Here is a 72,089-nt window from a genome sequence, read left to right on the forward strand (position 1 = left end):
ACACTGGACTGCTCTGAGTGGCCAGCAGGTGACGTCAGAGACTCCTTCTGATAGGCTCTTACCTGTGTTGCTAGCCTATCCTCCTTCCTAGGTAGCCAAACCTCCTTTTCTGGCTATTTAGGGTCTCTGCTTTGGGGAATTCTTTAGATAACGAATGCAAGAGCTCATCAGAGTTCCTCTGCATCTCTCTCTTCACCTTCTGCCAAGGAATCGACTGCTGACCACACTGGAAGCCTGCAAAACTGCAACAAAGTAGCAAAGATGATTACTGCAACCTTGTATCGCTGATCCTGCCACCTTCTCGACTGTTTTCCTGGTGGTGTATGCTGTGGGGGTAGTCTGCCTCCTCTCTGCACTAGAAGCTCAGAAGAAATCTCCCGTGGGTCGATGGAATCTTCCCCCTGCAACCACAGGCACCAAAGAACTGTATCACCGGTCCTCTGGGTCCCCTCTCAGCACGACGAGCGTGGTCCCTGGAACTCAGCAACTCTGTCCAAGTGACTCCCACAGTCCAGAGACTCTTCAGTCGAAGTTTGGTGGAGGTAAGTCCTTGCCTCCCCACGCTAGACTGCATTGCTGGATACCGCGTGATTTGCAGCTGCTCCGGCTCCTGTGCACTCTTCCAGGATTTCCTTTGTGCACAGCCAAGCCTGGGTCCCCGACACTCTAACCTGCAGTGTACGACCTCCTGAGTTGTCCTCCGGCGTGGTGGGACCTTCTTTTGTGACTTCGGGTGAGCTCCAGTTCACTCCACTTTGTAGTGCCTGTTCCGGCACTTCTGTGGGTGCTGCTTGCTTCTGAGTGGGCTCTTTGTCTTGCTGGACACCCCCTCTGTCTCCTCACACAATTGGCGACATCCTGGTCCCTCCTGGGCCACAGCAGCATCCAAAAACCCTTGCTGCGACCCTTGCAGCTAACAAGGCTTGTTGGCGGTCTTTCTGCACGGAAAGACCTCTGCAAGCTTCTTCACGACGTGGGACATCCATCCTCCAAAGGGGAAGTTCCTAGTCCTCTTCGTTCTTGCAGAATCCACAGCTTCTACCATCCGGTGGCAGCTTCTTTGCACCCTCAGCTGGCCTTTCTTGGGCATCTGCCCACTCACGACTTGAGTGTGACTCTTGGACTTGGTCCCCTTGTTCCACAGGTTCTCTCGTCTGGAAATCCATTGTTGTTGCATTGCTGGTGTTGGTCTTCCTTGCAGAATTCCCCTATCACGACTTCTGTGCTCTCTGGGGAACTTAGGTGCACTTTACACCTACTTTTCAGGGTCTTGGGGTGGGCTATTTTTCTAACCCTCACTGTTTTCTTACAGTCCCAGCGACCCTCTACAAGCTCACATAGGTTTGGGGTCCATACGTTATTCGCATTCCACTTTTGGAGTATATGGTTTGTGTTGCCCCTATACCTATGTGCTCCCATTGCAATCTATTGTGACTATACATTGCTTGCACTGTTTTCTATTGCTATTACTGCATAATTTTGGTATTGTGTACATATATCTTGTGTATATTTGCTATCCTCACACTGAGGGTACTCACTGAGATACTTTTGGCATATTGTCATAAAAATAAAGTACCTTTATTTTTAGTATATCTGTGTATTGTGTTTTCTTATGATATTGTGCATATGACACCAGTGGTATAGTAGGAGCTTCACACGTCTCCTAGTTCAGCCTAAGCTGCTCTGCTAAGCTACCATTTTCTATCAGCCTAAGCTGCTAGACACCTCTTGTACACTAATAAGGGATAACTGGACCTGGTGCAGAGTGTAAGTACCCCTTGGTACCACTACAAACCAGGCCAGCCTCCTACAGAATGCAGTTGTGGTTTCCTGATTTCGCTCATCCTCGCTGAGGCAAGGATTAACCTGCCTGTGTCCTGCAAACTCTTCACAGCTGCAGGATGTTTTGTGCATAAAGGTGTGGGCAAGGATTAAGGAGGTGTGGTGCAGTACAATGCCACTGGAGGATCTGCAGTTATTGTGGGCGATAGGGATTGAGACACAGAGTAAAGTATTTTAATTTGGGGGGCTTAAGGTGTGGGGAGGCGGGGTGAGGTTTAATTTTATGAAACGGGGCAGCTGAGAATTGATAGAATTCTAGGACTGTCCAGATTTATAATTTGGCGTCATTTACTATGCCTACATGGGTGGTGCAAAATGTGGCATGCCAACATCACTGGTGAAGAGTTGCACATACAATTAGAAAACAAAACTCATCATTTCCTTCATGTAACTGTATGTCCTGGAAGTCCATTTGAGGGCTCATTTTAAGTTTCAAGCCCAGTCAGGGCACCTGGAGGCCGGATACATTCTCTCGACTGCATCCCTCTGTCACTTGGTTACAAAATGGGTAGTGCTCTTGCAGGCGAAGGTGAAGATCCCCAGATCTGGGGTCCATGTGCTTGCCTACTCTGTTGTGAAGTGTCAGGGACAGGGTTCAGCAGGCCCAGGGAGAGATCCCCTTCTTGGCCAGATGAAGAAGCTGTGACAAGGCCCCAGTTCAGAGCTCCCGTTGGCTTTGTGGTGAAAGCCCCTGTCATGGCCTCCATAATTCAGGCTGCTATGTTGCAAAATGCCTGAGACAGGGTCCCGTAGGCCCCTGTAGGACTCCTTTGCTTTGCTGGGTGAAGAAGCTCTGACTGGGCCTTGGGTCGGAGCTCCAGCTGGCCTGGGAGTGGTAGCCCCCTGTCCTGAGTTCTATTCTGTAGACTGCAGTGACTGCAGTGTCCTGGAGTACTGAAATAGGACCCTGCAGGCCCGGGAAGGGCTCCTTTGCCTGCTTGGGCTAAGAATCTTTGACTGGGCCCCAGGTCAGAGCTCTGGTAGGCCATGGGGTAGAAGACCCCACCCCCGGCTCCCTTTGGGACGGGGTCCTGCAGGGCTCCCCTGCTTGTCTTGGAGAAATAGCTGTGTCTGGGGCCCAGGTCAGAGCTCCGTGAGGCCTCTTCATAGCCCCAATCCTTATGCCCTGTCCGGCTCTGAGAACCAGTGGAAACTGAGTCATAAGACATGGTGGGACCAGATGGGAATCCTTTAAACCCAGCTATCTTGTTGCTCTTAGCTCGTCTATCTGGTTGTTCATGCCATAGGAACAAATGGTTTGCACAGATGGCCAGGGTGCCCTGGAACTCCCAGTGAGGACTCATTTGACTCTTCAAGCCCAGCCAGGACTCCAGGTGGTCGGTCAAATTTTTTCGAATTTCCCTCTCTGTCACTCGGTGTGTACGGACTACAAGAAAGGCAAATAGTCTTCCTCTGAATGAGTGGGAACAAGGTGCTAGGGACCTTCTTGTCATGTGGTTGTTCTCCCCAAGTACCACAGGAGCCTCGGCTGGGCTGCCCCAGGCCCCTAAGGGCCTCTGGTCGGCAGATGCCTTTCCAGCTCTGTCCAATGGGCCTTTCCTCCAAGCCTGCCTCTCTGAGAGCAGGCAGGGATGGGAAGCTGGCATTCCCATGCACTGTGGCCTGCTTAGAGACATTTTAGCCACCACTGTGCTTGGATCAAATGGGCACACTTAATTTAGGAATGGACTAGTTTGTCAGCCTCAGCTTTTGTTTCAAGCAAGGAACTTCCAACCTGCATGGACTGTCTGACTCAAAGATCTGCTTTTTTTGGAAACCACTGAGCAAAGTAAAACCAAGTAGCCTGGCAGCTTGTCTCCTGCCCCCAGTGGTCTAAGCATAGTGGATGAGATTGGGTGGCACTAGTCCCGAATGCCACCTGCATGCAGGCTTGTCCATTGTCCTTTTCTACATGCCACATTTCCACAGCAGCTTGGACAGACCATTTCTTGGGAGGTCCCTGCTGCCCATGCCTGCACCCGGTGCCTTGCTCAAACTGCCCCTGGGTCCACCTCTCCCTTCTATTCTCACTTACTGTCCTGCCCCAGCCCTCTTCAGATAAGCAGGGGCTCCTGAGGGGGTGGGAAGGTCAGTGGGGAATGGGCACGCAGCTCCACCTTCCATCCAACAGGTGCAGCTATCTGGTTGATCCTGTCAGTAGCACATGCTAGTCTAAAAAATGACAAAAAAATAACAATATAATTTTGAGGCTCTGTAATTGTAATGAGTTTGTTATAAATCATTTAACAAGGATCCTTTGGCACATGGTACCAGCAGTCATGGTAATGGTAGCTCCAATAGCATATCATAAAGTTGCTACAGTTAAAAACTTGCAGTCGGATCTTGGGATCGAGCTGGCGGTCTGCTGTAAAGTGAGCTAACATCTTTCCCAGACCCTGCCTTCTGGCACATCGTTGATGCTCTTGACTGAGTGTCCTGTAGGTCCAAAGCATTTACTTAGAATTAGAGTATTCAAAGCAGTCCTTGTGGTTCTGCACATTGATAATAAGAACAGCAAATAGATTGTAGAGAAAAGGTGGGATATCGAAGAGAAAAGGGAAAAGTGAAAACAATATGCATCATGCATTTGATAACATTGAATGCGACTGTAATGATGAACCAAAAATATTGGAGGAAGCAATAAAAAAAAAGCCATACAGACTTTATAAGCAGAAAAAGGGTGCTGAAAATTGCAAACTTTGAGATTTGAAAGACTGATTATCAGAAGTGCAAAAATATTCCATAATTCCAGAACATCACAAAGATGGTATGGACTTGATGGAAGAAACTGTGATTTATATCACAGAAAATATCAGTGTTAGCCCTCCAAAACCACCTAAAATGAAAGTGGAACACCTACAAAAACGGTGCTGACCCTATAAGCAGTGCTAAAGACAAGAACCAGACTGTTTCAGTCCTAAGTAACATACCCAGGAAAGATACCAAAAATAGAAAGCTCAATAACATAAGAAAAGATATGCAGAATCAAAGGGCAGCTTTAAAGAATGTCAGACAATGTTCAAGAAAGATAAAGACAATTGCCAGAATAATTACTGATGGGGCAGGAGATGCCACTTGCTAGATTGATGCTGGTGATGTTTATCAATGTTACAAAGACATTATTGAAAAATAAACGAAAACCTGAAATTCATCCCAATTGACTGAATCACAGAAGAATGAAACTACAAACAATTGTATAAAGAAATTACAGTTCTTAAAATAACGGATGAATTTGAGGAAGTCCACTTAAATAAAACAGTGGAGCATGACAATGCTGGCTTGAATAATCTGTACAATGTTCACATTAAAGGGCAACATGTTTGCCCAGAATACTATGAAGTTGGTGAAAAATGATAAGAGTGTATCAAAAAGAACTGATCAATATTAATTGCCACAAACATATTTGAAAAGGAGCGGAACGAAATAAGCAACTGGAGACTGATTACAATTAGTACAACATTCATGAAGTTGCGAACAAAAATCCTGACCAAAAGACTCACTAGTTGTGTCAGAATAGACAGAAAGGATTATTGAAAGTGGGATAATGTCTCAAAACCTGACACTCCTGCTGAATATCCTAAAACAAACATGTAAAAATAAAGACTCACTTGCTCTGTATGTCCACAGACTTTTAAAAAACAGTTGACTCTGCCATTCACTAATCACTATTACATCATATGGAGTCTTGAAAAAGAAGAGTTGCATATTATACCTGTTATCTAATAAGAGACGTTTGCACAGATTCAGCTACATATTTCAAGGGAAAACAATGAATCTACACCAGAAAAAAATTCCTGGATCAAACAAGGTGGCTCATTAATCCCACTGCTGCTTAATATCGCAACAGACCCTCTAATATGTGATCTTCAGAAAAACAGCAAGAGCTTTACATTTGGTTCAGATGGCCTTATCGAACAAATCACCACTTTACCCTTTGTAGACAACATAGCAGTACTCAGTAACACATGGGAAGGCATGAGTACTAACTTGAAGATCATTGAAGAATTCAGCAAAGCAACAGGTCTAGAACTAAATGGCAAACGCATGGGGGTTTCATAGGTAATCACAAAGACAAACTTCTGGTGAATAATTGCAAAAACATTGATGTGAAAGGTGAAAGTGAGCAGTACCTCAGATTAAACTTCGATCTTCATACAGGTCACATTAAAACAGCAAAATAAATGAGGTACTAACAGAATGGGCTAAAACAAGTTGAAAGTCTACAGTCTACCACTCAAGCCTACACAAAAGGTTGACATACTGTTCCAATACCTGATTCCTAAATTGAAAATGACAGGAAAGGAATAGAAGCAAAGACTCTCATTAAACTAGACTATACAATAAAGGCATTTGATATGCTCTATCTCCATCTACCTGCTTACACACATTATGGCCTGTTGCACTCTAAGAGATCAAATGTTGGCTTAGGTATAGGACAGCTCTGAACAGCTATAGGGATTACCAAAGTGAACAATCTATTGTTGTAGTGAATCCTAGTTTGTTTTAATGGGATACAGGTGTTAGCTTAGCCTGTGGCTTGCAGGCTCGTGCTCCCATCACCCAGTGACTTTTACCCTACTTAGCTTGCTCTGTTTAAACACATTTATTTAATTAAATCTTTTAAGATGGCTGCCTTGTTTTGAGTTAGGCCCATGTTTTAGTTTGCGTTATCAGTGTCACAGATCAAGTGACAAAGACAAACAAGCTGTAGGTGTTCACTTTAGGTACTTTCCCTCTTCATGCTTTCGGGGAATTGTTTATATTAATTACTGTCCCAAGCACGCCTTGTTATCTATTGTTTGGGAACAAACCTACGTCAGGGGTCCAAGTAGATCTGTATAAATACTCCTCACTTTAACAGATAGAGGGATTCCGACCAGATGCACGTCCCCTTGATGGTGACCCAGTCTTCGTGTTACTACGGAGTTTGAGCTAGAGACCTCATTCTAAGGCAAGGTAACACAGGTTTGGGGGCTCTTCTCATCGACATGGCATTGGCAGATTAGGTTTAACATTCCTAGCTCTCCTTTAGGTTAGAGGTTAGGCCTATCATGCTAGTGTATTAGGACATATTACACACTTCATGCCATTTCATGATATTGCAAGATGGTGGGGGTCTTTATGTTATTGACTCTTGTCTTTACCATTCTATTTCTTGCACTGTTCATCATCCTAATCATTGCAGCCCATGCAACTTATCGCAGATTGCAGTTTTGCTAAAATAAAACCTATTGAAACTCTACTGCATCTTCTCCATTGCCCGTGTTTGATTCAGACATGTTGTTAATGTGAGAAAGGGGTAATCCCTGTTTAACCACAATGCTCCCTGAGATGTCATACACTTGAGTCCATGCGTAAAGGCTGCCACAAATCACCTTTTACTGTTTTGGGTTTTGGTGAGGTACTTCTTGTGAGCCGGAAGGGTTGGGACGACAGTTGCAATTTGTTGTAGGACTGGCATAGTGACCTACAGACATTAGTACTGTCACCCTTAAACCAGCAGTCTTGCCTAGAGCAAGAGTTCAACTACGACATTGCGCCACCAACAAAGGTGTTTAGGCACTAATTTACGGATACCCTGATTATCACTGTCTCACATACTGCAGGTAAACTAAGTACCTTTATACGGAGACGTCCGTGGTCTTGGGGAAAATCCTCAGCTGAACAGGGACCACCTAATTAGGCAGTAGGTTGTTCGAGCTCAAACTCGTAAAATTACTATACTCCCCACTTGGTGTTCCATCTCTTTACTCATTTATACAAAATGGCTAACGCCATAGACATTCCTGAGAATACTAGACAAGCATTAACACTACACCTAGTAGCGCAAGGCTTAGGAGAAGAGGGCGGTGATGTTACATTCATAGTAGAAGCTAGTGAAGCTTACCAAACAGAAATATTTTATTCTTGGGTCACATTTCCTGCGAAGGACCGCAGATCAGTCACATTCCACTCATATACCATTGCAAATGTACCTCAACGGTACCAAGCATACCAGTATCTTGAAATACCGCTCAATTACCAAGAGCATCAGAACTGGTTTGAAGGCGCCGTACCACATGCAATACAATGAGTGAGTTTAGGTCCCTTAAGTAATGATTGACCAACATGGCCTATGTTTGCCATATACACACCTCACCCACGTATACAAAATATGCAGATAGAAGACCTGCGAAACTTATATGTTGAATTAATAACACTTTACATAACGTTCTGAATAGCCCAGAAAACAAATCAGCTGGAAGCTGTTTCCCTATACGGGACCACAGGCGAAACATAGACTTCTCACTATATGCTTGCCCTTCGGGATGGTTCCCTTGGTGGATGACTGCGCCACATGGGGTACAGTCTTCGCTGCAATATATACTACCACAAATGGTACCCTATATTTGCCAATTTACCGGAAGTGTTAAAACAAGTACAGAATGAGCACAGGGCTGCACCAGTCCTAGATTTGGGGATGAAATTAATGCACAACTTTGACGCAGTCTCCTCAATCATACTCAGTAACATTAAAGGGGAAGCGGTAGCACTGGCTATACACCAGTATCTCCGAGAGATTCCACATTTGGACCAGGAAAAATAGCAACCGAAAACTATTTCTGACACCTATACTAGTGTAGGACGGGATAGTTTGGGAGCCAAGCCGATGAAGCTGGAAATACAAAGTACCATCCCTAAGGAAGGTACTAAACAAGCACAGGAGAGTTCTAAGAAGCTCTGGGATAAGCAGGAACAATTTAAAGAAAGACTAAATAAGAGAGCAGATTCTCCACATCAGGAGAACTCCGAAAGGAGATCCAGTCTCAGAAATAGAGAAAGTATAAAAGCTCCCGACATATATACAGATTCACGTCCCTCTCGTTCCTTTCAGGACACACCAGATAGAGGTAGCGAGAGAGGGGGCCGTCCTGATCGACGTCCTGAATACGTGAAAGAGAAGAAAGACTCACCACAGTCTTCTGACAAAAAAGAAGATAAGTCCCCACAACAGAAGCCACAGTTTAAAAAGAAAAAGGTGGCAGCACTGTCAATTAAAAATGCCAGTACACTTGAGAACATTGCTGAAGAACTGTCACGCTTTTCACTGGGCTTACCGTCGAAGTTGATGAGGGTTGGGGAACGACCCCGGTTCCGGCAGGTTCTGCTCTGGCCGAGGTAGGGGCGACCCCTTCCGGTAGTCACGGTGCTGTTTGACAATAGCAAGCCACTACAGTCCGTGCCCTCCCGAAGGAGTCCCAGAGGAAAAACCCCAATAGGGTAAAAACCTCCAACAGGAACTCCCTGAAACAGAAGGAGGACACCAAGGCGTTAGAGCTGAAGATCCGAGGGTACAGGAAGACTGGAGGCGAAGACAGGTCAGGAAATACTGAATCCACTAGAAGAAACGAGCCGGAGCGTGACTACCACCAAAGGAGTGTTGCAACGCAATGAACAAGCAGCTGAATTCCCCTTATATACCCCTAGACAGGAAGTAGGAAACAGGAAGTAGAAACACCACCATCTGCAGGTATTCTGCTTTTGCCTGTAGATACTGGTAAGTGATGAAGCAGAAGTTTATGTAAAATAGCCTGAATGTAAAGCGCACTAAATGCGCTATGCACGGCAGGTCTGAAACCCACTCGGGGTCTCAAGTCCTGCCGCATCTGCCCTTGCGGCAGGAGCGAAAGAAGGGGGCGCAGCGAGTGCCGCGACCCCTGATCAGGCTCGCGGCTTCTCCCGCGGCCTGTCTGCAAGCCGCGGCTTCTCCCGCGGCCCGCACACATGCCGCAGTAGTAAACAAATGCCGCGCTGCGGCGACCTGAGCCTGCGGCCGCGCCCGCCGAGGGAGCTGCGGCGTGACAAGAACATGATGGGGCAGTGACACTGTTAGACAACACAGCAGAGGTCACAATATGTCACCAGAGTCTGAAAGATCATCTGGATGCAACAGCAACTAGCGATTTCATCGCGGTTGAGACTGCGGACGGGCGCGTTCTCCCACCCGATAGGATTTTTGATTTAAATATCCAAATTGAGGGAGACATAGAGTGCACCATTAAAGTGATATTCTGGGATAAACTTAATTGTGATATCATATTGGCCGAAAGGGACTGGCCACCTGAGCACATCCGTAAGCTCCCATATGGCGAAGGTGTCATTTTGCCTTCTTTCTGTGATCTTGTGCCGGAGGCGGTAAAACAAGCCTACGCTGCCGATTGGGCTTTAATGCAGGCACCTGCACTATACTGCAATCATGTAGGTTGGGACAAGGACTCTCCTTCTCATGTAATACCTATTAGGTCTACACCCCAACCTCAGCCACAAAATCCTGTTAAAAACATGAAGCAAAAGCTCAAAAGGGAGAGATCCTCACTCAGCTCGAGTACCAGGGAGTAATTGAGCCCTGTGTGTCTGCAATGAACAATGTATTATTCACAGTTGCAAAGCCAGACCATTCATACAGAATAGCCTTAGATTACAGATACTTAAACAGTCATACACATACATACGCTATACAAAATTCACATAGCACAGCACTGATAAACAATATAGTGCGTAAAAAATACAAAACAACTGTGAATATTTCCAATGGGCTCTCTGCCAAAACTTAGCACACGAAAGTCGGGACCTGAGTGCATTCTCATTTGGCTTACAGAAACGGTTCTGCCATTAGCCCCAAGGCTATAAGAACAGCCCAGGCTAGGGCTGTTCTCAGCCCGTGTAACATCAATATTACATGATATTGATCCAGAGGTGTTATCCTATGCGGATGACATCTATCTCACAGATGATGACCTCAACATTCATCTTGTCAGGGTCGATCGGATCATTTTAGGATTTGCAGACCTCAGTTACAAATTTAACTTTAAGAAAAGTAAGATAGCCTTTCTCAGTGTATTGTTCCTTGGATATGAGCTATCAAACGACAAGAAAAGCCTGGCCCTGCACTTCTTAGAGAACTGTGCACAACTTCACCCACCTCACACTCTCAAGAAGCTACAGTCCTTACTTGGCTTCTTTAATTTTGGCAGAACATATATTCCTGACTATGCACAACAAATCAAGTCACTCTAGGGCTTTATATTCCCAGATTTCTCTAGCAGACACTGGACAGTTGAACACACACGCATCCTTAGGGAATTGCAACAGGACATGCCTGAAGCCAAACACTTGCACACACGTGACAACAAAACAAATTTGGTCATCAGAATAATTGCTGGTGCCATTGGGTTTACTTATGGCACCTTTAACGAGAGGGACACAGTGCCCATAGCATATAAAACACATTTACACTCCAATGCAGAACAACGTTTTGCACCCACAGAAAAAATTCTAACTGCAGTTCAAATGGCAGTCATTAAGGAGAGGCCACTTGCCACGTGTCGTTACCCCGGTGCCAGCCTTCGAGGCCACCACCAAAGCAAGCATTCCTAATGTTAAAGCAATCCATCCACGTTGGATTCAGTGGGCAACCTCCCTGACCACCACTGATGTTGACTACATCTTTAATCCAAAACTTCAGACACAAGAATTTCTCCAATATGAACAGGAGTTCCCCGCTCCTCTAGATATTTTACCACTTGACAGATACCATCCTGTCATTTATACTGATGGTTCAGTACAGCAGCTGTAGGTACAAAACATCAATATTCAGTCGCTTGCGCAGCTGTGAGTGGAGTGATGAAGGATGGAGTTTTCCACCGGTACAATACCTACATGCACACCCTAGGGGACTGCACAATCAATCAATCAATCAATCAATCATTACATTTATAAAGCGCACAATGTACCCGTCAGGGTTTCGAGGCTCTGGGGGGGGAGGGGGGGGGGGAGCTGTTAGCGGTCGAAAAGCCAGGTCTTGAGGAGTCTCCTGAAGGTGAGGAGGTCCTGGGTCTGGCGTAGTGAGGTGGGGAGAGAGTTCCAGGTCTTGGCGGCGAGGAAGGAGAAGGATTTGCCGCCGGAGGTCTTGCGCTGGATCCTGGGGACGATGGCGAGGGCGAGATTGGCAGAGCGGAGTTGACGAGTGGGGGCGTAAAAGTTGAGTCTGGAGTTGAGGTAGGTAGGTCCGGTGTTGTGTAGAGCCTTGTGAGCGTGGGTGAGGAGTTTAAAGGTGATCCTCTTGTCCACGGGGAGCCAGTGGAGGTCTTTCAGGTGAGGGGAGATGTGACATCGGCGGGGTATGTCGAGGATCAGGCGGGCGGATGCATTTTGGATACGCTGGAGTCGTTTGATGTCTTTTGTTGGGATGCCTGTGTAGAGTGCGTTGCCGTAGTCAAGTCTGCTACTGACGAGGGCTTGGGTCACCGTCTTTCTGGTTCCTGTTGGGATCCACTTGAAAATTCTGCGGAGCATTCGAAGGGTGTTGAAGCAGGAAGAGGAGACGGCGCTGACCTGTTTGGACATGGTGAGGGCGGAGTCCAGGATGAAGCCGAGGTTTCTTGCAGGGCTGGCTGGGGTGGGTGGGGGACCGAAGTCGGTGGGCCACCAGGAGTCGTTCCAGGCCGAAGGGGTGCGCCCGAGGATGAGGACTTCCGTCTTGTCGGAGTTGAGCTTCAGGCGGCTGTCGTTCATCCACTCGGCGATGGCTTTTAGTCCCTCGTGGAGGTTGGTTTTGGCGGTGAGTGGGTCTTTGGTCAGGGAGAGGACGAGCTGGGTGTCGTCGGCGTAGGAGATGATGCTGAGGTGATGTTGGCGGGCCAGTTTAGCGAGGGGGGCCATGTAGACGTTGAACAACGTAGGGCTGAGGGAGGAGCCTTGGGGGACGCCGCAGATGAGGTTGGTGGCTTTGGAGCGGAAAGGGGAGAGTCGTACTCTCTGGGTTCTGTCGGAGAGGAAGGATGAGATCCAGTTGAGGGCTTTATCTTGGATGCCGGCTTCATGGAGGCGGGTCAGTAGGGTGCGGTGGCAGACTGTGTCAAAAGCGGCAGATAGGTCGAGGAGGATGAGGGCCGAGGTTTCGCAGTTGTCCATTTGAGTTCTGATGTCATCTGTGGCGGCGAGGAGTGCAGTCTCGGTGCTGTGATTTCGTCTGAAACCGGATTGAGAGGGGTCTAGGATGGAGTTGTCTTCGAGGAAGAGGGCGAGCTGGGTGTTGACGATCTTCTCTATGACTTTTGCTGGAAAAGGGAGGAGAGAGATCGGTCGGAAATTTTTGAGGTCGTTGGGGTCAGCCTTGGGTTTCTTGTGAAGGGGTTGGATTTCTGCGTGTTTCCAGCTGTCTGGGAAGGTGGCGGAGTCGAAGGAGAGGTTGATGATCTTGCGGAGTTTGGGGGCGATGATGGTGTTGGCTTTGTTGAACACGTGATGTGGGCATGGGTCCGTGGGGGAGCCTGAGTGGATGGTGTTCATGGTTGTCATTGTTTCGGTGTCGTCCACGTGGGTCCAGGCGGTGAGGCGGCAGGCGTCTGTAGAGATGTCAGGGGTGGGGTCTGGCGGCGGAGTGGTGTTGAAGCTGTCGTGGATGGTTGTGATTTTCTGGTGGAAGAAGGTGGAGAGGTCGTCGCAGAGATTCTGGGAGGGCGGGATGTCGTTGGAGTTGGCGTTGGGGTTTGAGAGTTCCTTCACGATGCCGAAGAGTTCTTTGCAGTCGTGGGCGTTGTTGTTGATGCGTTCAGTGAAGTGGGCGCGCTTGGTGACTCGGATCCGTTGGTGGTGTTCACGGTTGGCGTCTTTGAGGGAGGCGAGGTTGTCGGGTGTGCGCTCTAAGATCCACTTCTTCTTGAGCTTCTGGCAGCGGCTTTTGGAGGCGGTCAGTTCGTCTGTGAACCAGGCTGGTTTTTTCTTTCCTTGGTTGGCACAGCTCAACTGGCTGAACTTAAAGCCCTTCTTCTAGCGCTAGGACACACAGAGCCAGGATTGCAGACTTTGATTATCTGCGACTCATACTACTGTGTCCAGTCCTACAATGATTACCTCAATTGTTGGAAATTTAACGTATTTAGAGATTCCAAGGGAAACACCATAAAACACCAAACATTGTGGGGGAGGGTGGCTGATCTTAAGGATAGGCTACTGTGTGTCCCTGTAGTACATACATTGGGCCACCAACGTGTAGGAGTACACGTTATCGGCAACACTTTGGCTGCCGAAGCAGCCAAATCCACAGTAGCTGCGGCTTCTGTGGCTGCAGTGACTCGTTCTCAGACGAGATTGGATAATGAAATTCTGACTGCTGTGAAGGCTTCAACTGAAGGCAAGTCTCTTCCCAAAGCATACCCTGCCAAATATTCTTAACACATCAGTGCACAGAGTGTTGCCTACGTGAAAATTCCTGGAGTTGGAGATCGAGCGATGCCCAACGAAGACCAGAGATTAGATCCAATAAAGGCAGCACATGAGGGTGTCGCTTCTGCACATGTTGGTATCTCGGCCACGGTAACACTCTTACAGAAATGCTTCTGGTGGCCAGGTCTATACAAACAGACAAAACAATATGGGGGTCATTCCGACCCTGGCGGTAAATACCGCCAGGGCCGGGGACCGCGGGAGCACCGCCAACAGGCTGGCGGTGCTCCCTTGGGCATTCTGACCGCGGTCAGAAGAGGAAAACCGGCGGTATCCCGCCGGTTTTCCGCTGCCCTGGTATTCCGACCCCCTCACCGCCATCCTGTTCCTGGCGGTTCTGCCCGCCAGGAACAGGATGGCGGTGAGGGGTGTCGTGGGGCCCCTGGGGGCCCCTGCAGTGCCCATGCCAATGGCATGGGCACTGCAGGGGCCCCCGTAAGAGGGCCCCACCTTGTATTTCAGTGTCTGCATTGCAGACACTGAAATACGCGACGGGTGCCACTGCACCCGTCGCACACCCTCCACTCCGCCGGCTCCATTCCGAGCCGGCCTCCTCATGGAGGGCTGTTTCCCACTGGGCTGGCGGGCGGCCTTTTGGCGGTCGCCCGCCAGCCCAGTGGGAAACCCAGAATGACCGCCGCGGTCTTTTGACCGCGGTACGGTCTTCTGGCGGTTCCCTCCAGGCGGGCGGCTCCCGCCGCCCGCCGGGGTCAGAATGACCCCCAATGTCCTTTGTAGTGAGATTTGCCAGCAAAGAATGGGCTCTAATATCAAAGCCCACTGCAGACATCCCTCTTAGTGTCCAGCCGGCCACTACAAGGTGTGTACCTGGACCATTGTGGTCCACTTCAACGTGATTGTGCATACAAATACATCTTAGTCACTGTAGATTCTTGTTCTAGATTCCTGTGGGTATGGCCTCAGCAGTCGGCTGACGCTCGAACTGTTATAAAAGACTTTCTGATCTATAGCAGTACATATGCTGTGCAGCATTCCATTTGGACCAGGGCCCTGCATTTTCCTCCAAGGCATTCAGGGACACCATGGGGACGATGGGTGTTGAACTCCATTACTCCTCACCATACCATCCCGAGGGAAATTTGGTCGTGGAGAGGCGGAACCGTGATCTAAAGCAGTCCTTAACAGCTAGACTATTAGGTTCTGGCCGCATTTGGCTTCATCACCTATATGGGGTCCAGAGAGCACTGAATAATCTGCCAAGATGGTCCTTGGGGGGGACGCACTCCTTATGAGGTTCTCTTTCGGATACCTATGTATGTCCCAGATCTTGATGGCCCTGGTATGGTGGCAGCAGACACACCTTTTGACATAAATGAATGCCGCACTGTCTCACAGGAGCTTCAGCAATTCCATGATGATAAATCATCCGCCAGTGCTGCCACTTTAGGTATAAGGGATTTACCAACAACTTCCACTGGCTGGATTCCCAAAGTTGAGGATCTGGTTCATGAGAAGATCGCTGTGAAGAAGGAATTCAGTCCATCCTACAGAGCACCAGTCCCAGTCCTGGGAGTACAAGGTACCTGAACTGTCATCTTACCACCACTGCCTGGTTCCGGAGCGAACAGATTAATTTCCATTGATGACTTCAAATTTCACTATGTGGCCGAACCTCCGGTCCCTTGGGTAGTTCCTGATCCCCTCTCACTACCCAACAGGACATACCTCTACAAAGTAGAATTAACAACACTCCTTCGGACTACATAACAATGTCCAACGATGTTACAAATACCTCCTCGACCATGGGGAGGGCGGAAAATGAGCTTTTACTTATTCGAGTGACCACTCAAACAACAGTACCTGTCTGAGATTTGGCTGTTTTCTACACCAAACTACACAGACTGATGACACCGTCTACCATGAGTCTCCACGTGAAGTGGATCCATCTACCAGTAATGCACATGCTCCTGTTTGCAGAGATTGCCTCTGGTTATTTCATTGACATTGATGACTTTTCTTCAGACACATCCACTCCAGTGATTGAAAATGTATCAAAGACACGTAAGCTGTACCTACGGCTTAAAAATAACTATTTAATTCACCCATGGAACTAGTTATGGTTCTGTTTGACATTTTTGCATTGTTCTTGTGGATTGGGTTTGTGACTGTTTTCTTTTTGCTTGTAAATGGTCATTACCTTACTTAAAACTCCTCAGTTGAGCTTGTTGATGAAGTCTTAACTCCATATCATTCCTCACATAAGGTCCGAAGAGACTTGTCCCTTGTGAACATTTCAGCTGTGCCAATTCCTGATGGTATTGTGTGGGACAACGTTACATTTGATATATACGGGCCTACTGAGGTCATTCAAATTCCATATGTATTCAAAATTTCTATGACAGATGTCATTAAACCTGGTGTTGTATCTGATGATTGGAATGTCCAGACAGTTCATTCTATGTTAACTAAAATGAAGGACTATTCAGTGTTTGAAAGTGATGATGCATATAGATATACAATGAATTATGGTTAAATGTTCTGTTATAATAACTGGGGACATTACTACCTGCACCGTACCATTAGACACAGACCAGTACTTAACTACACACAGTGGGAACGCTGTTCTACACCACCTGTGAAGAGCCCAAAACGCTATTTAGATAAGTTTATTTATTTTTCTGGGCATGACACAAAAAATCCTGAGTCATATTATTTCAAATTACCTCCTTTAAAAATTAGGAAAATGTTGCTAACTGATACAAAGCTGATTTATTCAGATTCCTTTGTTTCCCGTCTCACAGTTGAAGGTTACGAATACTGGAAGAACACTGTTGATTTAAAAAGTGTATGGGGAACACAAGATTGGCAAAGTACAGGGTAGGGAAGCTTTATTTAGAGCATGCGCGGTTCCTGTGCAAATGATCTTTCTAAATGACACCATTCAACAGACGTCCTGTCTGGGGTCAGCAAAAGAAAAAGAAATGAACACGCCCAGTATCCCCACACCGGCGAAGTTTAAGGATTGGCAATTCTTCCTGAATGTCACTGAGGAAGAGCTAAATGCAAAGGTTCAGGCTGGTACTTATAATTCTTCACTTTCCAGTCCCGGCGGGTGGTTAATTTGGCCAATAGACATCGCTGGATGTCAGGCCCGTTTTTTGAATTCCTCAGGGGGTTTCAAGATCAGCTGGCCAAACCTTCGCTTTATCTCTGGTCAACACACGGGTATAGTTACAACATACAGTGTGGGTAAACTGTGCCAATAATGGGTCCAGTCTAACACATTAGCCACAGTTAAAGAACATCTTAACACTCTTTCTGAAGATGTAGACTTTCAGGACTTTTTGCTAAGTCCTAGAAAGCCGCGCTCTAAAAGGTTAATCTATGCTATACAGTATATAATGAGATCTGGAAGCTTTCTCAAATAGAAGTTGCTGCACGTTTAGGGCAAATAGATAAGGAAAATTTAGAAAAGGCTTTAACTGTTGTCGATAACGACATGAACACTTTGTCCAACAGAATTTATTCACTGACAAATATAGTGTTGTCTGAGACAACGTCCGCTGCGTTCCATCATGCAGTTAGGTTGGAGATTACAGACTTTGAAAAATGGCTGCATTCTGTGGAAGTACAATAACGGTAGTGATTTGTTCACTGCTTTTAATTAATTCTGAGAACGGGAGACAATAACTAAAAGAGAGGCGAGTTTCACCATGCTTCATATAGAGAAGTTATAAAAGTTGCCTTTCACAGTTGCAGAGAGTCCTTCAACAACATGGCATTATTAATCTGCCCATTTCCACTTTTTGTTTTTCGAAATGTCTGAAACATCTTGCCGAGGGCAGGTATGAGCGACTGGGCGATAGCTATATTAAAGAAGAGTGGGAGTTGCCGTTTGATTATAAATGTCTGAATGGCGAAACAGAGGTCTTTCTTAGCGGAAGAAAATGTGAGACTACTGTTAGTCATTCAATGATTTGCAAGCAGGTGTTCCTTCACGGCCTTTGCAATGCGAGGGCCGCGAACTTTGGCCTGTTTTCTGAAAGGTACTCCCGTCCCTTTGATTCGACCAGCATTTCATGTACTTCCAAATGGAAGGTATGTGGTGCTGAGTGACCAAAGCTGTTGCGGTATGAGACCAGGAATTGCCTACTCAATTTCAGTTTCTAAGGTGGTCATGTGTTGTGGGCAAGTTTTATTCCCCCCCACATGAGAGGTAAAAGTATCAGACATGTAGCCCCACATTGATACTATTAATGTAAATTATGACAGGCCGAGCAGACTAAAGGCGCTACTGTTTCAAAAACAGGTCACTTTGACATCAGCTAGAAAGACGAATGCTCTGCAGATAGCGAGATCATCAGCCGAGATATAATCCCTCTTAAATACCAACTTCCCCAAGCACTTTGGAGAATTGGTTTCCAGAATTTTCAATGCCTTGAACACTGCTGGGATTGTCCATTTCTTTAAGGCTGTTGGGTCTGGATTTGTGTCCATCTTCCAGACTGTCTTCGGAGTCATCCCATCAGCCATCCATTCACTCTTTTCAAGTGTGTTTGGCGGCTTTCCTTTATTTTGACATTGATTGGTGGAATACTGCTGCTATTTCTCCTGATTCGCAGTGGTTGTGCCTTTTCAGTTACACAAAGCAATAGAGCCGCTGCCACCAGCTTAACTGTGCCTTTATCACATGGTTCAAATCTTCGATGCTTTCTTGCTGGTGGAATTGGAGCGTGATTGGTCATTGTCATTCCAACCACTCCTATGGTGCGTGCAACCAGTCTTTCGCTGCGTATGGTGCCTCTTCTAACATTTGCCTACCTACAGTGTGTCACGCCAGTGCCTCCTGTGGACCAAGAACGGCTGATGTCCCCGATGAGAGTTCATTCATGATGGTGCCCATTGAGACTAAGGCTGATTCACGAGGCCTCTTATGAGCATTCCTTGCTCACCGAGTTGACTTGTTACTCTATGGAGGATGGCACTACTGCAGGTGGACCTGCACAAGAGACTACTATGCACTACTGCCAACCGCCAAATTATGAGCATGGCGGAAAGAGCTCAGATAGACAGCCATTTTACCTCAATGACCACCAGGGCGGAAACAACAGGCACCTCGGCGGTATCCGCCTATAGCCAGGCGGCAGACAATGTTCCGCCTACCGTATTATGACACCCCAATCCGCCTGGCGGAAACAGACCTCAGAAGGGAAATGAATCACCATTGGAGACGCAGGGAAGAACCATGCCACCATGGAGCCCAAGCTGCAAATATTTCTGATGATATTTTACATCCTGCTCTACCTCAAACACTAACGACGGTAAAGACGACCACGGTGAGTACAGCTGCCTAGCACACAAGGGAGGGGAGGAGGAAAACAAGAGTGACACGCACACACACAACAGACACACCCCCTCCCACACCCCCAACACCATACACACAATCAGATGCAGTAAGAATACATATTTACCCTGTACCCCCCAGGAATAATGCAAGTACAACACGAATAGATGAAAGTGAGTGTTATAATATAAATAAAGTACCAATACGAACATCCAATGTAAAAGTATATGTACAATTCAAGGGACACTGCCCAGTCCTCAATGTGCGTGGGCCACAGGGCCACATGACAAAGTCCAAGGCCCCACTTGTCTCCTGCACCAACACAGAGAGCACACTGCAGGTGCATAATTTGGGAAATAGGTGGGGACCTCAGGGGATGGGGATGGGGGGGCATCTCAGCCGGCAGATGGAACAGCACCACTGGTCCAGGAGGGGGAAACATGTCCATTGCTCTGTCCTGGGGAGTGCAAGGCCACAGTCTCTCAAGTGGGTGATTTGCCCACTGGCTCTGGAGGGGGCAGCATGCCCTGTGCTTGGTCCTGGGGAGTGCAAGGTCACAGTCTCTCAGGTGGGTGTCATACCCAATGGTGCAGGAGTGGACAGGTCAGACAGTGGCCCATGGAGGCAGGATTACATACCGTCCGTGACGGCTGCTCAGTGGTGGTGGTGCTGCTGCTGCTGGTAGTGGTGGGGGGAGGCTCGAGCCCATCCCTTGCAGCCTCGGACGGCTGCCCGAGGCTGGTGCTGCTGCTGCTGGTGGTGGTTGTGGGTGGAAGCTCCAGCCCATCCCCTGCAGCCTCTGACGGCTGCCCACTGCTGGTGCTGCTGCTGGTTGTGGTTGTTGGGGGAAGCTCCAGCCCATCCCCTGCAGCCTCAGACGGTTGCCCACTGCCTGTGGTGGTGGTGGTGCTACTGCTGCTGCTGCTGGTAGTGGTGGGGTGAGGCTCCAGCCCATTCCCTGCAGCCTTGGGCGGCAGCCCACTGGTGGTCGTGGTGGTGCAGCAGCTGCTGCTGGTAGTGGTTGGGGGAGGCCCCAGCCCATCCCCTTCAGCCTCGAACGGCTGCACAGCCATGGTTGGTGGTGGGGGATCCTACTGAGTGCCAGCACCAGGCCCCTTGTCCTTCCTGCCTGCTGGTGCAGGCCCCTTGACCTTCCTGGCAGCAGCTGGGGTTGACTCCTTGCCCTTCCAGGCAGCAGCTGGGGCTGGCTCCTTGCCCTTCCTGGCAGCAGCTGGGGGTGGCACCTTGTCCTTCAGGGCAGCAGCTGGGGAGGGATCCTTGCCGTTCTTGCCAACAATTGGGGCAGGCACCCTTTCTGTGAGGCTGCCTGGTGCCCTGGATCCTTTACCACCACGAGCTGCTGTGGACAATACTGGGCCCGTGGACTGGGTGGCTGAGGTGCTTGCCTTGGTTTTAGCCACCCTGGCCAGATGTGAAGAATTGGGGGAAGGGTAGGAAAGAGGTCAATGATGGAGAGGAAAAGCTTCTTAGGGACATTGGGGCGGGAAGAGGGAGAAGGTTTGGGAGTGGAGGAATAGGGAGTGGTTGTGGGAGGTGTCTGTCTGCTGTGTTTGGGTGCAGGGGCATGGGCTGGATGCTGTTGTGAGGTGGATGGCTGTTAGGTGTCTGAGTGCTTGCGTTTGTGTACCTTTGGGGGGGGACAGACACAGTGGGAGAGGACACCGGGGACGTGTGAATGGCTGTTGGGGTGGTGTCTGCCAGTGAGTGTTCTGATAGGTGTGCAGGTGATGGCGGTAGTGGATGACGATATAGTGCATGCAGGTTTGAGTGTAGACGCAACTGGGAGTGAGGTGGAGGAGGAGGAGGAGGGGGACACAGTGGAGGCAGTGGATGTTTGTATGTCTGCATCTGGATGGAGTTTGTGTGAGTGCCTGTGGGATGAAGTGTGGTGTTTCTGTTTGCCTGTGCCAATCTTGTGTGCTGTCTTGCGTGCATGCTGGTCTGCCTGTGTGCTTGGGCTAGGTTGGGGTTGAGGGGAATGGGACTGGGAAGAGGAAGTTGGAGGGGGGAGGGTGGAACAGGGACAGTGGCTGCCATCAGAGAGGAGGCCAGAGCCTGGATTGATCTCTGTTGGGCCACCAAGGCAGTGTGAATGCCCTCCAGAAATGCATTGGTCTGTTGCATTTGAGCTGCCAGCCCCTGGATGGCATTCACAATGGTTGACTTCCCATTAGAGATGGATCTCAGGAGGTCAATATCCTCCTCACTCAGGGCAGCAGGGCTCACTGGGGTAAGGCCTGAGGTGCCTGGGGCGAAGGAGATGCCCACCCTCCTGGGTGAGCGGGCACGGGCAACCCAATGAGGGGCTGCTGGGAGGGTGGAGCTGGTATGGGGTGGCGGCTGTACCTGTAGCTGGGGTTGTCACAGAGGTGTCCGCCACTACCAGGGAGCTTCCATCGGAGGAGGTATCTGTGTCAGAACTGTCCCCTCCAGTCTCTGCCGTGGTGCTCCCATTGCCCTCCATCCCACTGTTGCCCTCACCGTCAGTGGACTCTGCCTCCTGGGTCCGGTGGGATGCAGCTCCCTCCATCGCCGGTGCCTCTGCTCCTCCGCCAGATGATGCTAATGCACATAAGGACAGGATGTCAAAACAAAAAGGGGGGAGAGACAAAGGATACACTGAGTCAATGGCTGCACCAACACCACTGTTTGCGTACACAGCACCCTCACACACAGGGAACAGGCCTACGCACTATGCAATGCACTACCAGTAACAATGCTAGTCACCAGGGAATGGGGAGGGACACATACCGCCAACTACAGCATACCTGGGACCCACACAGCCCTGCCCAGTAGTGGATGCCTACAAACTAGGTAGGAGGAATGTCACATCAGAACCCTGCCCAACATGGGACCTACTCTGCAATATCGGGCCTAGCCTAGGGGCACCCACAGGCACACATCCCCCACCCGGATACCACTCTACCAGGCATAAATAGTAATGATGGGCACTGTACTCACCCCTTGTGGCTGCTGTGATGCCCTCAAGTGCCCATCCAGCTCCGGATTGGCCACCGCCAGTATGTGGGCCATCAGGGGGGTCAGGGTTCGACGGGCACCCGTTCACTGTTGGGAGGCCATCCCCAGCTGGGCCTCCGCTGTCTTCCGTGCCCAGCGTCACAGGTCCTCGCACCGTTTCCGACAGTGGGTGCTCCGCCTGCCGTAGACCCCCAGGGTTTGCATCTCCTTGGCGATGGCAAGCCATATACCCCTCTTTTGATGGGTGCTGACCTGCAGGGGAAATACACACAGAGAAAGGTATTATTCAGACCGTCCTGCCTGTTACACTCATGGCCCACCATACCCCTTCCCATCCCCATTTGCACAGACATGGCCTGGCACACAAGCTGCATGCCGCCCAGGGACATCCACCAACCCCTCCACACGAGGCCTTCACACACACCACTCCATGCATTCATGCCCCATGCATTGTGCTCACAGTGCACTCACCTGTTGGTCTGGAGGCCCATATAGCAGTCTGTACTGGGGTAGGACCCCATCCACCCATCTCTCCAACTCCGCTGAGGTGAAGGCAGGGGCCCTTTCCCCAGTCAGATGCACCATTGTAGATTCCAGACACAGGTCACAGCAGCACATGCAGTGTAGGTCCTCTCCTCATGAAGGTCAGTTAGCAAGTGAGTGAACAAATAGAAAATAGCAGTGACGTCTGTGGCAGTGCATACTGTCACCTCCGGCGTACATCACCATTGGCCACTGTATCCCATAGGGCCCAATATTATCCAATGAGGTGTTACACAGTGGCTCCCGACCTCCTCCGTCAACGGCGCACAACGTCAGCGGAATTACCTCACTTCCACCTGTCCCTCCACACAGGACAGGCGGATGCCGTTTCAGGGGGGAGGGAAGGCCCTGGATTATAACTGCGCCACATTTCACAATTGGACAAACAGGACAAATGCCACTTATACATTTCAAATTAACATCATGGATTGTACTGTTGTGGCTATAATGTACAGTTTGTGACCGGCTCCTAACTCTTTTGCCCCATAGATTGCTACCGCTGCGTATCAATAGGAGATGGAGACATACCCCCGTGTACAGACCCCTGGTAGACTTGGCAACAATGGATGACAGGCACATTATCCTCACCTACAGACTTGAGAGGGCCACAATCATGGAGCGGTGTGCCCACCTGGAGCCTGACCTGATATCTGCTATCCGTCACCCCACTGGGATCCCCCCTCTTGTGGAAGTCCTATCTGTGCTCCATTTCCTGGCAACTGGTTCTTTCCAAGTGACAGTGGGCTTGGCAGCAGGAATGTCACAGACAATGTTCTCAATAGTGCTGACAAGAGTGTTGTCTGCCCTGATTAAACACATGTGCAGCTACATTGTTTTCCCCCAGGTGGAGGATTTGGCCACAGTGAAGGCTGACTTCTATGCAATGGGACATATTCCCAACATCATTGGGAAAATTGATGGCACACATATTACATTTGCCACCCCCCTTGCAAAATGAACAGTTTTTCAGAAATCAAAAGAGTTTTCACTTCAATGAATGTCCAGATGGTGTGCCTGGCGGACCAGTACATCTCCCACATCAATGCTAAGTATCCAGGGTAGGTGCATGATGCCTTTATCCTGAGGAAAGCAGCATCCCAAATGTGATGGCCCAACTACAGAGGCACATGGTGTGGCTAACAGGTGAGCCCTGGTTTCCACCCAGTGGATGTTGGTGTATGGGTATGGTGTGGGCCATATGGCATAGTGTGTGGCTAAATGTTGTCCCTCAATATTTGCAGGTGACTCAGGTTACCCCAACCTATCATGGCTACCGACCCCTGTCAAGAATCCCAGGACAAGGGCAGAGGAACGTTACAATGAGGCACATGGGCGAACAAGAAGGATAGTTGAGCATACCTTTGGCCTCCTGAAGGCCAGGTTTCTGTGCCTCCATCCAACAGGTGGATCCCTGTGCTACTCACTCAAGAAGGTCTGCCAGATAATCATGGCATGCTGCATGTTGCATAACCTTGCCTTGAGACGCAATGTGCCTTTCTGTAGGAGGAGGAGGCTGGAGATGGCCATGTGGCAGCAGTGGACCCTTGGACAGTGAAGAAGAGGAAGCAGAGGATGAGGATGAGGACAACAGAACTGCAGTGATTTGTCAATACTTCCAATGACACACAGGTAAGACAGTGTAACTTCACATTTCATTGTCATATTTTTGTTTCACATTGTCACTGGCAGGCTGTGATTTCCCACTTCTATGCCCACTCACTGTACCCATTGGCAACTCTTTTTGCTGATGTTGGTGCCCCACTATCCCTCTTGGTGTGTTCACTGCAGCCAACTACAGGTCTATCCTATGTGAACATTACTGTACAGTTGATTTGCCATGTTTGAACCTTGTTAAAAGAATACATACTTAAATCATTTCACACACTCCATACTTGTATTTTTTCAAAGTGTGTTTATTGAACTGCTAAGAAGAAGAGGGGGCAGTGCAATGGGATGGAGTGATGATGGAGGAAAGTCCAGGGTTTAGTTCCAGTCTATTTGTAGCACAGGTGGAAATATCTATTTGTCCAAGGGGACATAGGAAGGGGAGTAATGGCAGTTCAAGGTGGACAGGGTGACAGAGTGGGACACAAGGGTGACAATCTCGAGAATCTCATTTCCTGGCGGGGTCTTGGCAATAGTCTCTGGCTTCTGCCTGGATCGCAGGGAACGTTTGCGGGGTGGTTCTCCTTCTGCAGGGAGAGGGGTGCTGGTGGCCTGTTGGTCCTATGGCAGGGCCTCCTGTCCACTAGCGGCAGCGGAAGTGGAAGGCAGTTCAGATGTCTGGCTGGCGGCAGGGGCCCGCTGTTGTGAGGCTGCCTCCCTCATAATGTTGCCCTTCTCTTCCAGCAACCCTGCAACGGAGACCAGGGTGGTGTTAATGGCCTGCAATTCCTCCCTGATCCCCTGGTACTGTCCCTTCTGCAGCCACCTGTTCTCCTGCACGTTGTACAGGATCTGGCCCAGCGTATCTTGGGAATGTTGGTATGCTCCCAGGATCTCGGTGAGTGCCTCCTAGAGAGTCGGTTCCCTGGGCCTGTCCTCCCCTTGGCACACAGCAGTCCTCCCGGTGTCCCTGTTGTCCTGTGCCCCTGTCCCCTTAATGGTGTGCCCACTGCCACGGACCCCAGGTCCCTGATTTTCTTGGGTGCGAGGTGTGCCCTGGGGTCCCTGTATTGGTGGACACACTGCTGATTGATGTGTCCTGGGTCCATGAGGCATGGGTTTGCTGGGTAGGTGCTGTCATGGTGTTTCCTGAGGGGGGAGGCTCTGTGGTGGTGTGTGACTGTGCCTGGGTAACCGATTGTCCAGAGGTCCCTGATGGGCCAGGTTGGTCATCTAGATCCAGGCGACCAGAGTTGCTGTCATCCCTGTGGGCCTCTTCTGTGGGGGGACTGGAAATTGCAGGCACCTCTTCTCCACTGACATTGGCTGGGATACCTGTGGGGATGTAAATGCAGGGTTATTGTTTCTGTGTGTGACATATTGTGCATGGGTGGGTTACCCTCTTTGGTTGTATTTGCCGTGGCAGCTTTAGCTTGTGTGAGTTGGTATGTGGTGGGCTAGCTGATTCTCTCTAGTGTGCATGCTTTAGTAATAGGTGTCCATGCAGGTCTGTGAGTGGTGTCCATGCATTGGTATGGCATGCAGGGCTTCGCATTGGGATGAGTGAGATGTGATGGTGGTGTGTGTGGGATGTGATGGGAGTGAGGGTAAGGGTGGGGGTATGTGATGGCATGCAGGTAGGGGGTAGTAGTAGTATAGAGTTGACTTACCAGAGTCCAGTACTCCTCCTGTTCCGGCCAGGCCCTCAGGATGCATGATTGCCAAGACTTGCTCAACCCCTGTTATTAGATGTGGGGGAGGGGGTCCACCGCCAGTCCTCTGTACAGCGAGCTGGTGTCTTGCTGCAATGGAACGTACCTTCCCCAGTAGGTCGTTCCACCTCTTCCTGATGTCATCCCTAGTTCTGGGATGCTGTCCCACGGCGTTGACCCTGTCCACGATCCTCCGCCATAGCTCCATCGTCCTTGCAATGGACGTCTGCTGCACCTGTGATCCGAATAGCTGTGGCTCTACCCGGATGATTTCCTCCACCATGACCCTTAGCTCCTCCTCTGAAAACCTGGTGTGTTTTTGGGGTGCGATGGATGTGGTGTGAGTGATATGTGTGAGGATGTGTGGGGTGATGTGTTATGGTGTATGCTGTGATTTGTGTGAATGGTTTATGGGTGTGGGTGTTCTGTGCCTCTGATTGAGTGGGTGCTCTTTGCTTGTCTCTCTCTGCTTGCTATTTTTTTTTTTGTTGCTGTAAGGGGTTGTGGGTATTGTGGGAGTGTGTTTTATAGTGTGTGGGTGTGGTATGTGTATGTGTGTCAGGTGTGTGTATTTGAATTATCCAATGTGGTGTAGTTTTGTAAGTGTGTGGGTATTTTGAGCGCGGCGGGGTGTACCGCCAATGGTTTACCGCGGTTGAAAGACCGCCGCAGTGATTCATGGGTCGTGATACTGTGGGCATATTCCTTTTGGCGTAACGATGTGGGTTTTGCTATCGCCAGTTTATCACTGACCTTTGGTCTGGCGGACTTGTGTGGGTGTCTTTATAGTGGCAGAATTCTCAGTGTGGGTCATAATACCCATAGCGGATTACTGCCGTGGTCACGGTATGTTGGCGGCTGTCAGCACGGCGGTAGGCGTCATTTACCGCCAGGGTTGTAATGAGGGCCTTAATGTTGATGGGCAGAAATAATAAACTAAAATAAGCTACATCATGGTGGTGCATGAATAATCAAATCCCATTTAAGTAGTAAAGCACATGAATAGTTGAACAAGATTCCCACTGTCCCTACTGCACACAGCCAATTTAACAGGCTTGGCAGAATCAGCAAAGAGCCGCTTGAACTTGATATTAGTGTGGCAATGTGAAGAGACATGAGAGGTGTAGGGTAAGTGGGAGACCCTCGAGCCACCGGTGAAACACCACACCGGAACCTGCGACCCTCTCTGGGAGCAGTGGCAGGTGGGGAAGTTGACTGAGTAGCAAACCTGTCAAACAATAACGCAGATGTCATAAGGTGAGTTCAGGGATGACAGAAACCTCTGGGCAGCAGATTGCAAAAGGTTGTTTGATTTAGAATTTCAGTATGAATACAGACCGTGAATTCTGGGCTTCACAATCATTCTCATTTTGTAGATTTTACACAGGAGGTGTCAGAAAAGTTACCACAGGGATAATTGCCTTATTGCAAACAAGTGTTCATAGCGATGACTCTTTATGATCCTTCGGTGTCAGCTCTCCCTATTATTGTGAAGCAGAATTCACGAAGCTTTGGATTGTTCACCTATTAATAGGGAACATGAGGTGGGTTTAGACAGTCGTTTGACAATTTAGTTTTACACTACTGATGTGTTGTTGCAATAGTAATCCTGCTCAGTATGAGAGGAACTGCAAGTTCAGACATTTGGCATATGTGCTTGGCTGAGGAGGCAATGGGACAACAATACTATCTGTGGGAGTATGACTGATCACCTCTGCGTCAGAATCCCTTCTAAACCATAATGATATTGCAGTGCTGTGGAGCCTCAGTTGGCCTGAACTAGCTGGCCTCTGGGCATAGAGTCGCTTGCTTGGGAACCAGAGCATGGCTGGGAGGGGCCACCTACGTTGACCTTAGTGCCCTGCATGCTCGTAGGGCACATGTTGCCAAATCATTCATAGAAGAGCTGATTCAGGATCAGGGTTTTTTAAGTAATGGTGCAGCTACCTCACTGTGATCAACTTAAAGGGTGCCTGTGCCCCCCCCCCCCCGGGGTCCCTCTGTTGCCCAGACTGGTGGGACAGACATGGTACGGCCTATGGGAGCCTTCCTCCACTAAGTGCTTTGTGGCATGGGGCCTCACCCTCCTGCCCTGTGCTGCCGGGTGTAGGGTTGGGGACAGGTTAGCAGGATGGCCATAGTAGGTACCAATGGAGTTGCCTGAAGGCAAAAATCCTTTGTGTGGCTCTAAGAAAGAGCCTCCTGTGTGCTGGCCTTATCATCAGCTGTCGCCTTGGCAGTCTGGTTTCTAGGTTGGTCTGAGCCATCTGATCGGTGGGCCGGCCAGTCCCATTAACTCTGACTTATGTCTCCCCCAGGTTCTGTAAGCCTCCACTTCGTGGGGGCTCAGTAGCAGAGGGAAAATGGCTTCCCAGCCAGGCCTAAGTGGTGAGGGGATTGTCCGGGGGCTCTACCTTTCTTAGCTTTCCATTTTTGGGCACCAGGAAGGTGGAAGGCACAACCCAGGGCACCCCTTAACAATGGACTGGAGTGACAGTCCCTACCCAGAGCATGGTGGCTGCAGACTAGGGAGGACTTTCATGTCCCTCCAGGGCATGGACTAGAGACAAGACCCCTGTGAAGGCCCAGCCACAAGGCACATTACAGTGTAGGGTGGCGTTGGACCGAGGAGGAACCTGAGATTCCTGCAGGCAAAACAGCTCCTGTAATTCCCCCATGAGAGGCAGACAAAGTTATGGGTTTTGCCTGGGAAGCCCGGTTCCCACAGGCTGGTGGTGCTAGCCAGAAAGTAAAGCCTCTAAGTATTCCTAGGGTGGGGTGGCACCTTGTCCTCAAGGAATGGCCAGGGTTCAAGATGTTCACCAGTTTGCTTGTTTTTTTTGTTTTTTTTTGGCAACATATGTCAACAGTGACGTTTCATTCTCAAGGCTGATCCAGCCAATAGACAATTATGGTGTGCCTCACTAAGTGAACTACGCTACCAACCAAGCAGGTCTAATTTGAATTATGCCCAGGCCTACATAATTCTTCCTGTTGCCCCTTGTGTAAATAAATGACAGATTAAATAACTTCTTCCCTGGGACTGTGCAACTTTACAGCAATGTTTGTATGGATCAGCTAGCAATAATACACTTGCACTAATTTGTGTATGCAATTTTTTTTTTTTACTTTGTTGTTCAGTTTTAATTTCAGTGAGAAGTAGCACAGTACCAGTAAACCTTTTAGGCTAATGTCAACATTTTCTGGTCCTAGATGATTGATATATGGCGAAACGCCTTTTTGGCCATTATCTTTTTTAAGACGCACAATTTAGAAAATTATAGAAACAATATGAGGAAGGGCAAAAAGACAGGCAAAAAGTACAGAAAAGCATAGCTGAGAACATTTCTCCCCTGTCTAAACAGAAAATGTATGTTCTGATTTTGAGACTAATAGGCACACCACATTACAGTGACATGACACTTCATAGATTGTGCTTACAAGTTTGAACAGATATTCCCAACTTTCATATTTATCATAGAGTACTTTGCAAAACTGCCTATAGATGCCATGAAAATAGGTTTTTAATCTTTTTTATTGAAATAACTTATTTGTGATTTCTATTAAATGTTACTTGTCCCCTCTGTCTTGATGGAGAAAATAATTTTACAGTATGTTGATTTGGATTTAGAAAATACGGAAAATTCCCCAAACACTTGGAGACAATGGCAGGGCAGGGGGATAGACTGGGTCTCTGCTATTTATGGGTCTGCAGATTGAAAGACTTGTTTTTTTTTACGTTTGTGTTTATTGCAAAACAGCAAAAGAAAAATCATTTTAGTACATAGGATCAAATGCAAAAATTGATAGGGCAGAAAATAGTAAAGAATGAAAATAATAAGAGAAAATGAAAATATAATTAAATATATACAAATAAATGTATTGCATCTATGCTGAAGAATAGCGGGATTTTAAGAAAAAGATTAAAGGGGGAGGGGAATAGGAAAGGAAAGGGGGAAAATATTTAATCTTGTAGAAAGGATATAACAAAATGTACATAAAAAATTCTAAACATTAAAACAAGCTACGTGTGATCAACTGTACACGTGCAGGTTTAACATAATAAGATATCAATATAAAGCGTAAAAACATACAATTGTTTATGGTGGTTTTCTTACTTCAGCTGATACAGTAATAATTTTACTAAAGGGTGTGGAGATTAGAGAGATATAATTAGTTAGTGGAAGCCATAATAAATCTCTCCTTATAGCCAGTGAAACGGGGGAACATAGTTAGTGTCCAATCTGTGATAAAAACATACAACATTCCACCAGGCTCGAAAAGTTACAGAACTGGCTTGTTTCCAATTTGAAGTTATTAAATGCAATGTAATTGCTAACAGTAGATCTATCAATTTGTACTTCAAAGGTACATCAAGGCTGTGGGGGGCCAAACTACCAAGAAAAATATTTATGAGGGAAAAAGGGACATTGATTTTAAAAATCTTGTTAATTTGTCACCAGACTAATCTACTGAAAAGGGAAATGGGAGGGTATTGAAATAACATATGTTTTAGGTCTGCATTTCAATGTAGACAAGACTAACATGATGGGCTTCTACCTGTAGAGAAGGAATTAAGTAATGTAGGAGTGAATAACAGTCTGTTGTAGACAAAATAAAGTGTTTGAGTAGTGTTTGCCGCTTGAGTAGATTTATGGATTTTAAGCCATAATTTGTCCCATAAAGTAGTTGGCCAACATTCCGATAAATCTTTTTCCCATGCCAATTCAGTCTTAGATTTGATTCCGACGAGGTCCAAATGCAGAGACTTGTAAATAGCAGATGCCAAGGGACTAGAGTGCAATAAGGAAAAAGGATTAGTCAACCCAGAAGAAAGAGAAGGAACAGATGATAAAGTGGAAATGTACTGGCTATGGAGGTGTGTAAATGTTTATACTGTGGTTCACATGAGGGTAGGGAGTATGTCTTTGGAAGATCTGTAAAAGATATTGCCTGATTATAAGTAAAAAGTTGTGATAACCAACGTAGCCCTCTGAAGTGCCATGATTTCCAATATATCGATCAATTGTTGACTCGTATTAGTTTATTATGCCAAATAGTTTGTTGTAAAAAGTTGGCAGTTGAGGGACTGGCCGAGGACAGTAGAGATGAAAGGAGTTTGCGACCATGAGAGATAACTGGTGAACGGAACTGAGCTAAATTGGCTGTGAAAGCAAGGGATTCTTTAAAATCGAAAGGAGAAAAAGAGATTTCTCTAGTTGCAACCATACCGGAGGGTGTAAGGGTAAATCAGAGGAGAGCCACCTAGCAGTTTGTTTTAAAGAAAAAGCGTGATAATCTTTTTGAAGTCAGGAAATCTAAGACCTCCATTTCACTTATCTATTTTTAAAAGAGACAGTGCATTACAGGGAGTTTTGCCTTTCCATAGAAATTTCAAAAGTAAAAAGTCTATTTTTTTAAAATAGTAGAGAGGACTATAGACAAGAAACATCACAATCATATATAATACCATGGGGGAAAGCATCATTTTAATAGAGTCAAGTCTGCCCCACCAGGAGAGAAAAAGCAGAAGCCAACGAGTAATATTATCATTTAATGTTATCAAGATGCTTTCAAAATTTAATTTTATAGTGTCACTAATAGTTTGTGAAAACCATAATCCTAAATATTTTATTTCAAAGGGCTGCCAAGTAAATCCAGTGGAAATAAAAAGCTGCTTATGACACAGAGCATTTAAAGGTAATATCTCACATTTATCAGAATTCCACTTATATCCAGAAAGATGAGAGAAAGTATCCACCTGATGGAAAAAGGGAGGCAGAGAGGTAGTGGGATTAGAACAGTATTAAAGAATATCGTCAGCATAGACCGACATTTTAATTTGTTGAGATCCTAATTGAAAATCTGAGATATGAGTATCTTGTCGAATTTTAGTGAGCAAAGGTTCAAGTGCTATGATAAACAATAAAGGAGATAATGGGCAGCCTTGATGCACCCCTCTAAATAAGGGAAAATAATCAGAGCAAACCATTAACAAAAATGGTAGCTTTAGGGCCTGAATATAATAAGGATATTAAATCAATTAGTTTGGGTGGAAGCTCAATCCACTTTAACGCCTGAAACATGAAGCTCCATTCCATCCTATCAAATGCTTTCTCAGCATCTAAGGCAATAGCTGCAATAGGGTGTTTTAACATAGAAGCCTTGACAAGGATATTAAAAAGAACCCAGGCATTATCAGAGGCCAATCGACCTTTAAGAAAACCCGACTGTTCAGGGCTTATAAGATCAGGTGAGAGTGGATCAATTCTTAGAACCAAGATTTTTGCACATATTTTATAATCCGTATTGACTAGAGAAATGGGACGATAATTTTTACAGAGTGTGGGATCCTTAATATCTTTTGGGATTAAACAAATCATTGCTTCCCGAAAGGTACCATGGGAGGAGCCTGTTTTGGTGAAAGAATTAAATAATTACAGAAGGTTAGGTCAAAGAGATTTCACAAAGTGACTATAAAATTCAATAGTAAACTCATCAGGACCAGGGGCTTTCCCCCTGTGAAGAACAGAGATTGCGTGGGATAGATCTGAGAGTGTAATGTCTGAACCAAGTGAGTCTAAATCAATATGTTGTGAAGACGGAGAGACAATGGATTGAAAGTATGTTGATAAATCTGGTTGTGATGAGTATCAGAAGAATATAAATTGGCGTAAAAGTTAACAAATTCCTACATTATATCTTTATCCTTATAAATGACATTTCCATTTGTATTTCGTAGCAATTCTATTTTAGTCCTTTCTATCCTGATTTTTAGATAATTAGTGTAGGAGGCTGGACTGGCTTGTGGTGAGTACCAAGGGGTACTTGCACCTTGCACCAGGCCCAGTTATCCCTTATTAGTGTATAGGGTGTCTAGCAGCTTAGGCTGATAGATAATGGTAGCTTAGCAGAGCAGCTTAGGCTGAACTAGGAGACGTGTGAAGCTACTACAGTACCACTTAGTGTCATATGCACAATATCATAAGAAAACACAATACACAGTTATACTAAAAATAAAGGTACTTTATTTTTATGACAATATGCCAAAGTATCTTAGAGTGTACCCTCAGTGAGAGGATAGGAAATATACACAAGATATATATACACGATAGCAAAAATATGCAGTATAGTCTTAGAAAACAGTGCAAACAATGTATAGTTACAATAGGATGCAATGGGGAAACATAGGGATAGGGGCAACACAAACCATATACTCCAAAAGTGGAATGCGAACCACGAATGGACCCCAAACCTATGTGACCTTGTAGAGGGTCGCTGGGACTATTAGAAAATCGTGAGAGTTAGAAAGATAACCCTCCCCAAGACCCTGAAAAGTGAGTGCAAAGTGCACTAAAGTTCCCCTAAGGACAAAATAGTCGTGTTAGAGGGAAAATGCAAGGAAAACACGAATCAGCAATGCAACAACGATGGATTCCTGACTGAGGGTACCTGTGGAACAAGGGGACCAAGTCCAAAAGTCACAAGCAGCTCGGAGATGGGCAGATGCCCAAGAAATGCCAGCGGTTGGTGCAAAGAAGCTCTTACTAGGCTGAAGAACTGTGAATACTGCAGGAACGACAAGGGCTAGAGACTTCCCCTTTGGAGGATGGATCCCCCACGCCTTGGAGAGTCGTGCAGAAGTGTTTTCCCGCCGGATGGACGCCAACAAGCCTTGCTACACGCAAATCGTGCGTTTGGCGTTTTTGGACGCTGCTGGGGCCCAGGAGGGACCAGGAGGTCGCAAATTGGACCTGCAGAGAGAGGGGACGTCGAGCAAGACAAAGAGCCCTCACTGAAGCAGGTAGCACCCGGAGAAGTGCCAGAAACAGGCACTACGAGGATGCGTGAAACGGTGCTCGCCGAAGTTGCACAAAGGAGTCCCACGTCGCCGGAGACCAACTTAGAAAGTCGTGCAATGCAGGTTAGAGTGCCGTGGACCCAGGCTTGGCTGTGCACGAAGGATTTCCGCCGGAAGTGCACAGGGGCCGGAGTAGCTTGCAAAGTCGCGGTTCCCAGCAATGCAGCCCAGCGAGGTGAGGCAAGGACTTACCTCCACCAAACTTGGGCTGAAGAGTCACTGGACTGTGGGGGTCACTTGGACGGTGTCGCTGGATTCAAGGGACCTCGCTCGTCGTGCTGAGAGGAGACCCAAGGGACCGGTAATGCAGCTTTTTGGTGCCTGCGGTTGCAGGGGGAAGATTCCGTCGACCCACGGGAGATTTCTTCGGAGCTTCTGGTGCAGAGAGGAGGCAGACTACCCCCACAGCATGCACAAGCAGGAAAACAGTCGAGAAGGCGGCAGGATCAGCGTTACAGAGTTGCAGTAGTCGTCTTTGCTACTATGTTGCAGGTTTGCAGGCTTCCAGCGCGGTCAGCGGTCGATTCCTTATCAGAAGGTGAAGAGGGAGATGCAGAGGAACTCGGCTGAGCTCATGCATTCGTTATCTAAAGTTTCCCCAGAGACAGAGACCCTAAATAGCCAGAAAAGAGGGTTTGGCTACCTAGGAGAGAGGAAAGGCTACTAACACCTGAAGGAGCCTATCACAAGGAGTCTCTGACGTCACCTGGTGGCACTGGCCACTCAGAGCAGTCCAGTGTGCCAGCAGCACCTCTGTTTCCAAGATGGCAGAGGTCTGGAGCACACTGGAGGAGCTCTGGACACCTCCCAGGGGAGGTGCAGGTCAGGGGAGTGGTCACTCCCCTTTCCTTTGTTCAGTTTCGCGCCAGAGCAGGGGCTAAGGGGTCCCTGAACCGGTGTAGACTGGCTTATGCAGAATTGGGCACATCTGTGCCCAAGAAAGCATTTCCAGAGGCTGGGGGAGGCTACTCCTCCCCTGCCTTCACACCATTTTCCAAAGGGAGAGGGTGTCACACCCTCTCTCAGAGGAAGTTCTTTGTTCTGCCATCCTGGGCCAGGCCTGGCTGGACCCCAGGAGGGCAGATGCCTGTCTGAGGGGTTGGCAGCAGCAGCAGCTGCAGTGAAACCCCAGGAAGGGCAGTTTGGCAGTACCAGGGTCTGTGCTACAGACCACTGGGATCATGGAATTGTACCAACAATGCCAGGATGGCATAGAGGGGGCAATTCCATGATCATAGACATGTTACATGGCCATATTCGGAGTTACCATGGTGAAGCTACATATAGGTAGTGACCTATATGTAGTGCACGCGTGTAATGGTGTTCCCGCACTCACAAAGTTCAGGGAATTGGCTCTGAACAATGTGGGGGCACCTTGGCTAGTGCCAGGGTGCCCTCACACTAAGTAACTTTGCACCTAACCTTTACCAGGTAAAGGTTAGACATATAGGTGACTTATAAGTTACTTAAGTGCAGTGTAAAATGGCTGTGAAATAACGTGGACGTTATTTCACTCAGGCTGCTGTGGCAGGCCTGTGTAAGAATTGTCAGAGCTCCCTATGGGTGGCAAAAGAAATGCTGCAGCCCATAGGGATCTCCTGGAACCCAATACCCTGGGTACCTCAGTACCATATACTAGGGAATTATAAGGGTGTTCCAGTAAGCCAATGTAAATTGGTAAAATTGGTCACTAGCCTGTTAGTGACAATTTGAAAGTAATGAGAGAGCATAACCACTGAGGTTCTGGTTAGCAGAGCCTCAGTGAGACAGTTAGGCACCACACAGGGAACATATACATGCACACCTATGAGCACTGGGGCCCTGTGTGACAGGGTCCCAGTGACACATACATATAGGCCACAAACCTATGAGCACTGGGGTCCTGACTAGCAGGATCCCAGTGACACATAACAACCATACTGAAAACATAGTGTTTTCACTATGAGCACTGAGGCCTGGCTATCAGGATCCCAGTGAGACAGTGAAAACAGTGACAAACACCCTGACATACACTCACAAACAGGCCAAAAGTGGGGGTAACAAGGCTAGAAAGAGGCTACCTTCTCACACAACCCCCCCCAAACGAAGGACAATAAGGCTAACCTTGGCCAGTTGAGACTTTATTGTCTAAGTGGTGATAAGTAGAGAGTAGCTCTGCAATAGACTGGTTACTCCCTTTATCATCCACTATATGGTTACTTCCCTGTGGGGATGTAAACCACCCTGTTTGAAGTTTTTTAGCTAAGCAACAATGTGAAGATGTATTTTCAGAGTTTCTATCAGTAAGTTTTAGTTTAGAGCAGTGGGAATTGTCCACTGAACCTATTTGTAGTGATGGAAATGCCAGACAGGGATGCTGTCTCAGAAAAGCCATAGCTGGGCAAAAACTTTGTCCATCTGGCTGGAAGAGAGAACAGGGATGCTGTTTCTCTTGAGTTGGAGCAGGGCAGGGATGCTGTCCTATCAGCTCCACACTAGGGCAGGGATGCTGTCCTAAGTGTTGTGAGGCAGTGCAGAGTTTCTGCACTAAAGTTTCTCTGGGAGGGTTGGAGGGATGCTCCATGTTAACTAAAATGGTGCTCTTTTTCTCACCAATGTTAGTTATCCCACAGAGAGGTACTTCTACCTCAGGGAGTCCAGCTTTGCCAGCTGATGATTCCCTTGGAACAGGTGCCACCCCAGGAGAGGTTTCTCCCACCACAGGAATGGTATCCTGAATGGTAGGGTGGTTAGGGGATACTGTGATACCCTTTTTACCTGTTGATGGAGAGGGATCCTGAGTTTTCAGGCCTTCTCTCCTTTGCTTTTTCATTTCAGTAGAAATGAGAGGGAACAATTCCTCAGGGATGCCCAGCATGGCTGCATGGGCATAAAACTCTACATCAGCCCAACCTGAGGCCTCTAGGTCATTACCTAAGAGACAGTCTACAGGTAAGCTAGGTGATACCACCACCTGCTTAGGGCCAGTAACTCCACCCCAACTAAACTGAATTATAGCTAAGGGAAGAAACTTAGTGGAGTTATGGACATCAATAATCTTATACTGTTGTCCAATGATGTGTTGTTCAGGAGGCACTAGGTTTTCAGTCACCAAAGTGAAACTGGCACCTGTGTCCCTGTAGGCCAAGGCCTCAACACCATTTATTGAAACTGTCTGCCTGTACTTATCCATTGTAAGGGGACAAGCAGCCAGTGTGGCAAGGCCAATGCCACTAGGTGTGACAGAAACTGTCTTGGGACTGATTACATCAGTTTCCACTATGGACCCATAAGTGAACCCAACTACACCCTTTGCTTGACTGTTGCCAGCAGTCCCACCACTAGTACCACTACTGCTAGGGGCACTAGAGCTTGATGTATTAGTGGTGGTAGGCTCAGGGGGTTTACCTGGACAGGACTTATCCCCTGGCCTATGGCCTCTATTTTTACACACAAAGCACCAAGGCTTTTTAATGTGTGCAGGTTGGGAAGAAGAGGAAGAATTTGTTTTATCCCCACCCTCTGAAGAGTGTTTAAGATTTGAAGTGGGATCTTTGGTTTTACCCTTATCCCCATGCTTATCTTGAGATTTTTCACCATCTTTCTTCTTATTGCCATCTTTGTCACCCCCTGTATGAACTTTTCTGTTCACCCTTGTTCTGACCCATTTGTCTGCCTTCTTTCCCAATTCTTGGGGAGAGGTCAGATCAGAGTCTACCAGGTACTGGTGCAACAAATCAGACACACAATTATTAAGTATATGCTCTCTCAGGATTGTGTTATACAGGCTTTCATAATCAGTAACTTTACTGCCATGTAACCACCCCTCCAAGGCCTTCACTGAATGGTCAATGAAATCAACCCAGTCTTGTGAAGACTCCTTTTTGGTCTCTCTGAACTTTATCCTGTACTGTTCAGTGGTTAAGCCATAACCATCCAGGAGTGCATTCTTAAGAACTGTAAAATTATTGGCATCACTTTCTTTCACAGTAAGGAGTCTATCCCTACCCTTTCCACTAAATGACAGCCATAGGATAGCAGCCCACTGCTTTTGAGGGACATCCTGTACAGCACAGGCCCTCTCAAGTGCAGCAAACCACTTGTTAATGTCATCCCCCTCCTTATAAGGGGGAACTATCTTGTGCAGATTCCTGGAATCATGCTCTTTTGCAGGATGACTATGGGGAATACTGCTGCTGCCACCATGGGTATCTAAACCCAACTTCTGTCTTTCCATCTCTAATTCTAAAGACTGTCTATCCAAATCCAGCTGTTGCTTCTTGAGCTTCAGTCTGGTTTGTTCCACTCTCAATCTATTGAGCTCCCTTTCTAACAATCTGTCATCAGGGTGGGTGGGAGGGACATTTCTAGATACAGAGGTATGATGGGAATGAACAGAAGGAGACCTGTCCCTTACAGAGGGCACCCTAACAGCTTGGCTACCAGTATAATGTGAGAGCACACCATTAGTATGGTGTGATTCAACCTCTGTACCAACTATGCTAGACTGTCTAGTAATGGGCAGGCTGAGAAGTTTCTTTCCTGAACCTTTTCCTGGGGGAGTCACTGGATCAGATTGAGAACCATTAGCTACTTTTTCTACAGATTGGGCACTTATGGCCTTATCCTGTACTCTAAGCATATTAATTAACAGTTCTAAGGAAGGATTCTTCCCTACACTCAAACCTCTCTCTATGCAGAGACTCCTTGCTCCTTTCCAGCTAAGGTGATCATATGCAATTTTGGACAGTTCAACATTTTGGCCTGTACCAGACATTTTTTAGAGAGAGTTAAAGTGATAGAAAAAGAGAAAAAAGTTTACAGAACTTTTTGGAAAGACAGAAAAAACTTTTTAAACTTTTTAAGAACTTTTTGAAAGTTTTAGGAGTACTTTTCAGCACTTAGAAAAGAGTGAAAAGAGGAAATGCAAAACTTTTTGGCTATGTGTATATACACTGACCTTGTTTTGTATATTTTTCTCTTATGAAAAGTACAATGACAAGAGTGGTAAGTAGTCTCAAGCACTTATCCCACCACTGCACAACCAATGTAGGAGGCTGGACTGGCTTGTGGTGAGTACCAAGGGGTACTTGCACCTTGCACCAGGCCCAGTTATCCCTTATTAGTGTATAGGGTGTCTAGCAGCTTAGGCTGATAGATAATGGTAGCTTAGCAGAGCAGCTTAGGCTGAACTAGGAGACGTGTGAAGCTACTACAGTACCACTTAGTGTCATATGCACAATATCATAAGAAAACACAATACACAGTTATACTAAAAATAAAGGTACTTTATTTTTATGACAATATGCCAAAGTATCTTAGAGTGTACCCTCAGTGAGAGGATAGGAAATATACACAAGATATACATACACGATAGCAAAAATATGCAGTATAGTCTTAGAAAACAGTGCAAACAATGTATAGTTACAATAGGATGCAATGGGGAAACATAGGGATAGGGGCAACACAAACCATATACTCCAAAAGTGGAATGCGAACCACGAATGGACCCCAAACCTATGTGACCTTGTAGAGGGTCGCTGGGACTATTAGAAAATCGTGAGAGTTAGAAAGATAACCCTCCCCAAGACCCTGAAAAGTGAGTGCAAAGTGCCCTAAAGTTCCCCTAAGGACAAAATAGTCGTGTTAGAGGGAAAATGCAAGGAAAACACGAATCAGCAATGCAACAACGATGGATTCCTGACTGAGGGTACCTGTGGAACAAGGGGACCAAGTCCAAAAGTCACAAGCAGCTCGGAGATGGGCAGATGCCCAAGAAATGCCAGCGGTTGGTGCAAAGAAGCTCTTACTAGGCTGAAGAACTGTGAATACTGCAGGAACGACAAGGGCTAGAGACTTCCCCTTTGGAGGATGGATCCCCCACGCCTTGGAGAGTCGTGCAGAAGTGTTTTCCCGCCGGATGGACGCCAACAAGCCTTGCTACACGCAAATCGTGCGTTTGGCGTTTTTGGACGCTGCTGGGGCCCAGGAGGGACCAGGAGGTCGCAAATTGGACCTGCAGAGAGAGGGGACGTCGAGCAAGACAAAGAGCCCTCACTGAAGCAGGTAGCACCCGGAGAAGTGCCAGAAACAGGCACTACAAGGATGCGTGAAACGTGCTCGCCGAAGTTGCACAAAGGAGTCCCACGTCGCCGGAGACCAACTTAGAAAGTCGTGCAATGCAGGTTAGAGTGCCGTGGACCCAGGCTTGGCTGTGCACGAAGGATTTCCGCCGGAAGTGCACAGGGGCCGGAGTAGCTTGCAAAGTCGCGGTTCCCAGCAATGCAGCCCAGCGAGGTGAGGCAAGGACTTACCTCCACCAAACTTGGGCTGAAGAGTCACTGGACTGTGGGGGTCACTTGGACGGTGTCGCTGGATTCGAGGGACCTCGCTCGTCGTGCTGAGAGGAGACCCAAGGGACCGGTAATGCAGCTTTTTGGTGCCTGCGGTTGCAGGGGGAAGATTCCGTCAACCCACGGGAGATTTCTTCGGAGCTTCTGGTGCAGAGAGGAGGCAGACTACCCCCACAGCATGCACAAGCAGGAAAACAGTCGAGAAGGCGGCAGGATCAGCGTTACAGAGTTGCAGTAGTCGTCTTTGCTACTATGTTGCAGGTTTGCAGGCTTCCAGCGCGGTCAGCGGTCGATTCCTTATCAGAAGGTGAAGAGGGAGATGCAGAGGAACTCGGCTGAGCTCATGCATTCGTTATCTAAAGTTTCCCCAGAGACAGAGACCCTAAATAGCCAGAAAAGAGGGTTTGGCTACCTAGGAGAGAGGAAAGGCAACTAACACCTGAAGGAGCCTATCACAAGGAGTCTCTGATGTCACCTGGTGGCACTGGCCACTCAGAGCAGTCCAGTGTGCCAGCAGCACCTCTGTTTCCAAGATGGCAGAGGTCTGGAGCACACTGGAGGAGCTCTGGACACCTCCCAGGGGAGGTGCAGGTCAGGGGAGTGGTCACTCCCCTTTCCTTTGTCCAGTTTCGCGCCAGAGCAGGGGCTAAGGGGTCCCTGAACCGGTGTAGACTGGCTTATGCAGAATTGGGCACATCTGTGCCCAAGAAAGCATTTCCAGAGGCTGGGGGAGGCTACTCCTCCCCTGCCTTCACACCATTTTCCAAAGGGAGAGGGTGTCACACCCTCTCTCAGAGGAAGTTCTTTGTTCTGCCATCCTGGGCCAGGCCTGGCTGGACCCCAGGAGGGCAGATGCCTGTCTGAGGGGTTGGCAGCAGCAGCAGCTGCAGTGAAACCCCAGGAAGGGCAGTTTGGCAGTACCAGGGTCTGTGCTCCAGACCACTGGGATCATGGAATTGTACCAACAATGCCAGGATGGCATAGAGGGGGCAATTCCATGATCATAGACATGTTACATGGCCATATTCGGAGTTACCATGGTGAAGCTACATATAGGTAGTGACCTATATGTAGTGCACGCGTGTAATGGTGTTCCCGCACTCACAAAGTTCAGGGAATTGGCTCTGAACAATGTGGGGGCACCTTGGCTAGTGCCAGGGTGCCCTCACACTAAGTAACTTTGCACCTAACCTTTACCAGGTAAAGGTTAGACATATAGGTGACTTATAAGTTACTTAAGTGCAGTGTAAAATGGCTGTGAAATAACGTGGACGTTATTTCACTCAGGCTGCTGTGGCAGGCCTGTGTAAGAATTGTCAGAGCTCCCTATGGGTGGCCAAAGAAATGCTGCAGCCCATAGGGATCTCCTGGAACCCCAATACCCTGGGTACCTCAGTACCATATACTAGGGAATTATAAGGGTGTTCCAGTAAGCCAATGTAAATTGGTAAAATTGGTCACTAGCCTGTTAGTGACAATTTGAAAGTAATGAGAGAGCATAACCACTGAGGTTCTGGTTAGCAGAGCCTCAGTGAGACAGTTAGGCACCACACAGGGAACATATACATGCACACCTATGAGCACTGGGGCCCTGTGTGACAGGGTCCCAGTGACACATACATATAGGCCACAAACCTATGAGCACTGGGGTCCTGACTAGCAGGATCCCAGTGACACATAACAACCATACTGAAAACATAGTGTTTTCACTATGAGCACTGAGGCCTGGCTATCAGGGTCCCAGTGAGACAGTGAAAACAGTGACAAACACCCTGACATACACTCACAAACAGGCCAAAAGTGGGGGTAACAAGGCTAGAAAGAGGCTACCTTCTCACAATTAGCAAGTAACTTTCCCATTTAGTTTTGGCCCCCATAATATCTTGCACTACTTTTTAAGAGATATGAGGAAGCCACGTTCGTAGACAATCTATTAAAAGTAAATTTGGCTTCAATAAGAGAACCTAATGATGCTTCACTATTAGAATGATAATAATGATATTCAGGTTTCTTGATTTTTTTAAGTAATTGCATAGTTTGGAATTCTATATGTTTTTTCTTGGAGGAAACAAATTTGATTATAAAACCTCTGGCTGCTGCTTTAAAAGAGTCCCAAATGGAAACAAAAGAGGTGTTGCATGTAGTATTTAAAGTAAATAATTCATTGGTAAAGGTTTAAAATTCAGTAGTGAATTTAGAGTCTGAAAGGAGTGTGTTGTTGAAACGCCATCTTCCCGCATGAGGTGTAAAAGGAATAAGTGAATATCTGTACAAACTGGAGCATGATCTGAAATCAAAATGGAGCCTTTGTCTGTTTGGAGAACATTTTGGGTAAGAGATTTACTGAAGAAAAGGTAATCTATCCGAGATTGTGAGTGATGTGAGTGTGAATAAAAGGTATACTCAGAGAGGTCTGGATGACAGAATCTCCAAATATCAACTAATGAGTTACAATGAATGCAAGATTCAAATTGAGAGTGCTTCTTGCAATGAACAAACTGAACTGTTGAGTGTCAATCCAGTATAGGATCCAAAATTTGATTACAATCTCCACCAAATATAACATATTCCTCATCACATAAATGTAATATATCTGATATATTAGACCAAAATATATTGTCTACCAAAACTGGAACATAAGCATTAAACATTGTGAGAGGTATAGTATTTATCAGGAGTTTAACAATAATCCAGCGACCCTCAGAATCAGTTTCCTGATGAACTAACGTGAGATGCAACTTTTAATGGCACAGAATTACTACTCCATTTTTCTTCCTCGGAGCATGAGAAGCAAATACATTACCTACCCAACACTTTTTTAATTTAATAACTTCTGCCTCAGAAAGATGCGACTCCTGAAGAAGTGCAACATCTCTTTTTAGTTTAGCTAAATGAGATAACACCCTTTGTCTCTTCATAGGATTTACCTAGACCTTTGATATTCCATGTAGTAATCCGGAATGTAACAGAGAAACATTAGTAAGTACATATTGTATGTTTACAGTATCATAAAAATGTGCGAGAAAAAATAGAAAATGTGAAGAATAAAAAAGTTGATGAAGAAAAGGGGAAAAAGAGGAAAGGACTGAGGGAAAGAAAATTAGAAAAGGAAAGAGATAGGTTAGAAACATAGAGTAAAAAGATCAAAAGCTGCAAAGGTCAAAGAGACAGTACAAGTCAAACAAATGACGACTGAAAGACCAACCTACAAAATACGGAACAGAAGGGGAGGGTGGCAACACAAGAAGATGACGACAACAGGCATCAAGGTCCACAGCAATGAAAGGACGGCCTCAACTTTGGATGAAGATGTCACATGAAAGGTGATAAACAGGAAATGAGACATGAACATATACCTATGATAAAAGATAAAAGAGTATATTGAATGAAGATTATAGCAATGAGAGAAAAACAATAAAAACAATGAATAATCTTAAGAATAAGTCAAGTTAAGCGACTTTTGAAGTGGCCATCTCCTCAGGTCTATGGTGTTGTAAGAATTGTTTAAGTGCGTCCGGATCTTCGACAGTGGTTGTTTTCTCTTTGTATGTCACCTTGAATAAACATGGATGAAGAAGTCCAAATCTGGCATTCATGGCTCTCAATTGAGGAGGCATGTCCAAAAATTTCTTCCGGCGATCAGCTGTAACTTTGGCAACATATTGAGAAAAATAGAGTCTGTGACCGTTCCAAATTATTTGTTTTTTAGCCTTTACCACAGACAAGACCTGAAGTAAATCTGTGTATTGCAAAAAGAAAATAATGACTCCTTTATTAGAGATTTTCGGACCCAGCCTGTAAGCCCTCTGAATATTAAAGGAATTGGTTGATGACAAATCCAGTAGCTTTGGAAGAAAGGTTTGAAAATAGGTAGTTGAGTTTGAGCTCTCTGCGTTTTCAGGAAAACCATATAAGCGTAAATTGTTCCTTTGATTTCCATTTTCAAGATCCTCAGTATGCTTCTAAAGTAGTGAAATTCAGGTTCTAGGTTTGAAATACACATAGCAGCTTGTTGAAGATTTTCTGCTTCTGCTCCACCAGCAAAACTCGTGATTCCAATGAAGACCATTTATCATCTAGGTTCTGCAAGGTTTTGGTGGTCTCTGCCATAAAGGGTTTCAATGCACGGATTTCTTCTAAAATCATATCCATGGAGGTTGATGAGGACTTCCCTGGGGAAGGAGGATCTTTTTTAGGTCTTTTGTTTCAATCTGGTGGTAATTTGTTGAAAGAGGTCGTTTTTGGAACGGTTCCTAAGTGGGACTCAGATTTCAACGAGCTATGTCATCCATGTTGTCACCGTTAGAGTCCGAGTCTGACTGAGGAGTAACTTGAGGAGTGTTAGAAAACTTAATACTCCTTATTTTTCCAATAAGCTTCAACTTGGCGCAAAAGGATTTGTAAAAACAAGAGCAAATACACTTGGAATCAACGTTGTTCCTATAAAAAAATGTTTTGTGACCAAGTCCAGTAAAAATAGTGAATGGAAAATCAGCCTCATGTTAACAGTCACTGAATATAAAAGAAACAACACCTCCAAGATGAAGGGGAAAACAGGAAAATAATTCTTTTCTTATTTCGCAAGCAAAATAAAGAAAAAAACGATGATTAACTGCATTTGCCGCAAGTGAAAAGCAAAAAAGAAATAAAACTGGAGCAGTTCTGAGGAGAAAACACATTTGTCAGCATTTAAAATGGCGGACGTGTCTCCATTCATGAAGAAAATCCCCCATGGCCGGCCACACAGGCAAATGTAAATAAATAAAAGTCTCTCCTACGACTCACTGATACATCTGAAGGAGATGCGCATTCGTCTCCTCCATGAAAGAAATGTGTAGCGGCATCTATGAAATGCGAGGCCTCCACTGTCCCCGGAGCCTCGATGTTACGCCACCATCTCAATCAGTGCCGTGACCAGGCCCCCTGAAAGACTTGTTTAATACAATTTTAGTAGTTTAGGACCAGAATGAGATGTTGTCTACTTTCAGGGGTACAGAGACCATTGGTCTAAGAAGGCTTTATCTCATCAAACTCTCCCCCACAACCCCCTCACCCCCACCCCTGGTAGTCCACCCTTACTTGAAGCATTCACCTGGCCCTGGAAGGCTATTTGCTGCTCATTAAGGCACCAGGTATTTTTAAATTGCTGGTTGTGCAACTTACTGCCCTAGAGATCAAGACACTAGTAAGCCAGAAACAACCTGAGAATGATGTTGCCTTTCAAAGTGAAAAAAAATACTCAATTGAGCATAGTCACAAAAATGTATATTCAGTTATAAACATGTATTTACTACCCAGTTTGCCTTTCTGAATAGGCCTCAATTAAATTAATAACGGCTTGCAATACTTTGTAGTGTTTTGATGCAATTCACAACATTATGTAAAAAGTGTTGTATCCTATTATCAGTTGCATTCATTCCAATTAATGCAGATATTTGTATGTGTATATTTTGGTCCCCTGTATCAGTAATGATCCATTTACAATGATCTACATGCAACCTGCAGGGTATGAGTCTGAATCCCAACAGTGGCATCTCCGACTTTTTACCCTCCGATATGAAAAAAATGATGTAACAGGTTCTACTTGTCATACACAGTGCTGAAAAATGGCTGCATGTGTTGAAGCAAATGATGCATAAGATAAAACGCAGGTCATTCTATATGAGTTACATAACAAATGGCACCTATTAAAAAATTAAACCAATGTGCAGAGGTTTCCTCCTGCGTGTACTTTTACATTCAGCTCCAATTCACCAGTTACCAGGTAGTTAAACTGGAAAGCTGCTCCAAGCGCAGGTTTCCTTGTGTACAAGTGGGATCGTGTGGTGTCTTTTCCTGTGAGCACCTATTCCTTCTGTGGAAATTCTCTGTAGCGGAGAAGTCTACACTAGGAAATAGATCCGCTGGTGTAAATGCAAAGATTTTTTCTCCACATCGAAAATATATTTCCCTCTAGAGAAAGCCTATTCTGTTTACTCCTTAGTCACCACCATTCCCCTTATTATTACTGGAAAGCTGCATGAGGTGAAGATTTTTTTTTTTGGTGTAGTAGTGGGAAAGTTAAGTGACTTTTCCTACGTGCTACTATTCCCACTATGCGGAATTCTTCAGGGCGGAGTACTTTATTTTGTTTCTCCTGGGGGAAATAATTATTCCAATAGAGGAGGTCCCCCCTTTAAACTGCCAGCAAATATTGGGGTGATGCATTCTCCTTCCCTCACTGGAAGGGAACACAACCCCCCCACACCAACGACCCCAACGCAGGAGCACACAACCTCTCTAAATGGATCACTACCTGCGCAGACACACTAGCCCCCCTCAGAAAACACATCGCCACCCGCAACATCAAGAACTCCCCATGGTTCACCCCCGAACTCCAAGCGCAAATGCCGCCAAGCGGAGTGAATATGGCGACAAGAACCCACTACAACCAACTTCTCCACCCTCAAAACTACCACTCGCACCCATCACCAACTCATACGCACCACCAAAAGAGATCACTACAAGACATGCCTTGACAACAACTCCCAAAACAGCAAAGAACTCTTCACCATCATTAAAGAGCTAACCAAACCCAAAGCCAGCAACATAGACCCCCCCCACACACAGCCCCTATGTGACGCCCTCTCCAACCACTTCCACCACAAAATCCTGGACATCCACAACAGCTTCATACCACACACACCCACCACACACACCCCTCACTCACCCAACTCAACCCCCACTCATGACCCCCTCACCACACTCACCACCTGGGCCCCCACCACACATGAAGAAACCGAAAAAAACATGAACTCCATCCACTCCGGATCCCCCTCTGAACCCTGTCCTCATCGCATCTACAACAAAGCCAGCCCAACCATTGCCCCCATACTCCACAACATAATCAACTCCTCTTTCGACTCCGCCACCTACCCAGACTCCTGGAAGCACGCAGAAATCACTGCTCTCCTAAAAAAAAAAACAAAGCCGACCCGGAGGTCCTCTCCAACTATCGCCCCATCTCCCTCCTCCCTTTCCCGGTCAGAGAAACTGAGAAACTAGTCAACGCCTGCCTATCCCACTTTCTCGAAGAAATCAACACTCTTGACCCCTCACAATCCGGGTTCCGCAAGAACCACAGCACGGAAACCGCCCTCATCGCATGCACTGACGACATCAGGACCAAAGTCGACAAAGGCGAGACTGTCGCACTCATCCTCCTAGACCTCTCCGCAGCCTTTGACACTGTCTGCCACCACACACTCCGCACACGCCTCCACAACACAGGAATTCACCACAAAGCCTTAGACTGGCTCACCTCCTTCCTCACCGACCGGACCGAAAGAGTCCGCCTTCCACCTTTCCACTCCACCACTACCAAGATCATCTGCGGAGTCCCCCAAGGGTCCTCCCTCAGCCCCACACTCTTCAACATTTACATGATCCCCCTAGCCAACATCCTCTGACCACACAGAATCAGTATCCTCTCCTACGCAGATGACACCCCACTCATCCTCTCCCTCACCCGCAACCCCACCACCGCCAAAACCAACCTACACACTGCTCTCCTCGACACCGTCAACTGGATGACAACTAACCACCTCAAGCTTAACTCCAACAAAACCAAGATCATCATCTTCGGCCCTACCATAACCATATGGGACGACTCCTGGTGGCCCACCGCACCAGGCCCCGCACCCACCCCCGCAAACCACGCACGCATCCTCAGCATCATCCTGGACCCCTCCATCTCCATGACACAGCAAATCAATGCACTAACCTCCTCCTGCTTCCACACACTCTGCACTCTAAAAAAAATCCTTCAAATGGATTCCCCCAGAGACCAGGAAGACAGTCACCTATGCACTCATCAGCAGCAGACTAGACTACGGTAACGCCCTCTACGCCGGCACCACACTCAAACTCAAACTCCAGAGAATCCAGAACATAGCCGCACGCCTCGTCCTTGGCCTCCCCCGCCACGAACGAATCTCACCACACCTCAAATCACTTCACTGGCTTCCCATAGACAAGAGAATCATTTTCAAGATCCTCATCCACGCACACAAATCCCTCCACAACACCGGCCCTACCTACCTCAATGAAAGAGTGAACTTCCACACTCCCACCCGCAACCTCCGATCAGCCGACCTCGCACTAGCTACAGTCCCCTGCATCCAACGAACCACCACAGGACAGGGCCTTCTCTTACCTCGCCCCCACAACCTGGAACTCACTCCCCACCAACCTCCACAAAACCAAAGACCTCCTACTCTTCAGAAAAAACCTCAAGACATGGTTGTTCGAACAGTAACCCCCCCTCACCCGCCCCCACAAGCGCCTTGAGACCCTCACGGGTGAGTAGCGCCCTCTATACATTTTTTTTGATTGATTGAAGGGAAGTTACTACAGCCCTATACTGGAGTGGAATAAATCTCCAACCGTTTCCTTGTATGTAGAGATGAGACATGAGTTTGGGAATGCCAACAAGCTTATATGTTTATGGTTGTTGTCAAACTTCCAGAGCAAACCACGAATTAGAATACACACTTTCCACCTGTTGAATGATAGTTATGAGTGTGTCATCTTCACACTTGTGGCCGAGATTTCGCTCTTATAACCATTTTAGCATACCAGGAATCCTTTTACAAATTCTGCCAAGGGTAAACAAATGTAAATTCAGTCACAAATGTGGATATGCAATCGAATTTGACTTTGTGAACAGGTACCCTTAAAAATGAAAATGAAAATACATTGACCCAACAATAGATCTTTATTTCTGGTTCTGCCTGCTAATGTAGGCACTTCAGGGGGCGTTTCGTGATGCGTTTTCTGCTCTGCGGTAGTGCTCAAGTGGTCTGTGCATTTTTTTCTGGCATCTTGAGCGCATACATTAACTGGAAATATCACCAGGTTCATTGATGTTTTTCTAACAGAAGAGCTCAAAATACAAAGAGATAAGTACAGCCCTGTGCTGTTGAGCTTTGTTCTCAGCAAAATGTACACTAACTTAAAGACATTTTTTTGTTAATGTATCCATGAAAGATGCCAAAACGAAATGCATAGGCCACTTGTATGCTAGGGCAGCATAGACAACAACATCCTGATACGGCCCCTGGGATGCTGTGGTCACGAGTTGAAATCCTGGTAGATCTATTCAGCCTTTCATCCTTCTGTGGTCAATAAAATGAGTTCCACTCAATCAGGTGACGCAACACCCATTATGTGTTAATAGCACTTACCCATATTGAACACACACTCTGCAGAAATAGCTGTTATGTATATGTTAATTGTTGGAAAGTGCTTCTTTTTGTATGATCTCTCCCCACGTTGCTGGTGTTTCGACTCTGTAGTGCACTAGGCCCTGCATCCAGGCCCCAGTGCATGCGTTCCGACTCCTCAAATAATGTGCACATACTTACCTATAAAACACTAGTATATGGTACAAGAGGTACCCAGTGCTATTAAGGTAAATGTCACTAGTAGATTGCAGCACTTAATTGTGCCACCACTACTGTGACAAGGTAAAAAAATGACTCCAATCCTTCATTGCAGTCTAGTCTGACAGCGCCCAAACTGCCAACTCGACATGTCAACCCCTCTTGTCAAGTCAAAAGCTTCCTTTTTATTATTATTAAGTGACCCCTAGGGAAGGCCTTAGTAGCCCACAAGGTAGGGTAGATCTTATAAAGAAGGCTATGTTCCTGTCGTGTTCGATGTGCTCAGGCAGTAAAAACTCAAAATTGCAGTTTACACTGTAATAAGGCTGATGGCCCCATGGACTAACATGGAGATACACTACACACTGCGCCAAGTGTAAGCTTCAATTTGGGACCACCAAAGATATTACTCCAAGGAATCAAATTAATTGTTACATTAAACCCGATTCATTGCTAGATTGTATTTAAGGTATCTTATAATAGGAAATTGACTTTAGAAAGTCACCACTTTGTTGCCCAAACCTTTGGTAGCCCCTTATGACTATATGCAGCAGTTGTCAATCAAGACAACAAGCTACACCCCTGTTAGAATGTGTGAACCTCTACCAGGTACAGGAACAAAGGTGTGACCTCCTCTAGCAGGATGGCTACTGGTTTGGGGCCACAGATGACCAAGCTTCAAAGAGGCCACCACCTCAATAAAAGAAATGGTGGTCACACCTTAGCCTGCCCCTTCGTATAGGCAGACACATTGACATCTGGCCCAGATGGGGAAAACCTATTGTAAAACCATTTTTTCAGGAGGAATAGCTCATTATGCCGAGTTTGCTGGCATGTGGGAGAGGGTGCTCTGAACTCCACACCGGAAAAGAAGACTTGGGCCATCTTGGACTCAGGCAGGGAATGGTACTCTGGGATTGTTTCTAGGCAAACACAGACAAAGTTATGTAAAGTTGGAAAAGTTGCTCCTTAAAATGTTGGCCACACTAGCTAGTGAGTCCTTCCCTTCCACAAACACAAAGTTGGCATGAAAGTGGCACCGCCGGTACACAATCCTCAGATCACCACTGGACTGGAAGGAAGGCAGAAGACGGACTGCCGTGTTGCTCCCTAGACCCAGCAACGATAGGCTGCACCAAGGGCTGGACTGCACCTGCTGAACCCGAGGGACCCACAAAAAGGACTGTGCTTGCCTTCCCCACTTGTGGAAAAAGACCTCCACTTGTGCCATGAGCAAGTTACTCCAAGGGTTAGGTGGTTAGTACCCTTTTAACCAAAATGACAAATTGACAACATATGCGCACCATTACAAATAACCATAAGGAATACCCAGTAGCAATAAATGTTTCCATCTATCATGACAGACTGGACCAAGCAATGCTTGGTATTGATAGAATATTGAGGCTTCCTAGGGAAGGAAGTCAAGAGGAAAGAGAAGGTAGAATCCTGATGTACAGTGGATTTGGAAATTTGTGCATCAGATAGGCTTAACAATAGGGAAGAATTGAATGTACATTTTCCATAGTGAGTATTCAATGACTGCTTGGTAAGCTTTTCTCCTGCTGTCAGTTTGTCTTTTTAAAAAAACGTTCAGTGTTTTTTTAGTGTTTCCCTTTTCAGTTTTAATTGGCAACCATGACTCCAATTAAATGTGATTTTCTTTTTTGGTGACTTTCTACTTTTTAACCTATGTATGCGTTTTCTGATTGAAGCTAACCATAACTTCACTTTAACCTTTGTATTTTCAGTGTTTTTATGTCATATTCCATATTCCTGAGTCCAACCATTGTGGGAGTACCAACTCTTGCAGCTGTTGGCCAGCCCCCGCTTTGCAGTGTGGTGGCTTCAGGGTCTAGTCCATGTACAGGGCCTGTTTTTTCTTGTTAGGTTTTGCAGACCCACTTATAGGGTTTGTGAACTAAGGTGGGCCATTGGACTTGGTTACATGTCCACAAAACCCTGCGAGAGGTGCAACACAGTCCCATGAAACTTACTGTGGGTTTGCAATCCCTGGCCAAGAAGCTTGCTGTGGTTTTGCAGACTCTGGCACTGAAGTTTGATATGGATTTCTGGTCCCGGCCAGGGTTCAGGGATTGCTCCCTCTGACCCATTAAGCCTATTTTCAATTATTTTTTAGGATGTGAAGACCAAGTCCCAGCATCCTCTAATAGCAGTCACAACATTTCCCCTGCACTAATTGCCAGCTCACCAGAGAGCTTCAGTTTCATGGACCTTGCTTTGGGTTTGCAGACCCTAATGGACGACTTCAGAAAAAGCTCACTTGTTTAATCAGATTTTGAATATTTTTAAAACGTTTGGGTCAGGGAAACAGGGTTAGTGGACCTCGGTGGATTAATGTTCCTGATAGCTCTATAAGTCTTTGAAACCTATGGGAAAACAATAGATGCCAGTTTCTCAAAAAACACTGAACGAATTTACATCAAACCAAGAACAATAATTTCCTTGAGTAAAGTTCTAATTTGATGCCATGTTTGGTGTAAGTAGCTTCTGCCCCTGTTTGATAGATCTGCATGAAAATTGCTATGCCAACAGCAAAGTGGATTAACTTTTTTATTCATTATTATTTTTTATTTTTTTAATTGGCTGCATGAGAAGCAATTCATTACACATAGGGAAGAAGAGAAAACTCCTATAAGGTACAATACAATATGTTAAGAATAAAGGGCCAGATGTAGGTAGAAAGCAAATTGCGAGTTGCAAATTGCGAGTCCTTCCGACTCGCAATTTGCAACTCGCAATTTGCTATGCAGAAAGGTGTCTCAGACACCTTCTGCGACTCGCTATGGGGTCGCAAAGACCCACCTCATAAATATTTATGAGGTGGGTCGCAGTTTGCGACCCCATAGCGAGTCTGGGCACTCACGGGGATGGTGGCCTGCTGGAGACAGCAGACCTCCATGTCCGTGACTGCTTTTAAATAAAGCAGTTTTTTTTTTCTCTATCTGCAGCCCGTTTTCCTTAAAGGAAAACGAGCTGCAAATAGAAAAAATTACCGAAACCTTTTGTTTCGTTTTTTTTCAGAGTAGGCAGAGGTCCATAGGACCACTGCCTGCTCTGAAAAAATAATTTTGCGATCATTCACAAAGGGGAAGGGGTCCCATGGGGACCCCTTCCCGTTTGCGAATGAGTTACCATCCACTTCAAGTGGATGGTAACTGCGAGTTGATTTGCGATCGCTTTCGCGGTCGCAAATCAACTTACATCGCGGTGCGAGTCGCAAATAGGAAGGGAACACCCCTTCCTATTTGCGAGTCGGAAACACATTTTGCAAGTCAATTCCGACTCGTAAAATGTGTTTCTGCATCGCGTGCAGGCATTAGCGCCTCGCAAATGGCGTTTTTCGCCGTTTGCGAGGCGCTAATGCCTTGTTACATCTGGCCCAAAGTGCTTTGTGCCATAATACATACATATAAAAGAAAGAAATTCATATTATTTCTCCGGTGGAGATAGCAAATCTGTGCAAATCCTAAGTAAAACAGAGCAAAATAGAACAAACCCCCACTTCCATGTGAATCACTATTTTTTGTAATTGCTTGTTTATTTGTTCATTTATTTATTTATTTATTCCCAACCTCCTTTTATTCAGTAATTACCAACTACCTAGAACTGACCCAATCTCCGACCGGCCCCCATATTACCTGCCCCTTATGTTGGTATAGTGCAATCTCTAGATGATAGATAAAGAGGAGGCATCCCAACCATTGCTGAAATCATAGGGGTTGTGGGTCCAGCCATGCAGAAGGTGCACATAATCGACAGACAGCCATTGACAAAAAAGTAAAAAACTTTTGTCCTACCATTCCTACCACCTCTGATACTTCTAAAACTATAATATCCAGAGTGAGTTCCACATCGTGTTTTACAACTTCTTTTTAAAACTGTTTAATCGCCCCCTTTAGTGATTCCAGTCTTATACAAGTAGCAAACATATGTATGAGATATACCCCAAATGCCTGACATCTCGGGCAGTGCATCCCCACTATACTCCCCCACTTGGCTATTTTAGATGGAGTGAAATATAAACCATATATTATTTTATCATGCTGTGTCTGCAGTGCTGAAGACATCAAAATAGTACAGCCAAGTTTGAGGGATTCATGAAACTTAGCATCTCTGCTATTTAAACTAGCTTTCCGTTTCTTACTATATTTCTCGAGATCATCAAACTGCTCTGATATAAATATTGAATGCAACCGAGCTCCACCTATCATCATCTCCATGAGTGGGTTCTTTGAAAACCCTGCTGGCCCGCCAGTTTTCCTGCATAAAAAATCTCTAACTTGCAGGTATTTAAAAAAATCCCTTTACTCAAGTCCATACCTCTCCCGGAGGACTTCAAATGTTCTCATCCTATTTCCCTCATGAAAATCTCCTAACCTTTGAACCCCGTGTGAGCTCCATTTTGCTATGCATCTGTCCCTATATATCTCTGGGAGGGAGGGATTATTGTGAATTGGCATATACCGGTTAATCCTACCGAGTCCTGCTTTCTTCTGTCAAGGGTTCCAGCATTTAAAAGCAGCCTCTAACACCTTAAATTACACTTTCTTATAGTAGCTTTGCTCTAACAATGCCAACAATCCACCATTAGATATCGGGCAAATTAATAGTTCATAAATATTTGTCAAATATTCTGCCCCTTCCACACTTCCTCTGCTTGTCATCAATGGGCACATATATTGAAAGGCAGCTGCCAGTTGATACAGTTTTAAATTTAGTGGAGGCCATCCCCCCTTCTCCCCAGGTAGAGTCAGATATTTACCAGCTCTTCTGATCTTGCCATACGCCCAAATAAATCTGGTTATTAACTGATCCATTGCTATGAACCATGACTTTTCAAAGTCAAGTGGGATTACCCGGAACTGATACAGAACCTTGGGAATGAATAGCATTTTAATCATATTGCATTGCCCCATTATAGACATGTGCAGATTGTTCCACCTACTAAAGTCTTGTTTAGCTTTCCCTAAAATCAGCATCAAATTATATTAACTATCTGGTCCACGGTGGGGCTGGTGTCTATCCCTAAATACACTGCGTGGCCCACTCTACTGGTGTCACGGTTTCGAGCGGGTCTGATCAGGACTCTGGTTGGGACACCCCTTGAGGTCACCGAATATCCTAAAGAGGTAGTGTACTGGGGCAGAAGAGCAGCTAAAGGCATACACGGAAAGGACAGCTATGGACAGGCACAGGAAACAGGAATGTAAAAGCAGAGCAACCCTTGTGTGAACAAACAGGAAACGGATTACTAATGGACAAACACGCTGGGGTAGTACACAGAGTAGGGCGCAGAACCTCCCACAGTGACAGGGAATGTCAATGCCTCTGTGCAGTTTGCTCTTACAGATAGTCACCCTGCCAGCCCCATAGAAAGGAGGCAGCAGAAGTGATTCTGTCTCTGGACCCTAGAGCACAAACAAGGATAGTACTTACATACACACAACAAGCTCTTGTGGGTCCAGCTGGAAACACAGTGGCGATTCCTGGAACAACAGCAATAGCGCACTGTCACTGTTAGGCACGAAAGACAACGTATAACACTAGACAAGGATGGGGACTGGAATTTCCTCCTGGACCCCAGGATCCAACCCCAGTACAAAGGAGGACACTTATACACTGGTGAAGACTGATAGAACACTTACCAGACACAAATAACCAAGAAGAAACGGAAACAGAAGAACAAGCTAAGAGGCAGAGGCAAGAACTGGGAACAGGCTCAGGCTGAAGGAAAGGCAGCACTAGGACTTGAAAACAGGGCGCAAACTTCTGGCTGGAACAAACAGAGATAGGACTGGGAAACCGAGAGCAGGCTCTGGCTGGAACAGGCAAGGACAGGGCTGGAATACAGGGTGTAGGATAAGCAGAAAACAGGTTCAGGCTGAAACAAGGCAGGAGCAGGACAGAGAAACAGGGAGCAGGCTCTGGAAGAAACAAACAGGTACAAGGCTAAGAGATAGGGAGCAGGCTCTGGCTGGAACAATCAGGAGCAGGGCAGAGAAACAGGAAACAGGATCAAGCTGGAACAGAACAGGAACAAAACTGGAACACCATCCGATAAGTGGTCTGTAACACAAAGGAATCGAACTCCAATGCACGACGGGGATCTTGAGGAAATGGCTGCTTATAAGCAGTTCCAAGCTGGGCTGCACAGGAGAGGTCTCAGGTGTGTGTGTAATTTCAGACACTTGCAAGTCCTGGAGGAGAGGGTCCGGTGAAAAAGAGCAACTGGACTTCTCCCCTAGAAAACAATGGGCAACAGAATCCAGGCTTTCCTGACTACCAGGCTGTGCATTATGGGATTTGCAGTCCCAGGAAGCAAATGTAGTACTACACAAGTATACCATGGCGAAAAGAGAAACAAACAGGACTCATCAAGGGACTCTAGGTAAGTGTTCAAGGTGATTCCCAGGCTACCGAGAGTCCCCTTACAGCGCCCCCTAGAAATCGGACGACAAAGTCATAACAACTGGTGTCACAATTGTATACTCATTAACCACCAACTGGGTTTTATCTCTATTCAATAAGTACCCTTAAAACTCTCCAAAATTGCATGCCACCTTTTCAATTTCCCATAAAGCCACGTCCGGGTTAGCTGTTACAACAGCTACATCATCTGCATATGCTAGAATCTAAAATCTTGGTGTCCCATCTATAGCAACTTACTGGTGTGATAGCTGGATTCTTTTCTAGCTGCCGGAGCAAGGGGTCAATATACAATGCGAACAATAGTGGGGAGCATGGACACCCCTGCCTAGTGCCTTGTCCGATTTGTATGATGTCAGATTGACCTCCCATCAATTGGATACCTATAAATAGCTTTTGCTGCCATAATAAAATTACTTCCCAGTCCATACACCCCCAGAACTTTCCACAAATAATCCCAGTTAACCCTTTCATCCATTCCTATGGCTTTTCCGGTAGGTAGCTCTCAAATCGCCTCCTTGAGTTCCTCCATCCTGATCTTACCCACTAATGCCTCCTGTTCATTCTGAGTGATTTTACCTAATTCTACAGTACTTAAAAGCATATTCATTGATTGCTCATTCACTGAAAGAGTTGCCTTATAAAGTTCTGCATAATACATGCAGAAAGCTTCCCTGATATCTTCAGGATCTGAGACCAGCCTTCCCTGCAAGCCTTCTGGTGAGCTCGTACCGCCAATAGGAGCCCCACCTTTTCATTATATTCATAACAATCAATGTACCTTGAGAGGTACTTTTCAGCCACCCTTTTTGCTGAGATTTCATTAATTGCTGCTTTGGCAATTGCAATCTTCCGTAAGGTAGCATTAACATCTGTACCCCTTTCAATAGCTAGGGTAAATTGATTTTCTGCTGCTCTAATCTTTGAGTATGCTTCTCTGATCAGATTTTGGGTAGGCTTATGCCTTCTTAGGCTGAAGCTTAAAGTTTTTCCATGTATCCCTGCCTTGACAGTATCCCATACAATTTCCACTGGGGCGGTCCCCCTATTTATTTTGATAAACTCCCTCAGCCATATATTCATATGGTGCAGATATCCTGGGTCATTCAGAAGTCCCCTCATGAAAGTCCACCTCCTCCTACTGCATTTGAAACCCTTCATATTTATTTCTAATATTAGAGGATTGTGGTGTGACATAAACCGTTGGTATAGTTCCATGTGTGTCCCTGTTAATAATTCAGGGGAGATAAAAAAGTATTCCAGTCGGGCCAATTTCCTATGTGGAGCTGAATAATACGTGTACCCAGGGTCTGATCCATCAGTTTTGGCCAAACATCCACCAATCCTATTTCTTTTTGCAAGCTACAGAGAGCTTTAAAGACTCTAGGTTTACACCTGTGATAACTATTAGGGTTGATATCTGTTAATTCTTTCAAACCATCCCAAGAGCCATTAAAATTGAAATCTCTGCCAACTATAAAGGGGGCAGGCCACTCCGCTAATTCAACTGCCAAAAAATCTAGTACTGATGGGTCGTACAACACTGAGCCGTATAGGGAGCACAGAGTAAAACTCCCTTTGCTACGTTGGCACTCTGCCACAACCCATCTTCCATATTTATCTGCAGTTTGTCATGCAAACTTGCATCTCCCGCTGCTGGCTAGTATAGCAACCCCTTTAGTCTTAGCGTTCTTTTCTGTGCATATCACTACCTTCATCCCGAGGGTGTCTAATATAGATTTATTGAGGTACTCTATATGCATTTCCTGTAGGCAGTATATGTCCGCCCTTAATGTTTTCATGTCCTCTGCTATTTTTCGTCTTTTCTGGGGATAATTTAACCCTCAGATGTTTATAGATGTGATCTGAAGTTTAGCCATTTGCCCGTTGCCACTCAAATATTACCCTAGTGCTCCCACACTTGTGGATAATCACATTCATTTGACCAATTCTGACTGCCGACTTCCTACACCATACACCACCATTCACCATTCTTTGTACCTTATTATTTTCCTCTTTTTTAGTTCCCGCAATATCTTCCTCCCTCATCATCCTCTGCAATAGCCAGTACTCAAGCATCCCTTTTTTATAAATGCCTGCCCTCTACCCCAATCCATCCTCCCTCTCCTCCTCCCTTTTCCTGCTCCTCCCGCTTTCCCATATCCCACCCTTCCGCCACCTCCCTCTCCACCCCCACCCTTGCCAACAATTAAAGCAATCAGACCCCAACTGGTCTGAATGATGGCTCCCTGAATGCCGCCCACAGGCCCCACCCAGTCCGACCATGCTCCCACCAAAAAAAGTATAAACCTACATACATTCTCATTGCTACTCAGTTTCCTTTTTGTCTCTGCTCAGACTACTGCGGATTCTGCAAATTCACTTCATTCAGATACTCTTTTGCCTGAATCTCAGAGGTAAATACTCTGGTCCTTCCCTTTATTATAGTTTTCAGCCGTGTTGGGGCCATCAAAAAGGCCTCCCCCCGCATCCTGATAGGGCTTGATCAGCTGACTTAACCTCTATCTGCGCTCTACATTAACACAACAGTAGTCTGGTTGAAAAAAAGTGAGATTGTCTATACATCGTGGAGCATCAGGGTGGGCCTTTTCAAAGATAGCTTGTCTTAACAAGAAGTTACCGGAAAAAAACAAAATAGCTCTTGGATGTTTGGACTAGGGGCTACGTTCTCTCATTCGCCTGACTGGGGAAACCGATGAGCCCTTTATACTTCCACCTCCCAGTCCCATTTCGTGAGTTCTGGGAATGCTTTCTGTAGGAGATTAATCATAAATGTCCTGATATTGTTGCCCTCCACCCCTTCTTCTGTGCCTAAGAAACGCAGATTATTCCTTCTCTGCCGATTTTCATAATCTTCCAGCTTCCACATGATATCAGTTAATTGCCCTCCTTGTGTTTCTACCTGCTCCTTCAATACCTCAACATCTGCCTCCATTATAGAAGATATGCTCTCCATTGTGTTTAGTTTCTCTTCTATTTCCCCACAAGTCTTAGCGACCTTCTGCACCGAGACCTGCAGCTGTTTAGTAGCCATCCGGGCCTTATGACTCTCTGTCCGGGTTTCAGTTTGCAGTTTCTTTATCGTGCCATATATCAATTGTAACATTGTTTTATCTGTGCTACCTGTATTGCCTGTAGAATCATCCACACTGTTCTCTCCTCCAACATCATTGGGGAATGAAAGAGTCTCAGAACCTTCTCTTGACTAGAAAGTCTGATTCCTGAATAGTCCCATTTGAAGGTCGTTGCACCACGTCCTGAGGCAACTGTCCCAGTTGTCGAGCCAGATCTCACCTTTGTACATCTACACTGACGCTGCTGCTGTTTTACAGTAGGGCCTATAGCCGATGATAGGCTGGTCTCAATTTCTGATGAGAGAATTTCTTCATCTTCACTTTGGTTACAGCCACTACTAATGGCCTCTGATTCTTCGGTAAGTGATTAAAACGTATCTCCTCCATCCTTAGACCAGTCCATATTCTTCCCGTTCCATTCACTCTTTCCTATCTCCGCATCATGTCCTTCTGAGAATTGGCCTCCATCTAGAATTGGTTCCTTATTATTTCTAGTGTTAGTTCTGTTGATATGAGACTCTGACAGTTTATCAGAAATAGCTTGAATGCCCTCTTTATAGATTTCTTTTTGTAGCTGTACATTAACCTCACTGGTGGTTGTTCTAGTCAGATCTACTAAACTCCTGGTTTTGGCTGCCTGACTCTCCACCCCAGGATGTAACTTAACCGCCTCCAAGACGCCCCCTGGAGACACTACTACAACCTGCGGTAGCTCCGCCTATAGCTTTGTCAGTTCCAAATTCTCTACTGCACTCATTAACATATCTTCAGACTGGGTGGAGGGCCCTGCATTTCCTTTCTCTTGTCCCGCACTAGTAAAGATGTTAGTGATAGCAGGCTGTGGCCTGTTCTTCGATCTATGGTCGATCTGATCCACACTACCCATGACAGCCACATCCTTAGAGATCCCACCGCCAGTTTTACTGTTTAATTTAACCAGCCCTGTTACAGACCGCCTACCTGCAGGGCCACCACTGCTCCATTCCTTCACTGCACGTGTTTGTTGTGCCCCACTCATTGGGCGACCACCAGTGATTATGTTATCACCTTTTTCCGCCTTTTCTCTTGTAGTCCGTGAATTTTTAGGTGCCATATCCACTTTGTAGGAGCCAAGTGGCACCGCTGGCCGATTCTCAGATAGTGTACCAATACTCCTAATCGCCTCGATCCATAGTTCTTCCTCTCCCACTCCGAGATGGAATAGACGCTTCACCGGTAAGACCAGGTTATACAGAATACTGCCTGGGGGGCAGGCCCTATACTCCCCCAGCACGTCCTTCTCGCTGCGTGGTTCCAGCCGTGTTTGCTCCCCGTGATACAAGCTCCAAGAGGCTCTCATAAGAACATCGAGCCTCGTTGCCTTCTTTCCTGGCCACGAAACCACTGCACCACAGCAGATCCGCGTTCTCTGCAATGAGCGTCTGGTCACACGGCGCCAGGGGGCACAGCCTGTAGCCGACGGCACTACATGCTCAACACACTCACCATCTTGCTTCCTGCCCAGATATGGATTAACTTTTTTATTGGTAAGTTTTGTGCTGATTTATAATAAAAAATGCATTTTTAATCGAAACTCTGACCTAACCATAACTACACAGACGCTATTGCCGCCTGTCTAGTATATATATATATATATATATATATATATATATATATAGATAGATAGATAGATAGATAGATAGATAGATAGATAGATAGATAGATAGCCATAATAATACCATGAGATTCCTTTTATGGGTTAAAGAGGAACTGTGCAATCGTGCCTGCATAAATAATCAAGCAACTTTCAACAGTCTAAGATCCAGAGAAATCTAGGATCCATAGGCTGACAAAACTTGGAGGTCTTCAATGCATTCCTGAACTTCAGCCAGTGGTGTAACATTAGCCCCACATTCTCCATGGTGCGGGGGGATCAGAGCTCCATTGACCCCCTCAGTACAGTAGACTGTGAACAGGCAGCTGGCCCTTGGCCTGAGAGTTTTCAACTGGGTGGGGGCCTCCATGTACTTTGCAGGGGGGGTTCCGTCAAGTTTTGTTATGCCACTGACTTCAGCAAGTCAGATCTGAGTTGAAGGTGTGGTGGTAGAGAGTTCCACAAACCAGCATATTAAATATGAAGGGATCTAACCCCAACTTGTACGTACTCCATATGGTGAACTGCTATACGATTATGCTGTGGGTGGGGCATAGGTGGCTGATACAGCTGGAACAATTGGATACAGTAGTTGAGAGCATAACCAAAGTTTTTTGGGTCAGGTGACAGGTATTAAAGTTGATGTGTTGTCTTATCAGCAGCAACTGCAAAAAGCATGGTAATACTGCCTTAGGTTGAAAATGAAGCTGTATAGTTATGTGCCTACCGCAACTTGCTCAGAATTGTTGCAAGGGACACACTGCACAGCATCTTGCAGTAGGCCAGGCAAGGCATGAAGGGATCAGCATAGTCCTGTGGAGTCATCAAGACGAGTGGTACGATCACTTACAACCGTGTTGGATCATAGCAGGGTGACTTCGTGGCAGAGTTTACCCGAGCCAAGAATGACAGTCTGGAAAAGATAGCCATTCCCAGGTTGCAGACTTGCTTTTATGGGTAGGTGGCATTTAATGGGGCACAGAAATCCAGACTTCAACTTCATCTCCCCAAAGATAAAATCATCCTTGCGGTATAGAAGGTCCTGAGTTCCCAGGCTGCAAAGGAGGACCAGAGGGAGCTTTCACTCATTCTACGGATCGAGCACAAGCTTTCTTAGGGAACTGCTAAGCGCATCCATTTTAAAACCCTGAGATTGCACCCTTGACTGCTATCATCTACTGCCCTTTCACCAGGCGCTGTGCAGGCCTCAACATTATCACCGTCTGCACCTTTCTCATAGTAGGAAATCATTCTTAAACGAACATGCTCTTCTAAGCAGCATTAAAACATGTATATAAAAGCAAAGTACAATTGTTTGTGGCATGTGAAGCGACATGTTCTGAAAATATATTTCGTTAAAATGAAAAATTAGACATGCGTCTGGAAGGCTCACCTGCCTCGTGCTTCATCCAACTTCCACCCCCGCCAGGTTAAGTAGACTTATTACAAAGTGAACCTTGTACTTTGTGAAAATGGCAACTCTATTTTTGATCGCCATCTTTGCGAGTGAATAAAGCGCGACGCGCTGCTTTGAACTTTTGTCAGGTTGTCGTTTTTTCGGTTCCTCGGCGAGGAGACGGATCACAGAACAGTTTGTGCACAATATATGAGCTTGCGGCTCCGCGCTGGAGACCTCTTAGTTGAAAAGAAGACAGGTTCTTCCCATCAGAACCTGAAAGGGAATTTGTGCGATGTCTTTATCCCCATCACGAGTTCATTACAATATGCAATTTCTGAAAATGTACTTGACCATCTGCTGCCCCGGTAAGAAATAAGTCTTGGAAATTGTTTTTTACCGGAAATGCTGTAGATATTTAGGACTCATCACACTGAAATGCGGTGTAATGCATCTGCTGGGTTTCACTGTGATGGGACGCTGTGATTGCCAAACCACTTGTAACATATATATGTGCGTAATCCTTATCCAGGACCTACGCTCACCAGTGCTTTTTAAAGAGGCCTCTTTAGAAAAGTAGAGGCACTCATGGGCATTAATAAACATTTGTGGATCAACATAGCAGGGCTACTTTCTGATAAACAAAAGTCATACAACTTTACTTACGCGCCAGAAAAAATGTTTCTGCTTACCTACTCATCTATGAGCACGGAGACTTTTTGAGACAAGCATTGGCAAAGCCAATAGGTTTCGCCTGTGGAAAATCTATTTGCTTTGTCAATGCTTTTTTACATGTCACACAGCAGTTGAGCTGCTGTACAACATGGCTTAAAATAAAAAAAAGTTCTATGACGTGGCCAGCATTGTCCGTATCGTAGCGCTTTTTATAACTTAAAGTTATACTGCACAGCAGCTCAACTGTTCTGCAGTATTTAAAAAACATTGACAAAGTCAATAGAATTTGCGTAGGCAAAACCTGTGGCCTTCGCCAATGCATTTTATTTTTGGAGTTTTATACAGAGCACGAACTCGACTCAAAGGTATTTGTGCGCTTTGCATGAGCACAAGACACATTACAGAAGGACACATTACTAATACAGACACCCTGGTACATCCACAATTAAACCACAAGATCATAGAAATGACACACAAGCATAACAACTGCGTTGAATTGGATAAAAATAGGAAATCCTCTTGTTGGTAGAGCAACGAATCCACCAGCGGAATTTCCTCTGCAAGTTTCTCCTTGTGGCAGAAGAATATCTCCCATTTTTACCACTTTCCTCCTACATGGAACAGAGTTTTCTTTTAAAATCACACTACACAGTAAGCCAAGCCCTTAAACTCATTTACATGTTGTAATTCTGAAATACAGACTTGTACTGCCACATGTGCAAGATACACACATATGTAGCATGTGCGTTTACCCACACATCTATAAATATGCAGACACGAGCTTGCTAACACACACTGCCTTGTGCATGTAGATAAATGCATGATTTTTGCCAGTCCTTCGTGGTGTGGTGTGTTTTGTTTACGATGACGATAATTATACACCCACCTATTAAATAAGACCTTTGCTGCAGACCAGAAAGTCCCACCACAGCACAAACACACACCAAGCACTGTTTAGTGCAACCGCCCAATAAGTATCACACTCAGATGGCTTGTAATTGCTCAAAAAACACACTGCCATGGAGACATGCAGGGGCCTCACAACAGGGCTCTGGGTGTTTTGTCTGAGCCTGAAACTTGCACCAGCAGCCCTTTGTGTAGCTTTTTCCCCCAGTTGAAACCAAAAGCCTCTTGTCAAAATGCACACTTTCTTACCTCAGCTCCAAGCACTGTGTGGTGAAACCATATAAGTGCGTCCATCCCCAGGAGGTTATGTATCTAGAACACGGGGAAATAACCCATAACCCAAGGACCCGTGTATCCACAGTATCAGACACAAATGGTCCCCAAGGGGAAAGTGTTGCCCTTGACATCCATGGCTACTCTGTTGTATATATATAGTGTAGTAGAAGGACATTTTTGAAAATTATACAATTTAATTAAATATAAAAAAAACTAAAAATGACATGAAATAAGGTGCTTCTATATAGTGACGAAGCAGTGCAAAGTGACAACGTGAAAAAAGTGCACAGGTGGTATATACACATATACATGTGACTGGAGCAAATTAAAGTATAGTCAACGTTTCAACCCCATTTTCAGATTGATCAGTGCGGGTCATCAGGACAATAAAAACGTACATGTCTCTGATGTTTTATTCCCAGCGGATTCTTTATTTTGGCTGTACATTGGTGCCCGCTCGTTCGTCTGTTTACAAACACTGCTCTGCTCGGTAGTCTAATCCCCGACTGATTCTCTTTGTTTGGCGGCTTTTGAACACTGGTACCCGCGCGTTCCTATAATTTGCGGAAAGCCCTTTCTCATGGACCCCGTGTGGACCACTAAGAGGAGAATAACAATGAAGATTCCTGGTGCCTCCACTTATTTTTATCGTCCTGATGATGACCCTGCACTTTTTAATGTGTTTTTGTGCTTGATCCCTTGTGTGCTGCTTCCCACCTCAAATGATCACCACCCATACACACTCCATTTTGCTCCCTCTACCCTCTCCACATCTCGTTTGTTGCCTCTCCTAAACCCACCTGCCAGACTCTATTTTCGCGTTTTAATTTTTTTCTTTACTTTTTCCCCACCACACATTCCACTGTTCCTCCCTTGTTCTCCCTACCTGCTCCTCCACTGCTCCTCTGCCCTTTCCTTCACTGTCTTTGCTTTAAAACACAAATTGCTACTCTAATGCCCTGCCTTGATTTCTACCCCCCAGCCACCCGCTCCTCCATTGCTCCCCTACTCTTAACTTTGTAACATTTAAAAATAACGAAAGCTTTTTTGATTTTTTCGGAGGACTGGCAGATGCCGGGCCACTCCTTTTAATTAGTGCGTTTGTGCACATTTAACTTACTTATTTTTATTTACTGCTCTAAGTGTAGTGTCCACCATCATGGAACAAAAAAAATGGTGGTTGCACCACAGCGTATAAACGTGCATGCTTGGTGACACATGCTTGCATACACTGGATTACGCTGGACGACACATGCGAATATAATTGCCATTGCATTCTTTTTCTTTTTTCTTTGCTGATGTCACCTAGTATCCAGCAAAACCATTTTATTCTATTTTTGCCATTGCTGAACTGCATGGCAAAAAGCCTTGGCAAAGCCAGTAGGTCTTCATTTCTTGCTAAAAGGCGAAAACTACTGGCTTTGCCATTGCTTGTTAAATTTACTACCCGATTCAGATTTCCTGCTCATAGCACATTAGGAGGAAATCTTTATAACTAGACACTCAAAAACTTCCACTACGTTACGCCCTCACAATTTTCCTGAACCTCATCTTCACCATACTTACTGCAAGGGAATTACACGTTTCTGCTCTCCACCTTTCAGACCTCTGTTGACTGCTGGTACCAACTCTGCAGTGACCAAGACAGGCTGTTTTAGCTTAGATAAAAACCAGTAAATTATAAGTGGATTATGGTCACTTTTTGTCCTTGGGTTCATGGCCACATCGAGTACTAGGTGCCATACTTAGCTATTCCATATTAATCATAACATATTCAATGAAGGTGCTTCTTCTAACTACCACCAACTTGTGCCCAGCTTGGACATCAGACTTAGCCCACATTTCCCTGTGTGCGGCCCTATTTTTGCAACAAGAGCAGCCAGGTAGCACCCTTTTCAGCTCCACCTACCCCACTGCATAGTTACCTGAGGCAATCCTTACACACCTTTTCATAAATTAGTTAATTATCAAACCATTCCTTGTGGGGTTTAATAATAAAATCGCCACAAACTAAAATAAAGTAATTTTCACAATCATTAGAATCAGTCCATTCAGACAAAACGTCACTAGATTGAAAAAGTGCTGTTTCTGGAACTGTCAAAACAAAGGGGGTCATTCTGACCCTGGCGGTAAAAGGCACTTACCGCCGGTCAGAAGACCGCCATCATCCCGCCGCGGCCGCGGTAAACCGCCACGGTCATTCTGACCCACAACTGCCAAACCGCCAAAAACCCAACATCCACTGAAGGCCGCCTCATCAGCGGTCAGCGATAACCTAGAGATGACCAAACCTCCACCGTCACGCCAACACAAACACGCCCATGCCATTACGACCCACGAATCCACGCGGCGGTCTTTCAACCGCGGTATTCCATTGGCGGTACACACCGCCGCGCTCAAAATACCCACACCTTTACAAAACACAGCCACATTGGACAATTCCAAATACACACACCTGATACACATACAAACACCACTCCCACACACCCATCACCATATAAAACACACACCCACATCACCCACAAACCCCCACAAAGCGAAATTCAGAGACACGGCGCAATACACAGAGAGAGAGCACAGGGAACGCAAACCACAACACACACAGGAACCCAACATCATCACCCACACCACATCTACGCACAAAACACCACACACCACTACACTCATCACCACATACACCACCCCACACCTCATCCACACCACCCCATGGCACCCCAAAGACACCCCAGGTTCTCGGACCAAGAACTCAGGGTCATGGTGGAGGAAATAATCAGGATAGAGCCCCAGCTCTTCGGCACACAGGTGCAACACAGCACAATAGCCAGGAAGGCGGAGCTATGGCAAAGGATCGTCGATAGGGTCAACGCTGTGGGACAGCATCCCAGAAATCGGGAAGACATCCGAAAGCGCTGGAACGACCTACGGGGGAAGGTGTGGTCGATGGTGTCAGGATACAACATCGCTGTTCAGAAGACTGGCGGCGGACCCCCACCCACCCCACCCGAATTCACAGCATGGGAGCAAGAGGTCTTGAACATCCTGCATCCTGAGGGCCTCGCTGGAGTAGGCGGAGGAATGGACTCTGGTAAGTCGAATCTCAACTACTTCACCCCCCCCAACCACCAGCATGCCAACCCACACCCCCACCCTCACCCCCAACCCCCCAGCACATATCCTCCCTGCTAATGTCCCACCAGCACAACCCACCCAACCAAACCCAAACCCCTGAATGCCAACACAAACCATGGACACCCATCACCTAAGCATGACCACTGCACATACCCATCCCCCCCCACAAACCACCCTCACAACTCCTCCCACATGGGACTGCCAGCACTGGGGGACAAGGGCACCCACAAATCGCACGCCACGGCACACACAAAATCAATAACCACATTCTTTTACCCCTGCAGGGCCCGAACGCCAACACACCGGCCAGGAGGGTCCAGATTTGTCCATCCCACCTCCAGAACAGGCCCCCAGTGATGACAGCAGCTCTGTCGACCTTGAACCTGATGACCAGCCCGGACCATCGGGGACCTCTGGACAGTCGGTTACCCTCAGTCAGCCCCAGGCCACAGCAGACCTACCCCCCTCAGGAAACACCAGCACAGCACCCACCCAGCGGGCCCATGCTTCTGTCTCCAGGACAGGTCAAGCAGCGGTGTGTCTACCAGTACAGGGCACCCAGGGTAACCCACAACCCCAACAACAACAGGGACCTGGGGGCACTGGTAGTGGGCACACCGTCCAGGGGACAGAGGCCCAGGAACAAAGAGGAACTGGGAGGGCTGCTGTGCGACAGAGTGAGGACAGGCCTAGGGAACCCACTGTCCAAGAGGCCCTCACCACCATCATGGGAGCGTACCACCACTCCCAAGAGACGATGGCGACGGTCCTGGCCAGGTTCCAGGAGATCCAGGCCATGCAGGAGGGCCAGTACATGGGGTTCCGGGAAGAACTGCGCACCATCAGTTCCGCAATGGGTACAATCGTGGTGGTACTCAACCAGATTGTCACCACATTGCGGGACCATGTGGCCCCCCAAAGGGCCACTGCCACTAGCATGGAGGAAGAACAGACCACCACCTCCGCCGGCGCTAGTGGTCAGGAGGCCCCGACACAACAGCAACGGCCCTCCCGGACCCCACCCCCTGCAGAACAAGAACCACCCCGCAAGAAAGGCCTGAGATCGAGGAAGAAGACAGAGTAGGATGTCAAGACCCCCGCCATGCACGGAAACCCCCGGATGTCATCCCACTGTCCCACTTGTTGACCCTGTCCAACCTTGAACTGCCTCTGCTCCACCTTCCACAGGCATATGGACAATGGACCTGTAGGAACGACAGTCTGGACACTGCCATGGACATGCCTCCACCATCACCCTGTTTGAACCATACACCTATTTTTAAAATTCAATAAACACAATTATTGCACATTAACCAACTGGATTCTGCTATCTATTTATTTAAACCAAATGTATTCGAAATAACCAACAAAACAGTTCTAGTTACATTGTGATGACAACATACCAGTGTCACACAGCGGTAGTCCATGGGGAAAAAAACCAGAGGGCACTCTGTGGGGATCAGATCACTGAAATAGGAAGTGATATACACAACTAAGTTACCATACATTGGGGTGAAAGGTCAGACAGTAGAGAGCCACTACAGTTACAGATATAATACAATGCTGGAGTAGATTATTACCTGTGTGTCACTGGAAATACTGCAGTATCACTCTGTCCCTGTTGTCTGTGTCGTCCTCTTGGTCTTCCTCCTCTTCACTCTCCGCAGGCTCCACAGCGGCCACAACACCACCATCTGGACCATCCTCCTGCAGGAAAGGCACCTGGCGTTGCAAAGCCAGGTTGTGAAGCATGCAGCAGGCCACGATGATATGACACACCTTCCTTGGTGAGTACATTAGGGATCCACCAGTCATATGCAGGCACCTAAACCTGGCCTTCAGGAGGCCGAAGGTCCGCTCAATCACCCTCCTAGTCCGCCCATGGGCCTCATTGTACCGTTCCTCTGCCCTGGTCCTGGGATTCCTCACTGGGGTCAATAGCCAAGGCAGGTTTGGGTAACCAGAGTCATCAATTAGCCACACACGGTGTCTCTGTAGCTGTTCCATCACATAAGGCATGCTGCTATTTCGCATGATGTACGCGTCATGCACTGACCCTGGGAATTTGGCATTTAAATGGGAGATGTACTGGTCAGCCAAACAGACCACCTGGACATTCATCGAATGATAGTTTTTACGGTTCCTGTACACCTGCTCATCGTCTTTTGGGGGAACCAAAGCCACATGGGTACCATCAATGGCTCCAATGATATTGGGAATGTGTCCAAGGGCATAGAAATCACCCTTCACTGTAGGCAAGTCACCCACCTCAGGGAAAATGATGTAGCTCCGCATGTATTTCATCAGGGCAGACAACACTCTGGACAACACCTTCGAAAACATAGGCTGAGACATCCCAGATGAAATGGCCACGGTTGTTTGAAAGGATCCACTTGCCAAAAAATGCAGTACTGACAGCACCTGCACTAGAGGCGGAATCCCTGTGGGTTGGCGGATGGGTGACATCAGGTCTGGCTCCAGCTGTGCACACAGTTCCTGTATAGTGGCACGGTTGAGTCTGTAGGTGAGTATGACGTGTCTTTCTTCCATTGTCGACAGGTCCACCAGCGGTCTGTACACGGGAAGATTCCTCCGTCTCCTCGCAAGTCCCAGCGGACGATGCCTAGGAAGGACAACATGGAGCACAGAGTCAAGCAACCCACAGGTAAGTGCCCAATGCATGCCCAGTACACGTATCTCTCGGGATTGAATGGCTAGTATGATTGTCGGTGCAAGGCCTAGCCATGTGTGATGCAGTAGGAATGAAGCCATGTGGGCCCTTGAAATGGCGGCTGCCTGACCTGTGAAGTGTGACAATGTGAAGTGAGGTAATTGCGCAAGCGTGGCACACCGTGGCGGTAGGCGGTCGCAGTCTTCGGCGCTAAGCCGCATTGGACAACATTGAACCCTATGGGTTTCAGGAGCCAATGGCGGTGAGCGCCGGCCGCCGCGGTACGCACCACCGCGGCACGCACCGCCTCGGCACGCACCGCTGCGGCCGTAACCGCCATTTTCTCTCTGCTTGACCACACGAGACCTGAGCATCCACAGGAGAGGACCTATACTGCAAGTGCTGCTGTGACCTCGGTCTGGAAGTGACAATGGCTGCTGCGACTGGAGAAAGGGCCCCCGCCTTCAGTTCCGAGGAGTTGGAGAAGCTCGTGGACGGGGTCCTCCCCCAGTATGCGCTACTCTACGGGCCTCCAGACCAACAGGTGAGTACACGGGGGGCAATGCATAGTGCCCAATGCCTGGCCTGAGTGGGGAGGATGTACGATGGAGGGGAGGGCAGCGAATGACCAATGCATGGCACGACAGATGAGAGCATGTGCCACATGGCAAGGTTGGGGAGGGGGGGCCACTCACATCGAGCATGCAGAAAAGTGATGATGTTTCTCTTCCCCCCCTGTACATGTCACATAGGTCAGCGCCCATCAGAAGATTGACATTTGGCGTGCCATCGCCAAGGACGTCCGGGCCCTGGGGGTCAACACCAGAAGGGGCACCCACTGCCGCAAGAGGTGGGAGGACATCCGCCGCGGGAGCAGGAAGACCGCGGAGGCTCTGCTGGGGATGGCCTCCCAACCTAGGAGGGGTGCCAGTCGTACCTTGACCCCCCTGATGTCCCGGATCCTGGCGGTGGCCTACCCCGATTTAGATGGGCGCTTGAGGACATCACAGCAGACACAAGGGGGTGAGTACCAGCACATTCAGCTATTTTGCGCGCAGTGGAGGTGCCTGGGTAGGGAGGAGGGCTGTGGGTATCCCTAGGCCAAGGCGATTTCTGTAGGATAGGCCCGTCCGTGAAGTATGGTCCTGTGCCCCCGCCCCCCACCTCTGTAGGGTGCCTAGTAACGCGATTCATGGACCAGTGTATACTGTGTGGGCAGTTGTTGCCCATAGGCTTGTAGGGCATGTCCCAGTGAATGAGTAGTGTACCCCAAGTGCGCAGCGTAGTGCAGGGGGCTTCTGTGTCTGTCCTCTCCGCCAACGGTGTCCCCAATGCATGCACTCAACTTGTCTTTATGTTTTCCACCCCCCCCCATTTTCTTTGTTTATCTGTGAATGTGTGCATTAGCATCATCAGGCGGAGGAGAAGTGGCATCGGCGCAAGAGGGAGCTGCATCTCACATGGCCCCGGAGGCCCATGCAACGGACTCCGACATGACCAGTGAGACGGTGGGCGAGGGGGGCTCCACCACGGGGACCCGTGGAGACGGCAGCGACACCGACACGTCCTCGGAAGGGAGCTCCCTTGCGGTGACGGCAACATCCGTGCCCACCGCAGAAACAGGTACAGCCGCCACCCAGCGCACCAGCTCCGCCCTCCCAGCAGCCCCTCGGCCCTCGGCCCGTGCCCGCAAGGACAGGAAGCCGGCCATCTCCTTCGCCCCAGGCACCTCAGGTCCTGCCCCAGTCACCCCTGCTGCCCTCAGTGAGGAGGTCATTGACCTCCTGAGGACCATCATTGTTGGGCAGTCTACCCTTTTGAATGCCATCCAGGGTGTGGAGAGGGAGGTGCATCAAAGCAATGCATACCTGGAGGGCCTTCATTCGGGTCAGGCTGCCCATCAACGATCGTTCAACGCTCTGGCCTCAGCACTGACAGCAGCCATTGTCCCTGTCTCCAGCCTCCCTCTTCT

This window comes from Pleurodeles waltl, chromosome 3_2 (genome assembly GCF_031143425.1).
Source record: "Pleurodeles waltl isolate 20211129_DDA chromosome 3_2, aPleWal1.hap1.20221129, whole genome shotgun sequence".
NCBI classification, from domain to species: Eukaryota; Metazoa; Chordata; class Amphibia; order Caudata; family Salamandridae; genus Pleurodeles; species Pleurodeles waltl.